The sequence below is a fragment of the Dicentrarchus labrax genome, unplaced genomic scaffold, assembly GCF_905237075.1.
Source record: "Dicentrarchus labrax unplaced genomic scaffold, dlabrax2021, whole genome shotgun sequence".
Taxonomy (NCBI): domain Eukaryota; kingdom Metazoa; phylum Chordata; class Actinopteri; family Moronidae; genus Dicentrarchus; species Dicentrarchus labrax.
This window is the reverse complement of record NW_026136710.1, coordinates 12947913-13012245: the sequence shown is the minus strand read 5'-3', so window position 1 is coordinate 13012245 and position 64333 is coordinate 12947913. Positions and strand designations below refer to the sequence as shown.

The window sequence follows — 64333 nt, the reverse complement described above, 5'->3', positions numbered from 1 at the left end:
CCAAGACAAGAGACTTGCGTGCATGTTTTACAGGAATAGGTCTCTCATGTGATGGTCAACTTTCAATTAGAGAAAAATTATCACATGATTTATAGCATTCTCATGGATTGTTTCACAGCTAAACATGCATTGTTTGGTTAATATCACTGAACAAGGACCAGAATAGCCATGTCTACACCACACATAGAAATCAGGACTTCAGTATTGAAAATGTCTTAACTGACATTCGCAAATGTGTTCAAAGATTTGTGAATCTGCCACTACATTTGAAGGTGAGTACTGAGACTTGTGCACCTTTAACCTGGTGTGCAAAAGTGTATGCAGGTTTGTGGTGTATGGTAATTAAAGTAAAGTCATATAACTTTAGATGCTCCCAAATGCAAATCAGCATTTGGGTATCTGAAGGCACATCAACAAATCACTCCATATTTATGTAAAGGTATTCCCAAGTTTCAGTACACGTGTTTAAATCTGAGTGCATTGTGCTCTCCCAAATGCGTTGAATCTTAAATCTCTATATATCCTTCCTTCACTTGGGCCATCTGTCGACGTGTCCATCTGAGCATCAGTTTGTGTATTCATTAAGGCAAGATATTTCAATAGCTACTATCCAGAATACCCAGAAATTAAATTCAAAGTGGAAGATTGCCGATGACCCATGACATTTTGCTCAATGCTGTTACATCAAAATTTCCCCCTGACCAACCATGACAATGTAGGCTATTTCAAAAACAAATTCATTCCATGAGAGTCCCTAGAGAATAAATTGTAATTGTTTGTCGATCACTTAATTGGTTCTTCATCACTAACATTTCCACTTTAATACAAGAACTCAGATTGCTGTGAAACATCCACGATCTGCATTATATACCATTTCTATTTTAGACAATCCTCTGTTAACCCCACCACCAGGTCAAATTGTAAATTTTATAAACATAATATAAAAACTAAGAGCTCAATTTGGATCACTTGACGACACCAAAGTCTAATGGGAAGATTGACATTGAAATCACTGAGCCTATGTATGCTACCAAGAGGATAAAAGTTTCCCTCAGCCTTCTTTTTGTGCCCCTCAAGCCAAAATGTTAACTTTACCCACAATATATCTCATAATCTGATCAGTGTACTGTCTGTCATGAACTGTTATGAACCTTGGGTTTTACCCAAAGGAGACAAACCCTGATTTAAATGACCCCTTGGTCTTTCAGTTGTGCTGCATACTGATGAGGCTCTTTGAACAGAACAAGACAGAGACTCCCTAACGGCTCTATGAGGCCGTAATGCCCAATGTTAATGACAACAACAAGAAAGACCAGTTAGAGTTAGAGAGAAACACCCAATTAGTGCTCAAATTAAAATTTCTACCTGATGATTGCACTAGATGAAAAGTTAGTTGAGCACCAAACTCACACAGACCATGAATGTCTGCACAAAATATATGGCTATAAACCCACAATGTCAACCTCAACCTCGCGCTCAAGGAAACATCAGAGTATCACCAAAGTCTGTACACAGTGTCATGGAAATCCATCCACTGGTTGTTGAAATATGAACCCAGGTTGAAACTGACTGACTGATATCGCCATCCCTAGAGCCACGCCTCTTGCATGGCTAATAAAAATTACATGTTGTTTGTTCCATCCAACACTCTTATAATGAGGGTTGTATATTACAGCCAGTCAACAATAAGGACCTTTCCTTTGGATGAAGCTTTTTAAGGTATATGTAGATGCAATAATATTTAAGCTAGCACAGCTAGCTGATTGCAGTGTTCAGGATGGAGAGTGAACGTAAAATCCCCAAGGGCAAATTCCCCTGTTGTAGGTATATTAGAGGAACCTCTCAGGATCTATGTCCAATAGAAAAATGTGTCTTATTGCTTATTATAAGCAATCACTACAAATTATGAACACTTGACTAACAATGAAGCATCTACTCTGACTAATGGTAACACTGCAATGCTTGTGTACATTTCTGTACAACACAGATTTGGGTGGTCAAAGGTTAAGGGCACTGTGACCTCACAAAACATGTTTTTGGCCAGAACTCAAGAAGTCAAACACTAATTATGAGAGAGTTTCACACAGATGGGGCCTCCTGAAAGCTCACCCGGTGGAGCTGGTGTCCCATGTACCAAGGCTGAGTCCTTGCTGCAGTGGCCATAGGTTTGACTCCCCTCTATCTCTTAGCTGTCACTATCGATTAAAGGCAACAAAAGCCCCCAAAAATATAAAACAAAAAAGTAATTTCACACAAATGTCAAATAGGATGAAGAGGTGAACACATTTTATATCCAAACGGCCAAAAGTCATCTTCATTGTGACATCATAATAGTCTGCAACAACACTTTTCAGGCCATTATTCAACGCCATAACTCAGGACTAGAAGGGCAGATTGTGACCATATGTGACTTCTCTAAGAAACCTTGTATGTCAGACCAGATGTTTGTCTCAGGGGTTAATAGAGCACTGGTGATCATGAAAAGAAGTTCCATAATCTTAAAATTGCCATGTTTTAACCCATAAGAACCCGGACCCATTTCTCCTTCAAGGAAAATTATGTGGGACATAAAACAGATTAAATAGACCAAACAGAACACATTTCTTTTGGCAATAAACATAATTCTGATTCTGATTCTGATTTTCAGAACATTTAAAGGACGTGTGACACCGTGGGTCCTAATGGGTTAAAGACAAAATCAAAAAAACACAATAAAGTAATCCTTGACAATTTAACTATAATCTAATAACACATTTTATCAAATGTGATCTGGGCTGATTATAATTACTTATTTTTGTAATCCCCAGTAATCAGCCTGTGGTTACTACAGGCTGATCTTCAGGAGCTTGTTGCACTCACTGAAAGAACCGCCTGCTCTGTCCCTTCCTGAAGAGGCCTTTAAGTTTTTGTGAGTCTAATTACTCTCCAGAAGTAGAACAGGAGCAACAGCCTTCATCTACCGTGCTCCTCTCCTGTGGAACCGGCTTCCAGTTTTGGTTCGGGGGGCAAACACCGTCTCCGCATTTAAGAGCAGGCTGAACTCGTTCCTCTTTGATAGAGCTTATGGTTAGGACTGGCTCAGCGGAGTCCTGAACCATCCTTAAGTTATGCTGATAATATTAGGCCTAGACTGCGAGGGGATTTCCCATGATGCACTGAGCTCCTCTCTCTTCCTCTCCCTCTGTATCTGCACGTTACTAACTTATCTTAGAGTTTGATCATCTCACAGGTTCCCATAGATGAAGGATTGTGGATCCTGCTTGATGCAAATGCTCGTACTATTTTTATTATTATCATTATTGTTATCAATCCTACATGTATTTCAATTCAACCATTAGTAATTCTAGTTTGTTTGTAATTACACTGATGAGCGGCACAATAAGGCCCATACTGCCAATGGTGAGGCCTAACATATGTTTAATTAGATTTTAATTGATTGGCTTATTGCGTCCACCATAATGTTTCATATATAGTTGTTTAATTTTGTATTGCAGCCTAATTTCTATCTTTTGACCGGAGGCCTTCGGACCCTGGAGCGTGAAAATAACCTGTTACATATTTTAATTTAAAAAATGTCTAGATAACTCTGTAAACCATTAATGTGACAAAGCCCCCTCGGCCTATTCACCACTAAAGGAGTCTTTATGAGCTAAATAATATTTAAAAAAAGATCTAAAGCCCATGTCATTTATAGCAGCTGAAAGTATTAATTTGTAATTCGTAAAAAAAAAAAAAAAAAAAGGTTTTAAACTGTTTCTGACCTCAATTAAACCAGTAATTAAAATCACGTTTCCGCTCTTATGTAAAATAATTCGACCATTAACCAAACACACAACCATAACTTACACATTACAATCGACGAGGTGTGTGTGTGTGTGTGTGTGTGAGTGAGAGAGAGAGAGAGAGAGAGAGAGAGAGAGAGAGAGTGTGTGATAGGCTGCTGCCAGCTGAAGGGAAACCATTGCGAGCAGTGCACAAAAGCGGTTCAGTGCACGTCCTACTTGTAAAGCTCTACAGCAGGGCGATTTTGCGCGTTCCCGTGACTCTAGTCATAGAAAACAAAGCTGAACGTCTTCCATAACAGCTAGGGGTGCAGACTGGAGGAATATCCGAATTTACCCTGGACACATCATGCTGAATATGGATTTACAGTGTGTGTAGCGTCGTTGGAGACCGAGCCTTCTCGGCTAAGGGGGGTGACGGCAGGACATTAGCGAAAATCGACGAAAATAACATCAGTGTGTGTGTTTTTTTTTTTTCTCGGGGTGCTTTGTCTTGTCCACCTAAACGATAGCAAAAAAAAAAAAAAAAAAAAAAAAAAAAAACCAACAACATCATTCCCGTTTCAATTGCAAGATATTCAGCTAGTGATCACTAGCTGCCGCCGGGATGTATCATCATGTTGTCACCTAAAAGTAACAGCTAGGACGTCGGATTGTGAAGGATAAGCAGAAAACCTCTCCGAGGTCCCAGCGGCTTGTCACCGGGACCTGAATCTGTGTGAGCCACAGTCGCGGAACCCACTGTTTTCGGCGATATGGCGGAGCAAGGCTACTCATCCTGGTGAGTGCGCACAGGCATCGCGCTACCGATTAGTAGTAGCTACCTAACGTTAGCTGCTGCTACTGCCAACCCTCACTGATATAGGTCACTAAACCAGTGGATTATATGTCTGACAGTGCCCGGGGAACACCTGGCTCTTCGCGGATACACACTCAGATGTATTTATCACCGTGTAGAGAGGGGGGAAAAAATGTCACTCATTAAAATATTTTATTTTTCTCTCCTCCTCCTCCCCCCCCCTGCAGCTCTTGATATTGCTAACAGCTAACTCGAGCTGGCTGGTTAGCTTGCAGCGGCTAATCAGCTTCCCCAGCTGAGCTAACCCTGCTAACGCTAACCCACTGGCTGCTGTTGTGAGCTAAACAGCTAGCTGCCGAGCTAACGGCTGACGCTAAGCTCATTTTGGGTTAGCCAGTCGACAGATGGCTCTTTTCGCTCACATTCGCCAGAACTTGCTTTGTGAAAACTGCAATTTAACACAACGAGCACGTCGTTGCACAGTCGTGTCAAGCAGATCTGTGGACGTTAGCTGTGTCAACACATTAGCGTTAGCTGACTGAGGAGGCTAGCGTCCGTCGTCGAGCCGCTGCACACAATAACAAAGGCTCTGCCGTAGAGCTAGGCTAGCTGACATCGCAGCCATGTCCCAAAAATATCAGATTTAGGGTGAGCTCGGCGCTGTGACACAAGACAGGCTGCCACACATCACATTTACAGAGTCGTTGGGTTGTACACAGTGAAGGCCAGGTTAACGTTGTAGTTTAATTTTAGTGTTTGGTGAACAATTGATTAAACGCAGCCAGACAGAGAAGATGTGATCACTGAAATGCGTTGTCTCCATGAATGAAAATAACCTGACTTCTGTTGAGGCCTAAGATAATTAATGTAGGCTAAATTATGCTCGTTTGATCCCAACAACATAGTGATAGTTTGTAATGAACATTTTCAGAGCAGCATCCTCGTGTGTGTGTGTGTGTGTGTGTGTGTAGTCCAAACCAGTAGCTTTAAGAGCAGACCAGGATTATTGAATGGTAACTAGGGATCCACAGTAATGCTGTGTGTTGGTCCTTTTGGGTTTGTCTAACTCTTAATTAATGGCATAATTTGCTGTGATCTTTGTGTGAGTTATATCATTATATAAGATAAAGTCTTTATAGTCTGGATTGTATGTATCAGTTTGAGATTGGGTAACCAAAGTCCTTCCTGTTATTTGTAAACACCATGGCTTTTTAATTTTGTTGTAGTATGAGTAGGGAAATTGCTTACAGGAGGAGAAGCTCAGCCGCTGCAGAATTTCCAGTTTGATATAGGATTAGGCCAAAGGATTTCTCATCAGCACAGACAAAACATTTATAAACTTCTTCATCTCATTCATCTGGGATATTGATACAGGAGTTTTGTTTTCTTTATTTTAAATTTGACCTGTATTCTGTAATATTAATGGGGGACTGTTACAACATCTGTTTTTACTATCAATATTCAGCATGTAGGAAACCCCCATTGTTGTTTAAGAAACCCCGTCTATTGAGCTCTCCCTTAACCTTTACTTAGTCATGTTTGAGTAATGTTTATTTTGGCGGTTGTACTGTATGAAAAGTGACCGCATGTTTTAAATGTAATGTGAAGACAGTGGATTCGTTTATTGCCAATAACAGGTGATGAGAATGTTGTTTGACATGAATTCGATTTTTTTAGGTTTTTCATTACAGAAAAAGTTTACATGATTGTGACCTACAGTGCAGTTTCTAATGATCAGAGGACAAAAACACAAACACTTGCAGTCTAAGCCCCATTTACACCTTTATTAAAATCTATATCTGGATATTGACATGCACTCCACGGGCCTTTGCATTTATACCTGGTATTAATAAGCATTGTTTCTGTCTGCCTGTATTGTGACCGGATCTCAATATGTAAATTAGTTTGGCAGACTTATCAACAATAATGGTTTGCCCCAGGTTAAAGGACCAGCGTGTAGGATTTACTGGCATCTGGCAGTGACGTTGTAGGTTGCAACCATTTGAATACAGGTAAGTCTTCCAAGCATGTAGGAGAAATTAGAAACACGGTGGCCTCCTTTTAGAAGAGGACCTGCTCACTGTGTAGATAAAAAATTCTCACTCTAAGGTAGCGAAAACAGACCAATGACTATTTCCAGGTGATTATACACTAATAGAAACATACCTATGAATGTTATATTCCATTTCTGCCAAAAGATCCTTCTAAATGTTACACAGTGGACTTTTAAGAGAAGAAATGCCATAGGTGGTCATCATTTATTTTTAAATTGCTGCTTGTGAGGGGAGACTTGCTATTTACTGCTTTTGTTGGACTTGGATACTTTGCACATGGCGTTAACATTAGTTTTTCCTTATCTGGATTTATATCCAAATACAGATCCCAGTTCAATGCCAGGTGGAAATGGTGGCTAAAACTACAAGGTGTTATGACTAAGCTAAGCACAAACACAAAGGAAAATAACTAGCCTTTATCAACAAAGAAAAAGAAAAGTTCACCTTTCAGAGGCTTGAAAGTTGTCTTATTCACATGTTGTAGCTTCCAGTCTTTGTGTTAAGCTAGGATAAACATGTCTTGGACCATTATATGTGTGGAGACATACATAAATGTTATATTATGATCAATCTTTTCATCTAATGCCTGTTAAGACTAAACGTTCATTTCTTTTAATTGTTGATGTTTTCCTTTAAAACCACCCAACCTCGGCTAGAAACATAAAGCCCGTCTGAATGGGGCTTGAGTGTGTAGTTTCTTGTGTTTAATGTGCAAGCTAAGCAGAAAAACATTATTAGGACAGTGACCATCTTTTGTGCCAGAAATGGCCTAAATGTCACTGAAGAACTTTAGAGATGAATAATTGGTGCAGGTGGCAAAACAGTTGAAGTTAAATTAAAGCTTGTGTGTTCATGCTGGCAATATTTTTTTTCTTTTAGAACCAAACGAAACACTTGCATGATTGTAACAGAGAAATGCTAATGCCATTGAACCTGTAAACTGTGTCATTACCATCCTAGCTTTATCACTCTCTATCATTCTGTATTTTCATGTACGTTCCCTGGTCAGTTTATGGTGTCTTTACTTTAAGATCCAACAATAGCAGATTTAATTCAGGCTTAGTCAGTAGCCAAAATCAAGCTTCTCGTAGCAAACAGTTGAAAGTGTTACTTCTACCAGTTAAGTCTATTTTTGTTGCTCTGCCTTGGTCTCTGTGAGACAGTAGCAGCTAGACTAACTCCAGACTACATCACATGTTGAGCCATTTAACACGACCCTGTGCTGCCATTACCTTGAAAACAGAAATACAAACAACTACCAGTTGTTACATACCTTTCATGTAATAGTAAAAAGCGATTCTGCTTTATGAGCATAAAAACCATTACATTAAGCCACCACCAGCAGAAGTAATACAATTTATTTTATTAGTGGTGTTTGACTAAATCAAGACACAGACCTCTAATGACAGTGTGTACAGACAATTGGTTAGGAGGCTGTGCTCAGCAGCATTCACACGTTCTGTTCTGCACAATTAGTTTTATAGCTACTATATTGCTGCCTGGATAAACTGCTAATAAGTAAACCATAGAAAGCCCTGTTAAGCCTTGTTGTAACAGACTTGCTAATGTACAGGTTTGAAGGTGTCTTGTTGGATGCCACTTTAAACAGCAGCACAGAGTTTTTCAGCTTGCTTAATTCCTAACCATCAGTGGGGTGGGGGTGTTTGTCACCATCATACTCGTACATCGTTTTATCAAGGGAATAGTTTTCTCTGACTTTCTCTTCCTCTTTTTCAGTTTTGCAACTTCTCAAATGTGTGCAGTGTAAATCAGAACTTTTCAATCATCAAATTTTAGGTCAAATTGTGTAGTAAGTGCATACAGTGATACCCAGTCACATAGACATATTAAGTAAATCTAAGCAGTTGTCATATAGTATTGAATTTCACTTATCCACTAGATCAAAATTTTGTGTCATGGTATTTTTTAAGATTCTAGCAGTTTCATGGTGTATCATAGTATTTATATTTTTTGCCAGACTGTTTATAGTGGCTTATTCTACTGTCAGGAGTACAAACTAAATATAAAAACATTTGAAAGCAGTTGTCTGTGCGCAGAAAGTAAACTATTATTGTTCAAACTGCAATGTAGTAAAAACAACTTAAAAATAAATAAGATATGCCAACAATTTCAACATTAAAAAAACCCTATAAACTGACATGATATAATAATAATAATAATAATAATAATAATAATAATAGATAAGAGGAAATTGAAACCTGTTTATCCGGTATATCGCAAAGCACTATTCTGCATAATTTTCATTCATGACTTCTGCTCTAGCCCTTGTTTTTTTCCAGTTGTCACCTGCCTTTCCTTTGGTATCGCATCTCAGTTGAACGCTTTGTTGCATAGCTAAAGGGTTCAGTCTGTATTATCTTCAGGGCTGGTTATAAGAGTGCACTATTAATGTCCCATTCATTTTTAGACTATGACTGAGAAAGACAGGACAGGACTTAACATTACAGCTATGTTAACAGTAAATTGTAAATATGATATATGTTGTGGGCAAGATTTTCAAAAATGTTAAATACACCATTGTTTTTTGAGTAGCACAGTAATAGAGTAAGACTTGAGGTCATCCATGCTGTAAATTTGCCCAATTTGTCCAGACTAAAGCCTTACTTTGGCTATGCAAACATACCAAGTTACTGGAGGTCACTTTTACGTTGTGTTTCACCTTCTTTTGTGACCAAGCTCAAACCAAAAGGGGGAAAGAGATTACACAGTTAAACCACTTTGCCCACATTGTCTGCCATGTTGAATCTCTAATCTGAACACTGCAGCAACCACATCTATTGAACCGAAAGTCTGCTTAGCAATAACGGCAGTCCTCACAACGTTATTCTTGGTTAGTCTATAACATGTTAAAAATAATGATGAATGCTCACAGGGGTGCACAAATAGCTCACCTGGTAGAGCTGACTGTACCAAGGCTGAGGCCTTGCTGCATGGGTTCAAGTCTAACCTGTTTTGCTATGTGTCACCATCCATTGAAGGCAAAAAGCCTCCCAAAATAAATTAATGTAAAAGAATACCCATAAGAAGCTGTTACTTGATAAATGACTTACATGGTCAATTGTTCATCAACTAACTGATAAATTGTTGTTATATCACTAATGTTTCACAGTTCATTCTGTAGGTTATAAAGAGGGTTGATTTGTAAGCCTTGCAGTCCATGTGTGGAGAAAATCTTTTGATGTTCAGTATTCCCTACTTTTCACTATCACAAGCAAAAAAAAAACGGAGCACATTACCATATTTGTGCCGTGTCGTAATTGCAACACTCTCTTTTACTACCTTGCAAACATGTTTTAGTAGCTTGTTAGGATTCTTACATGTGTGGATGAGGTTGTTGAACATTATGTATTCAACACTGATCTTCTGTACTGGTAAAAGTACCTTGGGTTAAGGACATAAGCAGGAGTCATTAGCTAACATGTCGATGTATTTCGATGTAAATCAGCCCTGTGGATGGAGGAGGTTTAGAGAGAATTTTAGTTTTTGACTTGGCAATTAGTTGATCCTTGGTGCTTCCTGCCATAAGTTGCCACTGTTATTACCTCAGACTTCATACTGATAACATGGTGTCTTCCCCATCTGTGTAGCCACCTGCTGTAGCGTATAACCAACAATTTCTGAGATTAGTGTAGGATATTATCCAGAAATCACGCAGATTTTGTAAAGGTTTATCATAAAATGGAATCTTTAATGTACCCTTTTATTATTTCTGTCAAATATAAATATGCCATCCTGCATTCATTTCAAATGAGACAATGGCTAGAGGTCCATATTGCCAACATCTAGTAGTAGTCCAAAAGTATCTTTTTGCTTTCCCTTTGGCCTTTTTTTTATTAATGAATTTAAGAAAGAAAAGCATCCTTCCTCAGGAAACATGGTTATTAAATTCTAATCCCAAAATCCTATTATTAAGACTATCCACAGTACCATCTGATTCAAACTCAGCTTCTCTAGACACAGACCAATCAACGAATTGTTCACACAACTCACAGAAAAGTTGATATTAAAAATGTTCTGCTCATTTAAAATAAGCCTGTTTACCTAACTAACAGCCTCGTAGTCTTTTGTAATGAGACTCTGAGGTACATCAAAAAAGAAAAATGCAAGAAAGCACAGTCCCATACTCACTTTTAGGTCTTAATATTATATACAGTATATTATAAGTATATAGACACAACTAATGCTGCTGTAATCTCAGCTAAAAGACCACAGTGGCCTGTTTGAATCTGACAGATTACTGAAGCACCTGTTGCGCGTGCCCTGAACAAAAGCACCACTTAAGATTAGCCTTCAGAATTTAAAGGCCTAAATAGTGTTTAATTCGTGTAGACAGTAGTCTAATGCATCTTGAATTTTGAGGCTGAGACTTTCACTCAATGTGCTCCTGTTCGGTGAGAAAATTATTAGATCTGGATCTCAGTCTTGATAGGTGTGACCAGCAGCTAGTTTAGATTTATTTTTCCCCCTAAAATGTTCTAAAAAACGTGGGTCTGCAGGGCACCCTTGTGACTCTGAGCTCAAACGTTGACCATGTAATTGTAATATCACGGACAAACCCAATCCAGGACCTCACATGCCCTCTATGGCAATCTTTTCTGTCCATTTCTACTTTGATCCCTTATCATTCAAAGTCTCATTCAAACAAAGAAGGGCGTAAGGACACACCCAAGCAGCAGTGCAGTCTGGTGTTCTTATTTTCATGGAGGCTCAAGAGTTACAGTTGATCACATATTACATCCTTGTTCTTGAAGGATGTAACCCATTACATCCATAATTGGGTGAGAAAATGGTGACAGATAAATGCTACTTTGATTTAAAGGTTCAGCAGCAACTCCTCCCAGTGGCTACTGTAAGCTGGTGGAAATGATGTAAAGTTAATATAAATGCTAGTCTAGGGGATCAAATTTTTTTCCCCAGTTTGAGTAAACTGGTGAGACTTGGCTAAGATATTTCTCCACAGTCAATCTTAAATATCAATGCATCACAGGGGCAGCATTTGCAAAAGTCTTCATTGTGGCCTGGTGACCTGGTCCCTTAGTGGTCAAGTCATGCATGCAACTGGCTTGATGGAGGACGGTATTGGAATTGTGTTATTGAAAACCTACTCTGTCAGTGAACAAGGACGTCTTATGGCACTTTGGGCTGCCATCCAGCCCTCAACAGTCCGGGATTGTATTTTGTTTTTAAATGTTCCATTCATCTATCTCACCCATGTTCTACAGGCTTCTGTGCGCAGAATTCAGACGAAGCACTTCGATGCTAGAATATGAATTAGGCCTGTGGTAGATTAAACTAGCCGTCTATGTGTTAGCTGTGTTGACAGCGAGGCAGTGACATCATTAGGGTTTGTGTGGAGAAGAACAAGGTCAGTTTCTTAATCACTTATCTTATCTTAATGCTTGAGGCCAAATTGTTGGCAAGACGTTTAACCTGCTTAGAGAAACACTTGCCTGACTAGGGTGTCATATTTGGATTGGCTATATTAGATGTTTTTTTATGACCTACATCCTGTGTCAAGTATACAGGGGTCACATTGTAATTTGACATATCTGTAAAGATGATGCCTGCTGAGTGTGTTTTTCAGCTATTAAGTAGAGCCCTGTGTCCATCAAACAAGACCTGGGCACAGCTACGTGATGCAGTATCGCCCCGATGTCCCGTTTCCACAGTTAACTACATGTTACCCCTCCTCTCACAGACACCCTGTAGTCATTCCTGTGCTACTGAATGAATGACAGGGATGAAATTCCTGCACCCCCACTACTCCCAAGCATTACAATGAAAACTATGAATTCCTGTGTCGCATACGCACCGGAGTGAAAAATGATTTTGAGCGCTGTGTCTTTTTTTTATGCAAGGGCTGTTCTCTGTGTCAGTACTTGGAAGAAAACTAGTAATGCAGCCCAGCGATACTCAGAACTGAAACAGTATTCACTGCATGCCAGCAGAAAAGGGCAGATTTTAGTTTCAGAGCCTACATGAGAAATAGTACCGTCTTTGGTACCTTGTAAGTAAATAATGTCCAAATTATTAACCTTTTTGGAGAAAACCATAATGCCTTCCCTCATGAGCCATTTATATTCACTGTATGCTGCTTCACTCAAGTAAGGTTTGAGTTGCTGGCTGCTGCTGTAGTAGAGCGGGAGACATTTTTGCCTTCAAAAAGATTACCCAGAGCTCACTCAATCAAACTGTAATAAAACACAAAAAAATAAATTCCAAAAGTGCAGTAGTGGGGTAAAAAAAAAACACCCAGAAACAGACACTGTTAGGCGACAGATATTGATTCAAGTTGATGGTTATTTTTTTAGAACTGTATCTTATAGTGAAACAAATATCCTGTCCAGTGTCATCCCGTCTGTGTTTGTAGGGGGACAACTTGTCACTATTGTTCCTTTCTGCTAATGTGGTTTTCCTGTTCCAGTCATGATAACTTGTACGACTTCCACTCTGACACTCTGCACCCTCTGTCTGCCGTCTCTCTTTCTCTCATTTCTATTCTTGATGTAAGAAACACTCAGTAAAAAACAAAAACAGAAGTAGCCCAACCGATACTGATAGTTCCAGGCCATCATACAGATATGAGAGTTTTACATAAACAAACACAAACAAATATTTGTGATAATGATTCCTTATATTAGCGAGGGTCATATTTTACATTTGAAAGATAAACTTGTGCTGTCTGTAGGACAAACTATCAGAAAACAACACTGTTTGTATTTTGCATAGTCACTGACTATACAGAGTTTGGTTTTGTGTGATGTATTGCATTGTTAGCAAAAATAGTGGGCCATACATAGGTTGTTTTTAGTTTTTTTTATTTCTTTGTGGGAAGTTTTTAGAGCACTGTAGTGAATTCAGACACTCAAATAAAATGATGCAGGGTAAAGTAGCAAAAAAGAGACAATTTGATACAGTCCATTATTGTGTTCATACGACTGTAATACGATATCATTGAATTCACTTGGTTGAATAGAGCTGATAAGCCAGGTAAATGGATGCTGATAGCTAATGGAGTTCAGTGTTGAATGCATTGATGCCTTTTTAAAGTTTGAATCAGTCATTCTAGAGAAAGATAGGTGATTGCTGAGTCTCATTCCCAGGTCCTCAAATACTGACACTGGACGCAGTGTGAACACCGCCAGCTGTGCTCGCTTCGAGCCACTTAGTCGATTGTTGAGTCTTCATCAAATAATGACACCTAGGGGGAGGTGGGCCGCTCTGCCGGTCACCCACCTGTCACAGCACAGGACGTGTGTCTTGGAGACATTATGCTTTTTTAGTGTTTCAGTTCGGAATTTCGTTTCTCCGACAGCGATAAACGCAAGGCATAATCTTGGACAAGCCATTCTTTGTGAAAGGTATATGTTATGGTCTATTTAGATGTGGTAGGCTCTGGCTTAGAGTCAGATGAGGCCATCTCCTCTGATGATGTCTGGAATGAGTCTTTCAACTGGGACAGGTGGAACGGGCACTGTAGTTTTTTTCCTTGATGGAAAAATGTTCAATAGTTATCTTAATTTTTAATGATGTTTTAAAGTTGTGTTGTTCAGATGCTTAAAAAATTGTCTACAGAAAAAATGCTTGTTGCTTTTGCACACCCAGGAGCCCTGGTTTTGAGAAACATTTAATTTAAGCTAAAATTCAGATTTAAAAACAGGTGTGATGCCTGTACACAGGTGGAGTAGTGATGATGATGACATTATTGTGAGTTACTGGTGGTGGGTATTTTCTTTTTCTTTTTTTTTTTACTCCAGCTGGCATTTGTGACCAAGTAGTTTGACAGATAGGTCAGGACTGGGGTCAAATCTGCACCTCTCAACTGAACTGCACTTTACAATGCCAGCCTTGTCTTTGCCCCAGAAAAAGGCCTGCATTATGAGGTTGCATGTCAAGTCTACGCTATGTCAAGGCCCCAGATCATTGATATGGGAACAATTTGGTGCTTAGACGCAACATCAGACTTCAAACTAGAAGCCTGGTTACGCGTTTGTCTGAAAAAAAATTAGCAAGATGACTTTATGCAAAATTTTTAGTACGAGTCAGTCGTGTAATCTTACAACCTTGTTTCAGAGAGCCAGTTTGTATGAAGGAGCTGGATGAGTCATATGTTTAAGCCATGTTTATTCTTCATCAAGAATGTACAGAACTAAGATGCCAAACATCTTCAATCTGAAGTGTATAGATGTTCTTTTTATTAGCAACCCTTAGCTGAGGAATTATAATGTCCTTCATCAGCTCCTTTTTATTTTGTCTAGTCTGTCTCACAAATCCCACAGGAAGGACGTAGGTCAAGAGCTATTTAGATGTTTACAGCCTTTTCTGCTGTTAGTGCAGTAATTTCACTACAGATTAGTTGCAATAAACCCAGACTGGTATAAAATTGTTTGCTGCACCAGATTGTAAAGACGTTGTAGTAGGAATAGCTTGCATGAACACCATGGTTATATATTTCGACCATATAGTGAATCATTTTAACACTCATGTTGAAATATTACTGCACATCTGTGTGATGTTTCAGGACAGGATCTTGTAGGGCTGCTCAAATATGAATCACAATTATTTCAATGTGTGTATGTGTGTATGTATGTATGTATGTGTGTGTGTGTGTATGTACATGTATAGTGTGTATGTATGTATATATGTATATATATATATACACACATACATATAATGTGTATATATGTTGTATGTATGTATGTATGTATTGTGTGTGTGTGTGTGTGTGTGTGTATATATATATATATATATATATATACACACACATACATATATGTATATATGTATGTATGTGTGTATATATATATATATATATATATATATATATATATATATATATATATATATATATATACACACACATACATATAATGTGTATATATGTATATGTGTGTATGTATGTGTGTATATATATATATATATATATATATATATATATATATATATGAAATTGAGATAACAAGATCACGATTATTTAACAAGACTGCATCATACATTTATTGAACTTTTCAAAAAGACTCCTTGATACCAAAGTTCCAAACAGCTGAATGGGTTTTACCTTTCATGTTGACCAAAGCCTCTTTCCTTCATCTTGGCTCAAGCTGAACTAAACACAACCACAACTTGGAGTGAGTCTGGGCTTTTAGGGAGGGTGAAGCGAAAAGTGCTGCTCTGTAATGGAAAGGTGTGCGCTGGGTTAATAACACAAAGCAAAACAAGAACATGTTTGTGAAAAGGAATGCGACACAATAATGGTTTTATCTCAGTTATATATATATTTTTTCCATAATTGTTTAAAGCCAAAATCGTAATTGAAAATAAAATGTAATTAATTGCCCTGCACTGGGATCCAGAGAGTTATGTAAATATGAACAAAACTTTTTTTAATATGGCTTTAAAAATTAGGGTGCTCTACAAAAGATAGGTGTAAAACAATAGAACAAAAAATTAAATTATATATAATAGAACAATGAGAAATACATTTCTAATTGTGTTGTGTAGCTGCTTACAATAATAACTTATTTTTTCAAACCATGGGTGAATCATACGCTCCAGAATTACATCAATATGCCTTATCAAAATTTAGCAGACCTTAACCACTGTTGTGAGCAGAGCCCCCTTCCTTTGTAGAGCCCCTATGGATCACATTTGCCTTATTGACTTTCATAATAATGAAAATCCCCACAGTTCTTTTTTTAAATGCAACAAAATTAGCATTTCCTATTTTACTATCGAATTGTTTCACTTTCCTTTCTTCGCTGCTTCCTTGTGTGTAATTATGAGGCCCACTGATCTCAGGGGAACAGAATATGTTCAGCACCATGCCAAAACAACAGCATTTTCTCAGAGCGTGCAGTGTAAGTGTGTTGTGTGTAGAGGTGGGCGATATATATATCGTTTGCGATAATATCGTCATTGTTGTTTTGACGATGTGCAAATTTCCATTATCGAGTATTTAAATGACTTTGCCAAAAATATTGAAACGCACGCGGAAACTCCTCACATCCACTTACTACACGGTGCAGCAACGCTCTCTACAGCATGGCAGGATTCGATCACACGACTAGCGGGCCGACGTGCTCACATGACCTCTCGCTAGCATCCTCCTTGCAACAGTTTAGCAGCGCGTTGTGATGGTAGAGAGAAAATGCAAGCACCTCCAGTCCCTGAAGCTACCGGTACTTCAGATGATTTAGTGCCGAGACGTGGGTCTACCTCTCTGGCATGGAAATGGTTTAGTTTCGAAAAAGACTTTTTTAGCACAGCGCTCAGAACGCTTCAAGTTGAAATCTGTTCAACTTTTAACACCGCTGGGTGCTCGGAAAATGGGTTTTTGAGCGCTCTCAGCGCTGAAAACGCGTTTGGTGGACACAAGCCCTAACTCAGACTATTCCAATCACATTTTAAAGGATATCGACTGATTGTCATTATCGCCAAAATCCCCAAAAATAACGAGATATTATTTTTTGCCCATATCGCCCACCCTTAGTTGTGTGGCGACTGAGGATGTTTTCACATAATATTAGATGTTCTCCACTTAGATGGTCTTCTCATCTCATAATTTTGACTGCAGTTCTCATTATAGACACAATGCACAGGTCAGTTTGCCAGTGTATAAAATGGATATACTGCCCAGTTAGTCAACACTTGCTGTTATTCACATGCTCTAGTTCTTGGTATTAATTCCTGATAAAAGTTTGCTCCACCCCACATTATTGTGGTTGCCTGCCTTCTTTGGAGGGGCCTGTGTGTCTGCAGGGATTCAGAGCGGTAGTGATAAACAAACTGATTATTTATGTCTGAATTGATTATAGAGTCGAATCTGGTAGGGAAACCACCTTTATTCCAAAAGAAAGGGATACATGCGCAATTTTAGCACAGTTAAACAAATCCAAAGGTAGTTTTCTAGCCTGCTTTTGAAGTTCAATTTAAAGCAGATGTGGCTTAGTATCTGGTCTATTCTCCCTCCCTGTCTCTAATCTTAAAGTAGCCCCAGTTAATAACTTATTTTATGGGTGCCCGGTAGCTCAGTGGGTAGAGCTGGCGACCCTTGTACCTAGGCTGAGTCCTTGCTTCAGCGGCCCAGGGTTTCGAATCCGACCTGTGGCCCTTTTGCTGCGTGTCATCCCCGCTCTCTCTGCCCCCCCTTCCTGTCTGTCTTCAGCTGTCCTTTCAAATAAAGACAATAAAGCCAAAAAAAAAATAACTTTATTTTATTTTGCTGTTGTGCCACAGTGGACATTTGGATGCATTGTTAAACATAATAAACATCTAGTCAGGTAACCATACAACAGCATTCTGTAATATTTAATTAAAATTAAAATGTCTGGGGGACAGATTGTGTCTCTTTCAAAAATAATCAGAGAGGCTTATCAAACATTAAATTACACACTGAAAAAAAAAATGTATCTGACGGATAACAGGAAGTCTCTGCACATCAGATGGGGATTGAACTCAAACAACAAACGCGTTTTCACTCACCTCAGCTTGTAATGACTGAGCAATGTGGTCTAAAATAAGTTGGTTGTGTTTTGGGCAAAAATGGCAACTTGCAATGTGTAAAAGATTCCAGTCGGGACCAACAAAAGGAGGAAGCAGCAGATTAACACAGGCTTGGAGTCTTTTTTTTTACAGTGTCATTTGTGTATTTTAAGGCTGATTTACTTTCCTGCTGTTCATGTTTAACTTGTTTAGTTGAAAAGTAAAACATACAAGTTGTTCAAGTTAATCGGTGTGATGTCCGTATGAAGACAGTTCTTAACAGTTTAGCAGCAAAAACACTATTTTTGTCTGCAAATTCAATTAAAAAAAATTTTTGCCCACGTTTCATTACAAAGAAGTTTGTTCTCACGTTTGTATTCCTCTCTCCCTCCTCTTTAGGGCGTACTCCCTAGTTGACTCCAGCCAGGTGTCCACCTTCCTCATCTCCATCCTTCTCATCGTCTATGGCAGCTTCAGGTGAGTGTCACTAAATAATCACTTCAGCTGTCAGGAGGATAGTGGATAGTGGACAGTGGCTCTCAGAGCATGTCTTGTTTGCCACATTAGCAACGACCTTTAGCCAAAATTATCATTTCTTTGTAAGATACTAAAGGCACTTTTATGTTTTCATAAGTTTGCCCTACGGGGTCAAGTCAAATGTTCTCAGAAGAAATTAAGAACCTAAAATGGTTTGTTATGGTAAATATGTTAAGATTGTAAATTGCATCCATTTCTCAGGGTCCAGTCTTATAAAAATGTACATCGTCTGGTGAATGTGAATGAAAAACACTTGTTGAAGCAGTTTTGGGGTCTCTCAAAGTCCAAGTGTACCCGGTGAACAGAGGGCATAATGTGATTTTGGTGCATCGAAAAAATCTACAGTCCTTTCAGTTAATGGTGTTTTCATTCATTTAGTTGCAATAGGATATTGACCAAAACAAATTTGCTTTAGAGGAGTCTTACGATCAAGTAAATGGCTTCTTAGAGTTTGATTGTCAGGCTGAATTTGAGAGGCAGGTGTGTTTTGCTCATCCATGCATTATTGGATTAAAAATGCACAATCAATGAGGCGTCCATCTCTCTGATAAACTGTATCTGCATAACTATGTTTGCTATTGATGCACACTGTCTTATCCGCCATCCACATATAAAGAGGTAGAGAGGACACTGCCAATATGATGCTCCATCCTCACTGCATGATACAGGCTAATTAGGATGGAATGAGAAAAACTCATCAGACAAAAAGTGGTCAGGGAACATTATGGTTGTTGGGTGGATTGTTGTGATCATTTGTAAGTCACGACTGATCAGATCAAGTTGCACTTAGCTCATTCTAGTCGGGGGGTTGTTGCTGTCAGGAGATGAAGTCATTTACAGTCAGTTCTTTTCCATCCATCTGTTTTAAAGCGCATTTTTAATTTGTGCATAAAAAGTGGGAACACTGACTTAAAAAAACAAATCCTTGACATTTCGCAAAAATGTTTTGCACATAGTTGAGGTTGAAAAGTTGGTGTATCAGTAAAAACAAAACCTGACACAGTGCAATGGAAACAGACTTTAACTTGTGCTACTCAAGCTTCTTGTCATCGTCAGCTGTATATCTCGATGTACCGAACATTCACATTGGTGTAGTGGATGAAAACCTGCATAAATTAGCACTTTCTTCTGTTAATTTTCTGGAAAAAAGATTTGCACCGGATTTCACTCTAAAGGCTCTTATACACTCGTTGCTGTAACTATTTATACTTGCGCGTGGTGGTCGCGACACTAGTTGCAGTCTTCTCCTGAACAGAGGTGTCGCAACTGAGGAAAGGCTACCGACTTTGCTATTTCTACGCACTAGAAGAAGAAGAAAAAGGTATACAATGGCATACCTCTTTTTTCCAAATCGGTCACGGAGGTTCTGCATATGGCCTCCTCTTTCCCAACATTCATGGCGATTTCTCGCCATGAATTCTGGCACCTCTGGGCCATCTCTGTGTTCCTTCATTGAAGGATCGTACAGATGCCTGTACAGGCGCACTTGCTCGGAAAGCTTGCCCTCGAACTTGTCCATCTACCTGTTTCCACTCAGCTGAAGAAAAAAAAAAGAGTGGTGCGCGACCGGGCCTAAATTCTGGCGTGCTAGCAAGATCTACGTCATTTTGACGTCACATTGTCGTGCGACAGGTCGGGAACAGCGAGTGTATACAGAGAGCCTTAAATTAGACATTTCCATTAATAGGTCTTTTTCACAGCGGGGGGGGGAGCACAAATAATCTGTACTCGTATAGCACCTTTCTAGTCTTCCGACCACTCAAAAAAAACCCACTATTATAAATCATATTCTCACAATGACATGAAACAGGATGAGCTTGGAGTTAGTGGAAGAGCCGCCTACCATCTGAGCCACAGCTGCTCCTGTGTGTTCTTGTTTTTACTATGACATGTCAAACTGTCTTCAGTAAAAAAAAAAAAAAAAAAAAAAAAAAGCCAACCCTTGTAAGATAGGAATACGTATGGGAACAAAAGGAGAAATAAGCATATTTGTAAGATTGTGTTCAGGACTGTCGATGTCAGATGTGAGTAAGGAAAAAAAGCAGCAAGGAAATGGGAGTATTTTGTGGGTAACACTATATCAAGTTTCTTTTTAGAGCCACAGGATCTCCCACTCTCTGCCAAGTTTAGCCATGAATTTAACATTTCACCCAAACTTTTCACACTTAGTCAACAATGTAAAATTAGAAAAAAGATGGTGGGTTTTATTTCAAACTTATCCAAAGAAAAAGTGTAGTCATTATATGGAGATATTTATATGCAAAAGAGCCATCACTTTTCAGGAGTCAAAGTCTTTTAATTCATTCACAATAGAATAAGTCTCCTCCACAGCCCCTTGCTTTATATCAACAGTGTCCACGCTTTGGGATTCGGATTATTCGTCACACTCTTTCTTTCCCTCCTGCAGGTCATTAAACATGGATTGTGAGAACCAGGAGAAGGATAAAGACGGTAACCCCACGACAACGGGGGCTTTCAATAACGGCAACACGAACAACAGTGAGTGTTACATGAGTGAGTGAAATATAAAGACACAAATCTTTTCTTGGACTTTTCAAAATTCACTTATCATTTTGTGTTTTCAAATCTTCTAATTTTGAAGTCGGTATTGTTTTGCAGGTATTCAGACTATAGACTCCACACAGGCCCTGTTCCTGCCCATAGGAGCCTCTGTGTCTCTGCTAGTCATGTTCTTCTTCTTTGACTCGGTACAGGTGGTCTTCACTATCTGCACTGCAGGTAAGTGCCACTTTTGAATAACACAAAACTCTACAATTACTGTAATAAGGCTTTTTCGCATTTCTGTTCAGTAGTTACACACTGGGGAAGGCCTCTTACCTGTGCTCATTATTGAAACTGTGAAGACCATTAACTGCCCCATTAGGCTGACGGAAAACGACTGGAACAAGCAGTCTAGGTGTATTAGGCCATTGGTCTCACTGCTGTGCTTTGTTCTTCTCCTCAGTTCTTGCAACAATTGCATTTGCATTCCTCTTGTTGCCAATGTGCCAGTATCTGACCAGACCCTGCTCCCCACAGAACAAGTAAGGAAACAGTGTGGATTCTTTAATTGTGTCTCTTGTTGCTCAAACTACTCCATGCTGTTTTTTTTATATCTCTTACATATATTTTTTTTAAAGCTCTGTGATTCAGCGTGTTAGTAAATCCGCTTCTTCCCAACTCAGACTGAAACTGTGTGCAACCTTTAATACCACTGGGAGTAAGTGGGAAATATATTTTGTTATTTGGGTGAATATGGTGTATATTTTCACAAAATCATCAGCTGGACTGACTGGAGTCTCGACATCTCAAGCAATAGTAAAGCACAAGGGATCACCCACAACCCACCTACTCAATAACCAATTTGAACACCTCCTCTCTAGTTACAGATTCAGGGCCTCCTATCTGGTTTCAGTGAACCTTTGTCTGCTTTACAGAGCCAGGAATAACCCAGCCTCCAACCCAAAACACATTTCTGCTCAGTGTTTAAGTTGTTAAGTTTTGTATCTTAGCATGTACACAGTGCATGTGGCACAGGCTATATTTAGCATATTTATGATCTATGCATCTGAGACCTCTTATTAGATGTGTCTGAAGACATTTTTTGTCTATCGACCTTGTGAGCACAGACATCTCGATGGCGATTATTTGGCATTTTGAGATAATCTGCATCGGCTGACCAATTAATCGGTCTATCACTAGTCAGCAGCACTCTAGTCCAGAAGGAGGTAGTGATGCCCCTAAAGCTGTTTGGTAAACAAACAACAACTCCACAAGAAGAATGTCTGCATTTGAGTTGTTTAGTTACAGCAGTAACAGTTATCCATAAACTACTCCCTCACCCATACAGAGTGAAGTGTTCTTTGCACTTGGTTAAGCATGTATCACTGTATGCATCACATCATATTTGTCTCATTGCAGGATTTCCTTCGGCTGCTGTGGGCGTTTCACTCTGGCTGAGCTCCTGTCCTTCTCCCTCTCCGTCATGTTGGTGCTCATCTGGGTGCTGACTGGACACTGGCTTCTCATGGATGGTGCGTCTCTCTGTTGTGACTCTACTGTCAGTGTGTTTACGGCACCAGAATTCACTACTCCACCATGCAGTTTTTTTTGTTTGTTTTTTTTGGTTTTTTTCAAGGTTCATTGGAAATAGTTCTGCAGCAGGTTGTGGACCACGAGGATCTCTTTAATTATTGAAGTAGCCAGTTGTTCAAGTGTGTGAGGAGAAGTTCTGTTGGCATAGTTGCTGACTTTGATGCTACGCAGTAGAAAAAATACCCATAGTCATCCCAATCTCCGTCAATCTGTGGACAAAATTCAGTTTTCATCATCTGCTGGAGAAGAAGGAACTTGACATGACTCCTACAATGTGACGTTTCAGCAACACTATTTTAGTTGCACTGTATTGCGTTGCATGCTAACACAGGAAGAATACACTCATATTGGCTATTTAAAACATACAAGCCAACTGGTCTTGATCAAAGTTATTATATTAGTGAAACACAGACAAAGCAGAGAATGGTGTGTGGGTGTGTGCACTTCTTTTATTTGACCCAGTTGACTTTGAAATTTGAAACACATTATTGGCAGTCTTCTTCAAAAATGTGAAGAACGCACCCCTGTGACAAATGGCAACACTTCATCATCAAAAGTAAACACACCAAGAGCACAGATGAAACTTTTTGGATAATAATCGTAGGTAAAATTCAATCTTAAAAAAGGATTTTAACACAAGCTCAATATTCCTACCGCCTGTGTCCCTGCATTGAAACTATTGGAACTGCATTGTATTATTATTTGTTATGCCCCCATGTTTGATCTCAACACCATCTTGCGTCTTGTCAGGTCAGACCTCATGAAGCCAAAAGTGAATTAGGACATGAGCAGATGAATTTCATCAGAAAAAGTCAGACTAATTAATTAGGCCTGTGTGCACAGTATTTAATGTTTCTTAAATAAACTTTCTAAAATCAGTTCCCATGTTGCTATTTCAGTTCATTTCCGCTAAAATGTGAAACTGTGTTTCTTAATTATCGTGTTTTCCCTCCTCGCAGCTTTAGCCATGGGCTTGTGTGTCGCCATGATAGCCTTTGTGCGGCTTCCCAGTCTGAAGGTGTCTTGCCTGCTGCTGTCAGGACTTCTCATTTATGACGTGTTCTGGGTAAGATCAGTCTCATCTAAAACTTCACCCCCACCACAGCTGACATATACAAGCCACTGCCATAAGGTAGAGCAAAAATACTGTATATAAGGACACACTCATTTAAAGAAAATGTCCACAAATATTATCCCTCTATCAGACTTCATACTGAATAGTAATGATTTGGTTTATGAAGGTCCATACATTTGTTTTCTAAACATACATGATACTTCTTACCAGATTATTACCTTAGGAAGTAATACATTTAACATTTTCCAGCAGCAGTGAGTTTTGAAGAAACTGTTTAGTTAGCACTGATGCTGAGAGCTACCTACAAAATTCAACCTTCATAAACAGAAATGAATCACATAAATTACTAGAAATGTGTCGCTCTGAGCCCAAACTAGGATAAACATCACTATTTCCTCTGAGAAATAAAAAAAAACATTTATGTCTACCTGTCTTTTTCTGGACCTGCTCGATTTGGGTGAAGTTTATCAGCCATATCTGGTGATTTATACCTACTTTGGATCAGTGCCTTTACTGAGCACAAAACACAAAAGCAACGGCCACTTAACAGCTTAAATGTCACCAGAGTTGAGGGGAAACAGTATTACATGAATAATGATTTTAATGAGGCTTTGTACCAGTGAGTAAGTGAGTGACAGAGGCAAGTTTGAGTTGTTTGATGAACTGTAGTGTGTATTTTCCATAATTTAATTAAACCACAGATCATAATAATCAGATTATATCTCAATCTGAGGATAGTAGAGCTCAGGGGATCTATGAGCACCTGCCCGCTTTTAGATGTATTATCTGTTTATTCAGATAATAAGAAATTTGTTCAATAGTTGCAACCATTAAAGATAAGTAACATTGTCATGAAAAACCGAGGTTCTGCACACACATTCAAAGCAAAATTCAAACAGAACCAAACAGAACCAATCATATCTGACACTGCACAACAAATTGCTTCTGGTGATGTTTTACGGGTGAGCACATTTTCTACAATTGCTCTCACCTTTAGCATTATGGGACGCCTCGCAACCTGCCAGCTCACCACTGCCTTCAGTGTTATTTCCCAACTGACCCTGACCATTAATGTTCACAATAATGTAATGTTGGATAAATAAATCCCCTACCTGTACCTATTTCAGGTTGAGATTGAGTCTACTTGGATATAAATCAGGTATACAGGCCATATAACAATAAACTGCAGCAGCAGAACATTTGGACATTTGTAATTTAGAGCTGAAACAATCAGTAGTCTTCATTTTTTTTGATAGTTGGTCAGACAAAATTAGCAATAAAAGGCATCATTTGGGCTCTGGTAAAGTGTAAATGTTTCCTTTTTTCCCCCCTCCCAGGTGTTCTTTTCAGCCTACATCTTCAATAGTAATGTGATGGTCAAAGTTGCCACCCAGCCTGCTGAAAATCCGATAGATGTTCTGTCCAGGAAGCTCCACTTGGGGCCAGGGATGGGCCGTGACGTCCCCCGTCTCTCCTTACCTGGCAAACTGGTCTTTCCCAGGTAAGACTGATGTAACCACAGGGAGGAGAGTAGTGTAGCGTGTGAGCTTCACACATTCATTCAGGATATTTCACTCATCTGCTGTTGATCTGCTTCCACTATGTATGTGCTCTTTCTTGCACCCTGTGCAACAAATAGTTGTGTAAGAAAGAAATGAAACAATAGTCAGAAAGAGAAGTTCAGACTTACTTTCTCACTTCCACCCCAGCTGAGGGACAAGTGGGTGTGAATGTCAGATTCGCCATTTTGGCAAGTTACAGAAAAACATTGTACGGGTGGGGGAGGAAGGGGTTTCCTAAGCTATTCCACTGTCCGAAAGGCTTTTTCTGACGGAGTATACTGGCGCCTTAATGCTGGGCTGAGTTGACCTTCTCTCTCCTGCTTTCTCTGGATTAGGGTGTCTCTATAGCTTGTATGTAAATAGTTTGTTTGATCTTCTGCCATTTGTAGAATTTAAAAAAACTTTTTGCTTCAAATATGCAATGTCCCTGTAGTTAGTTTGTGACTATTTGGCTAAATAATAATGATGTTCAAAGTGTGTGTATGTAAATTTCTATTGCTGTAAACCAGTCAGAAACAGCTTTGCATTTGCGATGCAGTTTTCTGTGATGCATTTATTGATCAAACAGTTAGACATAAACAAGAAGAGGTTTTCATTATTCTTTTAGTTCAATGGTTCACTCACTGATTGTAGTTTTTTATTCACATACAAGTGAGGGAACAACTAGCAGAATGTCCATGGTGGACCAGAGTGAGTCAGTGAAGTTATCAGTTACTGAAACAAAGTTATTAAATATATATATATATATAATTTAGGACAGTGGTTAAGAACACTTGAAAGCATAATTTGGGACAGGCAGCTGCGTGACACTGAGGAAAACAGTTAACATAGCTGTAAACATTTTGTTTGGATCTTGTCAGGACCTAAATGTGTAAACAAGTAATAAAATACAAATGGTACTCTTTTGTTGTACACAACGCGTACTAGCTTTGGACCATGTTTTTAGCGTTCCTGTATTCGGCCGTCCCAAATGTGTTTCTGCTTCTTTCCTGTCCATGCAGCTCCACAGGAAGTCACTTCTCAATGCTGGGAATAGGAGACATCGTGATGCCAGGGCTGCTGTTATGCTTCGTCCTGCGCTACGACAACTACAAGAAGCAAGCCAATGGGGAAGTCCCGGGGCCTGGTAACATGTCCGGACGCATGCAACGCGTCTCCTATTTCCACTGCACTCTCATCGGATACTTTGTGGGTAAGCAAGCAATCGATGGACGGATGGATGTAAAAGGTCAAGGGTTTTATTGTTGTTAGGAGGTGATGGATTTAGTAGTTCTGCGCCATTGTTTTGGTATTTTTCAATCTTTTTGAGCATCCTTTTTTTTTGCGACTGTGTCTTCAGGTCTGCTGACTGCCACTGTGGCCTCCAGGATCCATCGTGCTGCTCAGCCTGCTCTGCTCTACCTGGTGCCCTTCACCCTGCTGCCTCTGCTCACTATGGCCTACCTAAAGGTACACTGACAGCCCGCAACAGTCATTTAATTGAGATGAAAGTTCAGGTGCGGCGGTTGTTGCAGAATTCGGCAGTTTGATTGAATTCTATAAATCTACTTATAAAAAGAAATGAACTTTTGAAGGACATGAATGACATATGAACTCTAATCGTGGTTGTAAGTTCCAAACAAGGTTAACAGTTACACCTAGAAATATTCTAACTTCAGCAAAAACAATGGCTAGTATGTGTTTTATTACGTACCTGATCTCACAACCTTTTTTCTAATTTGTTTTTAGATGAGGCCGTAGACTCACTAGTCATCACTGACTTATTGTCTGATGAATAATCATTTTAAAAAGCTAAAAACAAAGTTTGGGGGCAGTGTTATGACAGAATATGTGCACAGGAGTATAAATAGTTTATTGTTTTTTATCATTATTATTATTATAGAGTTTATTATTTTTATCAGTTAAAGTGGAAGTAAAGTTTTCTAGGTGAAGATCAGAAAAACATTCGATCCAAGACCCATGACTCGTGTCCAACCTGGTGTCTGTGGTCCACAGGGGGATTTGCGGCGCATGTGGTCCGAGCCCTTCCACGCCAAGACCAGCAGCTCCCGCTTCCTGGAGGTATGATGCACCCTGGGATAAACGACCAGCGCGGGGAGGACTGCGGATCCTTTACCCTAATTAGAGGGAAGGAGAGAGGGCGCACTCACAGTGAGGCCATGTTGTCATCACTTGTTCATGCTTTCCGCCAATCTTCTGTGAAAAACCCTCAGAAGGACACCAGTGTGTGGATCACAACGCCCCAACACGACTCATCTTTGGTCCCTACATCCTCCTCCCGTTTCATCTCCGCTTCCTCTTTTCTGTTTATTTCCGTTTCATTATAGCACATCCTGCCTATGCTGTTTTTGTTCTGCCTCTCCGCCTCCTCTCTTTTTTTCCTTTTTCACCTCTCCTGTAGTCGGTCTCATTTGCCACTTCCCTCCCGTGGCCCGTTCCATTCGTCAGGCCTCTTCTCTCTTCTGCGTTTTTTCCTCTTTTCTCTTGCGTCTTTAATTTTTCTCTGCATCTCTGTTTGTCACCGACTCAGATGAACTCGAGGGCCAGGCCTCCCCCTTTTTGTGGACTTAGGGTTGTGAGACATGGCTGGGGTTTATATCTATTTTTTTAGCATTGTCGTGGTCATTATTATTATTATTATTATTAATATTATTATTATGGAACGATTTAAACAAACTGAGAAGAGGCAGAGTGTTGCAGTGGCACAGGACCGTGCTCGGGACCAGCGACACAGTAAAGAAGAAGAGTCTTCCCCCTCCATCTGTCCCCCCCCCCGCTGTCTTCATCTGTCCCATCATCCCACCACAACGGCTTCTTCCCGGCGCTCCTCTGACACTCCCTGCGAGCCCCACCCTCCTCCTCTCTGTTCATCTGCTGTCCCCATTCCCCACCCTCACAGATAACTATGTATTTTATTTAGAAAAGTTTTATTCTTGGCATATACAGAAAAGATGCATTATAAATTGTTAAGCTGCCCCTAGTATTTTAGGGGCCGCTTCTATTTGTATATATGTGTATTTGCGGTATCTTGAGTTTGTATTTGTGTTCGGGAGCATGTTGAATAGGGTGGGAAACTGACGCCAACCAACAGTCAGAATTTCGGTCAATTTCGGCTGCCAGTCGAGTTGACTGGCGAGCGTCCTTCATTTAGAGGTTGTTTTCTAAAGTTTGTTGGCTGGTGTAATGTAAACGTAGCTGAGAGGGGATAAAAAAAAACATCTGCACCAGTGGCTGATTGATGAAAAAGTTTCCTGCTCTAGTGTGTGTGTGTGTGTGTGTGTGTGTGTGTGTGTGTGTGTGTGTGTGTGTGTGTGTGTGTGTGTGTGTGTGTGTGTGTGTGTGTGTGTGTGTGTGTGTGTGTGTGTGTGTGTGTGTGTGTGTGTGTGTGTGTGTGTGTGTGTGTGTGTGTGTGTGTGTGTGTGTGTGTGTGTGTGTGTGTGTGTGTGTGTGTGTGTGTGTGTGTGTGTGAGAGCGAAACAGACGAGTGAACGGTTGTTTTACTTGGTTTTAATTTGAAATCATGAACATGTTAAAAAAACAGTGACAATAGTCAGGTTTCCATTGAGCTGGGTGTGTTGGATCAAACTGTCATAAATGCATGACATGTCTAATGGAAACAGTTTGTGTCTAACTTGTAAAAAGAATTTACAGAAAACCCAGTAGGGGGTAAATTTTCTTTTTATCAGCCTCTCTGCGGACAGGTGGAAATGTAAACAGTGTTTTCTTTTTCAAATAAATGAATGTTGAATTAATTTTAAGGTATGCTATGTTACTTTTCATCATGAGACCGCATCATACATCATGCTGGGTTTTGTATTGAGTTTCTCTGGCGCACATCCTAAATTTTACACGTATTTATGGCCATGGAAAAACACTAAGAGCATCTTGTTTCAGCTTTCACCAGTCTATAAACGTCTGAGCATGATGACATTGGATCAGTTTTTATACATTTTGACAAAGGAGAAGTCAGCAGAGCAGCACAACAGCACATCTCATCTGAACTTTGTAAATGTCAGTGTTTCACCTCAGTCGATGAAGACCTGACTATTGTGAAAGTTTGGACTCCTGGAGGTGGGGGTCGGTGGGATGTGGAGACCTACTCGTGGTTAGATTCATATGTAGTTACTGACAAAAGCTTTTTTCTGGGTGGATGATTAAGTGCGTATGTGTGTGTCTGATCAAATAAGATGATAAAGTCTGTTTGGAAGGAGGGGAGAAAAATCAGCTATGCCCTTCAGAAATCGAAAAATGGAAATTAGAAAATAAAGCTAACCCATAGGATGTTTTTGCTGTCACCATTTGGTCCCTGACAGTCTTACAGTCTTTTTTCTTTTCTTTCTTTTTGTCCTTCCACTTTTTTTGTGGTGCTTGTCAGTTAATATCTAATGTATACTGGGAAAAAAAGTGTGAGTGAGTCGGAGGAACGTACGGACGACGCAGTTTGCTGGCTTTTTGTTTTGTTTTTTTTTACTTTTTTAATGCTATCTGGCCGTGCATGTTAAGTGTACAGTGTATCATTTCTCAGACTGCATCAACAGGGCTACTGCAGTTTTGAGTCTCTGCTGGCCGACACCGAGGCACTGGACCTAATGAGCTCGCCTACACAGAGCAGTGTCAGTGAGTGGGACAAAGACTGCAGGTCAGAAAGACTGCGATTGGTCAGCTCTGACCTCCTCTGACTGATATTATGACCTGAATGCTGTCAGGTTGGGACATCCGACCTGCCGCTCAATGCGGTCGTTTAAAGTCGGACATCATGGAACCACAAACCCCCTTTCACCTCTTCATGGACATGGCAAGAAAATATATAGATTTATATACATATATATACATATATGTGTGTATATATACATACATAAATAATTGATGACGATCATGGTGATAACAGTTTTTTTTTTTTTATATATATATAGAAAATGGATTTCTTTTTGCCCCATTTAGTGCTTTAGTTTTTTTTTATTTTTCTTTCCACCTCTTCTCCCCTCCAGCAGAGGTCTCCAGCTCTGTTGGTGCATTGATATTACGACTGAATGGATTCTGTATAGAAAAATGGTGAATAAATAAATTAAGAACTGTGTAGTGAAACATGAATCCTGAAGCGCTTGATCTAAAACACTTTGTCTCCTTTTAACCCCTCCCTCTGTCCCTCTGCCCTCTCCCCTTCTTTCCCTCCTCGTTCAGGATTCTGCTGTAAATAAACATGACTCTAACTGTAACACCAGTGTGTCTTCTTTGGGTCACCTGTTTATTAAAGACTTATTTGTGTTCACAAGATTCTTTTGAATTGCTGTTACTGTTAGTTTCTCCAAAAAAGGACCGTTTAATGCTTCTGTTTTACTTAAAAAACTGAAAACGACAAGTAATAAATGCTTTATTGTTATGAACTAAACCTCTTGGGGCAGCAAGAAGACTTCATATTTGATATCATACGTTAAGTATTTTATATTCCACATTTATTAGACTAATTGTAACTGGTTACTTTATACATATATATATGATAAGCATTGTTTCAGTTCAAAGAAGTAGAAATAAAAATAATATTTCAAAAAAAAAAAAAAAAAAAAAAAAAAAAAAAAAAAAAAACATTATAACAATAAATATACATGACATCCTTTATCTTATTGGGGCCCGACCCCCAGGTTGGGAACCACTAAACTATTAAACAGCATATAAAGACTTATGAATGTTGTATTCAATTTGAGCCAATAGATCTTCCTAAATGTTAAACACTGGACCATGAGTCATTTGCCCGATGAAGGTCTAGGACCAAAACGTTGCTAATAAATGTTTGTATTGAAGGATAGACATTGTGCAGGAATTTAACTTCTCTACATTTCGATAGTCATCCCACTCCTACTCACTTGCCCTGTGAAGTAGATTTTTTTTTTGTCTATTTTAAATACTGGACCTTGAAATTGTATTTTAGAGGTGTTTTTATATTGTTGATTGGTACTTTTACTCAAATAAAGGATCTGAATTCTTCTTTCACAACTCATGAAAACAGACAACATAAAACAGTGAAAAATGAAACTACTACTTAAATTTTAATATTTTCAGTTTATTTCACTTCATCACTGAAAATAATAATCAACAAAATGAATAAAACATGAACTTCCTTCACTTTCTTGTCACAGTAGTGCTGCCTGTTCCTCAATCCATTTTGCCCAATCAAAGTAATTATGTTATACACAGAGAAAAAGTATGACACAGTTATACTATTTCAAATTAAACATAAATTGCTTTATGGATTTGTGAAATTACACTTCAGGTTAATCCAGCAAATCTTGCTATGATGTTGAGAAACTTGCCTGGTGAAAATATTATTTCCAACACCACCTGTAAAGCCTAAGTTAGCGAGAGAAAGCGAGAGAGAGAGACAAAAATCTCATCTTGAGATATCAAACATGTAAAAACAAGATAAAACTTAAATGAAGCTTTATAAAAGTATAAAGAGTAAAACTACAGGCACAAATTAAAGCCAGACTGTGTGCTTGAAGTACTTAAACCAATAAACAACTTCCTATGTGAGGATGTTTTGTCAGACACACAGTATAACAATGTTAAATCCACAGAACAACAAACTCCAATAATAGACCACAATAGACCTTTATCACAGCGGCCATTTTTACTTGAAATAGTAGGGTCATTACGGTTCTGTTCCACTGTGGTCAGACAGAGTCGAGGTGCTGCTGTTAGCTCACTGTAAATACTCTGCTACACTTAATGGGACAGGACCTTAATTAGTATCATTGGTAACACCAGAGTTTACCCTACTATGTGTTAAACTATACTTTACGTCAAAATGGCTGTCATGAAAAAGGTCGTATTGTGAAATAACGTCTTCACTGCACAAAATGAAAAAGAATGTCGTTTTAAATTTGGGTTGCCTTGAATTGTATTTGTCATTTGATTCTAAATACATTTTAATCCGTGCAAGAATATAGGTGAGAGAGAGAGTTTTGAATCTACTTTTACAATGAAGAGTGAAACTTATCATTTTTAATGTCTCGTGCACTTTTTGGGGGGAGAAGCCAAACAACATCAGCATCTTTCCTGCCTAAAGTCCAGTGGTTCTCAAACTGTAGGGCAGGTTCCACTGGTGGGGCAAAGAGCCACTGCGGGTGGGGTATAACGGGAAAAACACAGAGTGGAACCAGTTTATGTAGGGAAAATTAACAAACAAGTGTTTACTGATGCTATTTGGCCTTTATTTCATAAAAAATCAGCTTGGACCTTTTTATCGTTAGTTCCCCTGTCTGAAGGGGGACAAAAAAAAAGGTTTGCGAACCACTGCCTTAGCTGAAGGTGTCGGTATCCACTGGCAACTGTGTGCAAATTCAACTTTCTCCAGCAGATGGCGACACAGTACAAATATCTGAAAACACTGTCAGAGAAGTCAGAATTATGAAAGGCCTGATGTAGTCTCTGTACTCAAACACACCAATATGCTTTTAACCATGTGTAGGGAGATCTCAACCTATATCTCTACCTCAATTTTTCCAAATGACCATCTTTGAGTAGCGCTGCAGTGCCTTCACAGCTAAATGTGACCAGCGTGCAGACAGACCACAAGAGTGTTTTCCCCGGGCGCCTTCCATGAGACCTGAATGAGAACAATAAAAGAAAGAAATCGTTCTTTGATCGGGCAGTTAACTGAAATTAAAGGCATGCTCTCATCAAAGTCATGTGATTGGTTCCTGCAGGGCACCGGGGGAGAGAGATTTCGTGAGCCTTCATGGGAAAATGGCTGCCTCAATGACAGACCAAAGACGCTGAGTCAAGAGTTTATAGAGAGGCTGCTGCGGAAATGCTGAGTTCTTCTCTCTGAGCTTGTACTGTACTTGTTTCTGTAGTGGATAAGAAGCCTTTTGTCTGTCTGATTCACTTTAGCTGCTCAGTGATAACAGGTAGGTGGACAGTCAGTGGAATAAAAAGACAAATGTAGGATAAATGCTTGTATATGAAGAGCAGCATAAGGAATTACACTCACTGAGCATTAGCCTGTTTAATGAAAAGATGTCATGAATACTGATCTTATTTTTAATAACTGCTGAGGTACAATCTACTGTTTCATTCAGAAATGAACTTTTGACTCTAAATTTAAGACTTTGTGTGCTCTTTACTGCTGATAGCTGCTCCAAAACTCATTCAAACTGCCAGACAGATGGACAGCCTGCATGACCTACTGACTGACTGGCTCCTTTACTAGATGGATGGGTGAAGTGGACGGTGGGGGGATGAGGAGCAGGACACTGGGTGGGTGGGTGGCGAAGGTCGCTGAGGTCAAGGCAGGCAGGGTCCACCCCTCTTCACCTATTGGCCAGAACCGGCCAACGAGTCCTGCGCAGCTTTGAAGCCCTGAAGTGGACAGAATTCCACCACGGCCATGGGGATTGTAGCATGTCATTTGTAGGAAATTTTGGCGAGATGGTCCTAAAAAATGGAGAGGTTGGCCCACGCTTGGAATGCAGAGTTTTGTATTTAGAGGCGCTCGTAGGGTCTTCTCCTATTGATCCTGAAATTACAGACGGGCAGGTGAGAGGGCAGCCTCAATCATCCAGAAAATGCTGCAGAAATGAGCATTGGTTTTAATTTAGAGGGACCGGAACTCCCTCTTCTTTTTCTTTTGATTTGCAAGTCAAAGGCATGAGTTCAGGTCATATTTTCCTAATATTAAGTCATTGAAACTGCAGATGAAATAAACCATAGGAGCATTAATCCTTTGTGCAGCTGCTTTTTTCCTTTAACCTTTTAAACTTTAAACTCATGCTGTGCAGCAAAACATTGTTCAAACACAAAACAACTGTATATTCTATATATTCTGTAAATTCTAGTGGAGAGCCCACAGTTGCTAAATGTACCACAAATGTCTGTAGAATGGCTGAAATAAGGCTGAAATGTCTCTAAAATTATGCAAATATTTCAATTTGATGAAACGTGGCAGTCATACAAAACACTCTCAACAAAGAGTTGTGAAAAAGAGGATTTTTCCAACCTTAAAGCTACTTAAAAGGGGAGAAAGTGTACGTTTATGGAGTTGACTGCACTTCCAGGATCATGTACCTGCACAACACGTTAAACATGTACAGTGATTTTACCTCTTTTTCATAGCTGCAGATGTCTACTCCGAGTCTGACTGGTGAATATATAACCAGGAAAAGTTCATAATAAATTTTAGAGTCAGTAGCACATGAAGTCAGCCAGTGCAGGTAATTTAAAAAAGTGCTGGTATTTATTGGCGGTGGCCCCTGCTCATGTTAATGGCAGAGAGGTTCCTTCCCCTTCTTCTTCTTCTCTTCTCTTCCAACCAGGCATTCCAGGCTTGTTTAAATAAGGCCTGCCTGCCTGCCTGCCTGGGCGCGGGTGGATTCCCCTCTGGCCCTTTGCCCTTTGACCTAAAGTGCATTCCGTATGTAAAGTGAGGAATTCCTCTGAAGTTCAGTTAATGGGGGTGAGTTTTTTCATCCTTTGGACTCTTTGGACAGTGGAAGTGGAAAAACAAGCTCCATGTACACTTATCGGGCGGCTGTGAGTTATGGATGAGGGTTGTTGTTTATCGGTGGCGGTTCAGAATCGATGTCTCCCACCAGCAGCTTTGAAGCTTCAATAAATTTCTGAAATAACCCTCTGGGATCATGACTAATTGATTTAATGGAGGATATTGTGGAGTGGAAGTGAGGGAGTGGAGTTTGTTTGGTTCTTCCATTGGCTGCTGCCCCTACAGCTCTGTTGGTGGAGGAATATGGTGGCTATAATATTAATAATAACAATAATAAAAGGATCAAAGGGTTTTTTAGGAGAGTTTTCCTTATTCAAAATGAAGATCTACAGATAGAAGCTGTCGCATACTGTACAGATTATAAAGCACCTTGGGGCAAATGTGTGATTTGTGACATTGGGCTTATATAAATAAAATGTACTTGACCTGACATGTGAATAGGACCCGTTGTCTAGTTATTCTGTGCAGGCGTTGTCCTCTTTGGCAGAAGTAATTTCTATTTCGTCATTATCTATCTGGTCTTTTTTTCTATGTAGTTTGAGGGTTAAAGGGTTACATTTTCAACAATTTTCCTAACCTGTTTTTAATTCTAACCTTTGTGTTTTGTTGACTTTGGCTTCACTTCTTCATTGTTTGGGGTCATACACAAGCTCCCACTGCTGTTGTATATGTGTAATAATAATAATGATGATAATAACTGTAACTATAACTACCTTTATTCCTTAATATATATTTCTTTAATCTTTTGTTCGGACCTCATTAATTCCAATATGTAGAAGACTGCTGAAGAACTAACACTAACACAAACTGGGCCTGCACATTTCATGAAGGAGAAAAAATACAGAAATAACCAGAAAGTATTTTAATCACGCCAAATAAGAAAATATTTTGTTACATGTTAATTGGGAATGCATAAACAAATATTCCTTTGCAAAAAAGTCAGAAAGACATCTACTGTAGTATGTTATCATGGTGATGATACTAACTGTTTAACTTCCTGTTAGACCTCTTATGAACAAACTGTTCTTACTCCAATAACAGATATCCAAATATATATATTTAAGACTTTGAAGGCAGCGTATACAGTTCAATGGCTCTGGAGAAATATTCATAGGGTGGCAGAAATATATGCTGATTTAATTACAAACAAAATATCAATATTTGCTTGGAAAAGTGAACAAATGAAGATATTTTAACTCAGAAACATTAAATTATTGTGGCACAGTAAAGTATTTAAAAGAAACATCTATAGGTGGCTTCAGAAATCAATAAATTGTTTTATTTCCAAATCTTTTTTCATTGATGTTATGACAGTCTCATGAGTCTACACAGTCTAAAATTTGGTTTCAACACTAATAGAAAATCTGTTGTATTATCTAATCTCTTTACATAATAAAGTGGCTTTTTCTAAAACGTGTCAAACGTTGAAAAATCCTTTTCTCATATAGTTTGTAGAAGTTATGAAGTATGAAGCTAATTTAACAATCCTGCAAAGCTTTTTTTTTTTTTGCTGTTAAAGATGGCCTGGGGTCCTCAGGGGTTAAAGGTAAAGAAGGAGAGACACGTGTTGTTTAGGGACTTATTGTTTTACACATCCAGCTCTGTGGACGTCTGGGCCTTTCCCTTTAAATATCCCAGGTTAAAATCACGGATAATGAGGAGCACAGCCGAGCTCCAGGGTGAAGAAGTATATCTGAGGATGGATCCATGGGGTCGAGGTTCCTCTGCTGTTGTGCTTTAGGAGCCCTGTGTACTGTTGGAGACGCTGTAAAAGGCTGTGCCACCCACACAGCTGGAATGTCATGCATGCAGTCCATAGAGTCTGTTTCAAGAGGGAGGCAGAGGGGGAGGAGGGGAGCCCTCTTTGGAAGAGACAGGGTGCACAGGGGCTCGGTGCTCGGGGTGGGGTCTCCTACCACTACTTCATGAAAAAGATGAAGCAGAAAACTCACTCCCCTCCCACCCACCAACCCCCAAAAAACTTCTCCATTAACCTTTTTTTTGGGGGGGGGGGCTTTTTTTGGTGGGAAATTATCAATGACGATCCATCACGGTTGTTTGGTCTTTGGTCGATGAGAGCAGAGGGGAAATGTGGGGAGAGAGACGTGAGATGGAGGGATGGGGGTTGGGAGAGGTTAAAGGGCAGAGGAAGAAAGGAGGTACATTTTCGGAGGATGGGAGGTTGGAAAAAAACAGAGGGAACAATAACTCCCATGTTTAAAAGGCTTTTCTCAGCCCCCATGACACCCCACACAGGCAGCAGTTTAAAACCAGGGAGTGGTGTTTGTGGCACTTTCCCCTCAGGTTCATTTTAAGAAGAAATATTTTCCCAAAAAAATTTTTGTCTCTGTTTTTGTCTTCTCTTTTCTCTGGTTATTTGTCTGCTTTCAACAAGGGACACTTCAAAAAAGGTTTTCCCCCACTACTATATACCTTCTGTATTTTCCTGTAGATTAAACCTGCTTAAACACATCTGAGCTGCTGGTGTCGATGTTCTGTAAATACAAAATACACGTCCAACAGCTTTTTAAAAATGGAGCCAAACAAGAAAATGTGTGAGAAATCGATTAAAACATAATTGTTTAATTTATGATTCTTTAAAATACAAATGAAATTAGCTAATTTTGTGGGATTATATGAGTTATCTATGTTACAGGAGTGTGTATAAAGTATGCTATTAAAGCTCTTATATCACTATCAGATACCTCAGGAATTAATATAAATCAATATTCAGATTGTAGGCCTGGTTTCAGTACAAGTTGCATTTTCAACTACAGTAAAATTCATTTGTGGCTGTTACTATGAAACAACTGCTTTAATGAATTGTTTGATTTTAAAATGTTACAGTTCTGTAGAATAATTTTTGGAAAACTGAATAAAATTGAGCCAATTGTGGCGTTTAAATCAGGAGACACGTGTTTGAAATAATCATAAGAAATTGTTGTAGTTTCTTTTCAGTGTGGATTTCTGTGAATACAGCCACATTTTACAATTAATCATGATCATTTTCAGTGTTTTGCCATCAATTAAATTCTAGTTATTTAGTAACGGTGTGATTTTCCTTATTTTAAGAATGAAAAATCTTAAATTTGAAATAAACACAAGGTTAAACACATCTTTGAATACATCGAAACCACTGGATAATAACAGAAATTTAAAATGATTTTAAGATATCTGTAAATCTGACAAAGGAAAAATTGGTTAATGACATTTTTTAAAATCTCCTTTTATTGGATGAGGTTTTATTTTTAAATGTAAATACATAATTGATTTGATATTTTAAATACACCAATCTGGTGGAAAAAAAGAAAAAGTATCTCTCAGTAGGTTCATTTCACTTCACCGGAGCAGATAAACTAACATCTTCAGATGAACTTTGATTGAATTAATTCTGATTTAAAGCCATAAAAAGACACAAAACATTTCAACAAATCAATTATTTATATTATACATTAGTTATGTTGCATGTGTGTCCTTTTCCAAAGTGGAATGATTTTAACAAACAAGTGTCTGTGAAGGGAAAAGCAACTAAAGTCATTAAAGTTCTTTTTAAATACTTTTGAATCACTTAAACAGTTTGACGGTTTTATAAGGAAACTGTGAATGATGTTCTGGTAGATTATGATTATTTATATTCTCCATGAAATCAGATTTAAAAGCTATAAATCAATCCTAAATCAACACTGAATCATTTGATTTATTTAAATACTTTCTGAAATTGTTGTGTCCCAGAATTAATCTCACATAATGAGCAAAAGTAGCTGCAGCTTTTTTATTCTCATATAATCTGGATTCACTCACTTCCACAGTGTGAACACCTGATCCTGTGTAGATTATCTGAGTCTTTAAATGTCCATCATGTGAATTTCAGACAGATTAAATAACCTCATCATTAAGGCACTCGAGCCTGACTTTCCATTCTGTCTGTTTTTATTACTTCATGAATTGTGAAAGGTTAAACCATACAGTTTTAGCAGCAGTTATGAAATCAGAGGATATAATTAGAATTGTTATAATTAAACAAAATGCCTCCACAAGTCCTCCTGTTTCAGTTTTCAGAGCACTTTGACAGGACACTCGCCTGTGTGAGAGGCAGAAGGGGCATCACTGCTCCAAACCTGCACCGGATCCATCATGCCCCGCCTTACATCAAACATTTTTTTGCCGACTGGCTGCACAATCAGATCCCTTCTGAGTGGGCTGGAGTCGGGTGGGTGTGAGGGGAGTAAAAAGTGGGCCCTCTCCCACTGGATAATGCCATTATTTCAGCTCCTCTGGCCAGGAATGCCAAATTTCACAGCCCGCTACTCCTCTCTGTGCGTCAATCAAAGCTTCGCAAGGGGCCGAGGCGCCCACTGGGTCCGCCTCCAGCCCCCGTGTGATCCGATCCAACCATTGATCCCTCGGAAACCAGATCACACATGCTCGTTCCGCACATTCTCACTCAAACTGCGACATTTGCGCAACTTTAAGAACAATTTCGTATTTAGTTATTATTTCCTAATTATTATTTAATTTTATTAAACTATTTTTTGTTTGTTAATTAAGGGATAAATCTATGCGCACATGTCTTTATATTAAAAAGCGATTTTTATTTTTGTTTTAAATCGATCAATATTATAGGCCTGATCCCCGCTGCCTGTGTGAGAACATAAGCCGGTTTTTAGGAACATATCTGAGCTTAATGAACAGCATTACTGTCCCTCCTGAGGCCAATTAGAGGCTAATTATAATCCCCTTTGTAACTGCACAAAAGGGGTTTTTGCGCCAAAATGTAAATAAAATAATTAGTGATCAAGTATCCAGATACAGTGAGTGGAGAGAGGAAGGAAGGGAGGGAGAGAGGGGGGGGGGATGAGAAATTTGTGAATGGGACACAGATGACGGCAGCCATTCGTTGCGCGGTGTGACGCGGCCCCGCTCGGAGCCAATCCCGTGCGCGCTGGAAATGTTGAACACGCCGAAACCAAACCAATGGCTCACCATATAGCAAAGACTAGCGCAGGAAGAGGCCAATCAGTGGGAGGCATGCAAACGAGGAATTTGCTCCGGCAGGCTCTGAATGTCAAGTAGTCAAAGATGGAGTCCGGATCTGCGAGGCCGTGTGCTTGTGCATGGGAAGACTTGCGATTTTTTTTTTCTCTCTCTCTCTCCCTCTCGCTCTCTCTCTCTCTCTCGCTCTTCAACCTCCGCACATTTGGTGTGTAGTCGGTTCCAGCCCGCCGGGAACGACGGCGTGAATCCACAAAGCAGCGGACCGCGAGGTGTGGTTTGTGGAGAGGGTTTGCTTTTCTTTGTTTTATGGACAACTTTTTTTTTCTCTCTCTCTCTCTCTCTCTCTCTCTCTCTCTCTCTTTGCCTATAACGGATTGTCCCTCCCTTGGCTAGATACTATTCATGATTTTGGAGGAGGAGGTGGTTGTGCAGTGAGAAGAGGAGGAGGAGGGGGAGGAGGAGGGGGAGAGAGAGAGGTTGTCCGCTGTGAGTTGTGGCCGATTTTTCTTTGCGTAAATGGTCAGGAGCTCCGCGCAAAGTTGGAACTTGCAGAGGTCGAGACGCGGAGATCGGCTGGTTATTTATGCGACTTGTGGGAGGAAAAAACAGCGATAAGAGTTGAGTCAATCTCTCGTGCGCTGCGCATCTGGAAGCTCGCTCCAAAACTTGATCAGGACACGATTTAACGCCTTGTGGGTAGATAAACCTTATTGGGCTGTTATCATAGTGTAATGGGTCTCTGAGGGGGACGTTTTCACGGTGTTGGCGTATATATATATATGTGTGTGTGCGTGTGTGTGTGCAACCTATAGGCTGTTGTGCAATCTAACAAGTCGTCAGTATTGTACTGTGGGGCTTGTGAGCTGGCAGGAATGGCTTGCAGAGCAGACCCAGTGCTTCTAACGTGAAGGAGGCGTATAGGCCGCTCACACAAGATGTATGGCGGAAGAAAACGTAAAGCTTTCAGGAACAGGTAAAGGAAGAAAAAAATAAAGAAACCAAGAGCACCTTGATGTGTTTTTTTCTCCAGGAATAATCAGATGGATCAGGTATGAGAGAGCGTCGTGCTGTTGTGGAGATTTTTCCTTTGATGGTATAGATTCTGTGTGTTGTGTAACGACGCGTTGATTGTGCAAACTTGCAGGACGTATTTTTGCTTTTATTTTAAGGTGTTGTTGCAGTTTATTGTGAAGTAATTTCTCTGTAAACGGAGCAAAGCAACTTTTTGTGAAGTTTTTTTTTCCTCCCTCCCCTCTCTCTCTCTCCTTCTTTAGAAGAAATCAATTTACTTTATTTCGTCTCCGCCTGTTTGTGTTTATTTCCAGCGACCATTTGGGCGCAGAGGGATTTATTGTAACTCTCTAATGATAGAAAATGTATTTGATAATTTAGGTATGGAGGGGTGGCAGCCTGTAGTTCTCTGAAAGCTTTGGGAGTGTGTCTCCCCCCCCCTCCCCTGTCTCCAACCTCCCATTTCTCCCCCCAAAATTAGAATGCATGTCATTCACTGGAGAGAATAGTATGGGCCCACATGCTGGGAAATTCCCATTCTCCCAGGGTGAGAGTAACCAATGCTGTTTAATTTAGGAAGTTCATTTAGCTCCACCATTGAAAAGTTATATTGTTAAACTGTAATATCCTAACTTTGGTCTCACACAGAGGAATCATAAGTGCTATTTAAAAAAGGAAAAAAAAGGGGGGGGGATTATCAACAGTTTGCAAACTTTAAAATCCAGATTGACTTTTGTTCCATTTGAGTAATTCTGTGATCTTAACTATAGTTTTTATTCATTTTAGAAATAAAAAGCACAGGAGTTTATAATCCGCTTATAATGTACTTTATGTGATTTATTTTTCTTTTCTTTCTTTTTGAGAAAAAGGTGGATAGTTGAGTCAGTATGTGCAGTGGAGTCTGATGGTGTCCATGTTGTTGTCCACTGCCCTTTTTCTGTTGCACTACTGGACATTGAGATGAGCAGTGCAATATTAAAAGGGCATTGGCTGATAAAACAGAGACCCACACCTCCCTTTACTGCCTTAACTCTTAACCTGCACACGGTGGTTTCCTTAAATGTGATTATGAGTGTGTGTACATATAAAATCCAACCTGTTATTGTGCTTTATTTTGTAGAAGTTAGGACACTGTTGAATTAGTCAAATATCTGGACTCTAGATTTAATTTGATCACTTAAACACCAAATAAATCAGCTAATTCCAGATTTCAACACAATTTGAGGATTTCCATACCTGCCTTTTCCTCTTTGAACACCCAACAGTCGATCCAGACAAACAGCATTGTTGCTTATTTAAATGTAATTGGAGTTTGGCAGTGAAGAATGGCTGTCCTCATGTCCACGTGCTGACACATGCTGAGGTCAGCTGCTTTGACAATGTTGCACTACTGTACCATCCATTCTAGCAGTGCAATAGTATTGTCATAGCATTTGGCCCCAGCTCACACTAAACTGGTGCTAAAGGGCTCGTTTCAAAAACGAGTTTGTGTAGAAGTGGAGCTGATGACTGATGGCAGGTGGTGGCGTGGAGCAAAGCCTCCTAAACTGTTTACCCAGTTCTGTATTTACAGAAGCGAGTTTACACACATTTGTTGGCCGACATAAGCCCTCATGACCTAAATTTAAATATATGTGTACATTTGAACTGACGTTCGTTTAGGAATGAGGAGTTCTAAAATAGGAAGAAAACAAATTACATTGTGCTTTTTCCAAACTATGATAAAGATTTTTGTCCATCTTGGTGCATTGTTTGGAATTTACCCACCTTTTTAATTTACAACACAGCTCATGACAAATGTGGCTGATTATGTAAAGTGAATTGTAAAAATGCTCAAAGAAGAGCAAATTAGCTTTAATAAAACCTGAAATACTTAATTAAAAAAATATATTTCTGGTGCATTTTAATACCTGAAATCTTTCCATTATCTGAACTTGATTTTCAAGTTTTGTACATTTTATGGCAAATGAATTTCTCTGTTAAATCCACAGTTTTTCAGTGTAGTTCAGTCTCCTGTGTTTTTCCTTTTTACCTGTGTGTTGTTTTGTCATCACACAAACACGGTGTCAGTGTGCTGATGGTAAAATAAGCAGATGAAGAAGGGGGAAAAAAAGAGGGGGGGAGAGGTTGATGTGTGTTTTTGAGCATCCTCAGTGGTAGCAGCAGGTCGATGGGGGGAGGGGAGGTTTGGGAGGAATGTAGGGAGCAAGGCCCTCTCTCCCCCCCCCCCCCCCACCCCACCCTCTCGTTTTGCCCTCTCTTCTCTGTCTTTCTTTCTCTCTGTGTTGAGATTAGGTGTCACTGCTCCTGTATGTGCCTCATGTTCGAACCCTTAAGTAAGAGAGTAAAGAGGTTTGTTTGTTTTGATGACTGTCAGCAGACCTCTCTGGGTGGAAATGTTTAACCACAGTCCAGTTGCTGTTACAAGCTTGCAGCAGAAAGGACACAAGTAATTATTAAAACCAGAAAGGAAGCATAGTTTTGGGCACAGATTACCCTGCTGCAGTGCAACGTTTCAGGTGGAAGAATGATTGTGTGAATTAAAGCCCAATTTGTTTGAGTCTTTGTGGCTTCAGAAAAATACTTTTGAGTTTAAGAAAACTCAGTTGTAAAAGTGCATTTATGTGATTGCACACTAAAGGGAAGGCAAAAGGAGACCTCAGTCACTCGACTGTGTGAAATTCTCCCTGAGTAAAGAACGTGACTTGTTTAGGCTTGCTTGCAATGCTTGCTGGGAAATCCTGGAATGTGTGGAATGGGGGACGGTGGTGCTTCTGCAGTTATCTGACTGCATAGAGCAGCAATGAAACATGTCAGCGGTGCTTTTTTTGAGCAGCTTTTCATGTGCAGAATAAAGTACAGAGAATACAAGCTAATGAGATAATGACATCTGCATTTCATTAAATACATAAAACACAACATATTCAAAGTGCTACGCATAAAACGAATGTTTGGGTTTGGTTTTTTTTTTCCTATTGCAATGTGTCTGTGGGCCTGTTGTCAGTTTTCATTACACTGTAGTTAATGAAGGTTTTTTTAAACATAAATGAAATCACTGTTGTTGTAAAGAAAACTGTTGTTCAAACACGTGACAATAATATGGAATAAACAGAATTAAATTGTTTTAAATAATTTGTTCTTTGTGCTATATCAACCATTTTTGATCAACAGAAACTGATGTTTTTTTCTTTTTCACCTCCTCTCTGAATAAAGATGATTAAATAATTTTTTTCAGTTGCTCATCATTATTGTTTTGGGAAAGACAAAAGCAGAATTTGATGTTTAAAAGAAATCAGTTTTCGTTATCAGGTGTAAAAATCTGATATAGGCTTGAAATAGTCAATTTGACACCGTTATGCCTGACTGAGTCTGATGGTAAAGAACTAGAACACTGACAAAAACAAGAACCTTATTCCTCTGTAAAAATGTAAATATTATTATTACACTGAAGCACTGAAATATCAGGCCTGATAATGGCCTGCTTGCTTCTGCGGTTGTTCAGAGGGGAAAATATATCACAGTGTGAGTTAGTTTTGTTGGAGTGATTCTTAAATGTTCACAGAACAGCTTTAATTCAGTAAGAAACTTTAGTCTTTTTTTTTAACCTCATAAGCAATACTTTATTAACTCATAGTGTGCAGCCAATCTTTGTTCAAACCCTTTATTTTCCTTTTTAGAGGAAATTAAATTACAATGTTTCACTCAGATTAAATGTTGGTAAATGTGTAAAAAAAAATCTGTTGCATACGTCTACAATATGTCAGTTTGATGTAGTGGCACAGCTAAGAAAACACGACGTCTTAAGCTTGAACATTAAGTGTAGATAATGACGTTAATGGAAAGAGCAGTTACAGAACATACTGTCATATAGTGTTTGAAAGAGTATTTGTTCTGAAATTAAAAGACTTAAATTGAAGAGGAAAATCACAATTTCAAAATGTTACTGGTTTGGTGTGTTCTGTGAAAATCAACAGCTTTGAGATTAAGATAGGATACATATTTTGTGATGTAAATAAAAAGCCACAGCATAAAATGCTAATTGTTATATTTTAATAAAATATGAAGCTGTACAGTGTTGCTTTCAAGTGTATACGTATCAGATGTAATACTCTTGGGGTTACTACAATGCACTTTGAAAAGACATTTTGTATCGTGATATAATGAAATAGAAACATGCTGCGCAAACAGCTTCCTCTTCCTCCTCTGTGTTAATACAATAACAAAAGGTTTGATCAAGTGTTGCATCATTTTAAGGTAAACAGATCATTTATGTAGAGTGACATGTGGGTGAAACTCGAAACAAAACAGCACAGAGAAACTGATGCTTCTCACACCTCTGCAGTACAGGTACGCTGTGTGTGTGGAGACGGATCTTATATCACAGTGAAGTGTATTGTGTCAAGGAGAGGAAGAAAAGTGTGTGTGTGTGTGTGTGTGTGTGTGTGTGTGTGTGTGTGTGTGTGTGTCTGTGTCTGTGTGTGTGTCTGTGTCTGTGTGTGTCTGTGTCTGTTGTGTGTGTGTGTGTGTGTGTGTGTATGTGTGTGTGTGTGACCAAAAGTAAATTTACAGCTGTGTTTGTTAGATGCCATTTGAGGGAAATACTTAAAGAGGTAAAAACATGTTATTGTGTGTTTGTGGAGGAGCTTCTTTTCAGTAAGGGTTAAATATTTTTGAAGCACAATTTGCTACACCCTGAACCAGAAGACTTGTTTGCAGACTAAATATGACCAGCAGGGATGTAGTTTATCTTATGTCATTTCCTTCAGTTTCTTCCAACAATTTAGTTTCTTAAGATATAAACAAAGACACAAAGCTTCAGTACAAATTTCAACAACAACATCCACACAGATAGGTAGCAGAGTGGCAGCTTAATGCCACCCATAAGTGTGTAGAATCAAAGATCTGGCTACATTTTGTAATTGTTCACTGTTCATCATTCAATAATACAAATAAAAATTATGACAAATGATCAAATGAAAGTTTAAATACAGAACGTTGCATGAAATTAAGGCTGGGGGGCTCTAAGGTTAGTTTATGTGTACAATGACAAAAAACAATCAAGAAATGATTACAAAAACTGATTACTGACGGTTGCTAGGAGACATGAAAGCTGAGCATTTGTGCAGGTGAGAAAATAAAACACATGACCAATAGAATAAAATGAAAAGAAAGAAAACAACAACAATAAATCCAGGTGACAAGCAGACAATGACAAAGGAAATCCAAATAAACTGAAATAGCCCTGATACAGGAAATGAAATCATCTAGGAAATGTGTGTATTTGTGTATGTGTTTGCAAGGGGGAGGTCCCAGTAAATGCAGTGGGTGTATCCTAATTTGGATTTGCCTGTAAAGTTTAATTTGAAAGACCAAAACAATGCAGCAGCACATAGCAAGTGTCTGGAAAGCCAAAGATCTGCACTGACAGAAAATAATAAGGATTCTCACACACAGATTTTCAAATATTGAAAATCATTCTTGAAAACTTATTTTTTAATAAAGGTGTATGGACTTCTGTGCAAAGGCAAAAGCCCTTAATTTATTATTATTGTCATTATTTGAACATTCAAGATCTGCTTTATCATGTGGACAAATATTTTGAGTCAAGTTGGAGAAAATAGTGTGATGTCTTTGCCTAAACCTCTAAAAAAAAAAAAAAAAAACAGATGAACCAAAGCAGAATGACCAAACATCAGCTGAGATTCTTTTTCTTTGTTTCACTGCACTCAAACACTCAAATTGAGTTAGGGTACTCTGCCTTTAGGCATAACAGCACTTTACTGCAGTAATCATTAATATCTGTCATTGAAGCATTTCTGACACACACACAAAGTCGCTCGAATAAAGTTTTAAAAAGAGCAGTGTTGCAGCTAGTTTTTAAGAACTAGAGGTCCATTGCTGTCAAGGTAAAATGTTTTGAAACAGCACAACTCAGAAACCAAAATCAAGGTAAGAAAGATTACGTTAGGCTCCAAGAAAAGATATAGATAAATAGGAAATCAACTAAAATTACTTGTTGGCTACCAAACCAAACTGCTAGCCTAAGTGTGCTATGATCTCTCTATTTTATGTAGATGTTGTCTTTATTATCATATATTTACATAGCGATGGTTAAACAAGTGAGTCATCAAATGGAAATGAATGCCTTTTGCCTCGGCAGGACCGTATTATCATGCAGACAATGCAAAGGCAGACTACCTGAACTTCAAAAAAAGGGTCAACGCTCAAGTGTGACCTTAAGATTGTTTTGTAGATCAATAACTTCATTAAAAGCACAAATCACAGCCACATTTCCAATATTATGTAAACACTTAATTTAGCAACAAAACCCTTTAAAGTCATTTTCCTCAGTTCTACACTCTTGGACCTAAAGTGCTTTGCCTTTTTAAGGCAGAGTAGAGTTTGAAACATTTTAGTAAACAGAACACACGTCAAACTCAGCTCTGGATCTTACTCCTGATATAATGTGTTCTTTCTTATTTCCATCCAATGAGTTTAAGCCAAGGTTCATGTTGTTTCCTGACATCAGTGGAGGCTTCATGATGATGACTACGTCAACATTAAAGATGAGACAGATACCATCAGTCAGGGATCACTATTAACTAAAATGGCCGATGCTCCATAAACAAGCTGCTCCTCTAAACAGGAGCACAGCAGGAAAACTGATCCTGATACTCGGAGACACTTCAACCCTGCTGCAATCATTTCCTGTGAGAGTAAAAAAAACACTCATACATAATCATATGTGTGCACTGATATCACACAGTAAGGAAGTGTGTGTGCGTGTGTGAGAGAGAGAGAGAGAGAGAGAGAGAGAGAGAGGAAACAAATTCCTCTCATCTCTTTTGATGAAGGTTCGACTCTGGTGGAAGGACTGTCAGGACCAAAGAGACAACCAGAGGGAGATACAGACTATGTGCACCAGTGGTGGAATGTAACTAACTACATTTACTCAAGTACCATACTTAGGTACAGTTTTCATGGTATTTGTACTTTGCTTGGGTATTTCCATGCTATGCTACTTCCTACTTCTGCTCCACATTCTGGAGGCAAGTATTGTACTTTTCACTCCACTGTATTTATCTGATAACTTTGGTTACTGGTTAGTTTTGCAGATTCAAACTGTCAAACATACAAAATATGATCAATTAATAAATTCTGATATGTTGACATAGATTGAGCTACCTTAAAATATTAGCTCCACCTTTAGCAGCTCCAACATTAGTGATGCTTACTGATACACATGAATGCATTACTAATTATAGTCCAGTAATATAATGTATATATATGTATATATATATATACAAATGTCACATTTTGATTATGTGAATGCTTTTGTTGATGAGTGAAGGCACAGCTGAAGGCTCCTGATATTAACATTCACTGACACAATGAAAAGAGCAGAATAAGATTCATTCGGGGAACATGGAGGAGTTTATCCTGCCGGTAGATCAGCTGCTGTGTTTACTGGGGAAGTGTTCTTCTGTGTTTTATTGTTATCACATGATCCATGTTATTGGGAAAATAGATAATTATTTAGTGTGATAAAACTGTGTGATAAAACCATACAGACACACACACACACACACACACACACACACACACACACACACACAAGAGAGAGAGAGAGAGAGAGAGAGAGAGAGAGAGAGAGAGAGAGAGAGATCCATCTTCAGGTCTGTTGAAGAGGTGATTCACTGCCATCCAGTGGACAATATATGTAGTACAGAAGGAAAACCTTAAAGAGTCAAGTTATTATCTAACTTGCTTCTACCAACTTCTAGTTCTGGTTTTATTTGCCCAGATTTCACATTATCTGTCTCTGAGATTTCTGCCTCCATTTTATTCAAAGAGCAGATATATTACATCTGAGAAACTCAACAGCAATGTGTCTTTCCAGAAACAGTGTCGTGGTTACTCTGAATAATCCAAAGACTTCACTGTGAAAATGTTTCATTGAAACTACTTTCTACAAAACAAGTAGTCCCCCTTTCAGTCTCAAAATCCGTTTACACTGTAAAATAATGATTGGAGCATGTCCTTTAATATTAGCTGAACTCCTCTAATATTATATAAACTGGTACGTTTAGTTAAAGTTGTTGTAGTCTGATGAAAACAACAAAAACAGATCACAAGAATTATTTATTGAAATGATTTCTGTCGCACAAAAAAAACAAATAAAGTTACTTCTTAAAAACCATTACACAAACCTGAGATTGAAAGTGCACATGCACCACTACATGTAACAATAGATTAAGACGAATATGCACTCGTATATACAGTAACCCTGAGTCTGTTTGCTTTGAATCCCAAAATCTCAACATACTTTATTTATAGGTTAATTTATCAAACGTTGCATGGCAAAGCATTTCCACTAGGTGGAGCAATACGTTTAGTTTTTTGTAAAGGAGGCACATCGTGCCTGCAACACACCCTTTATACAAGCACAGGTGCAAACAGTCACCTTCATCAGTGAGAACTGTCCATATGACACTTAGAAGCACATTAGAAGATTCCTCTGAAGCATCTTCTCATGTTCTTCTTCTTCTGAAACATTTCAGCTGTGTTCAGCACTGCAAGAGAGAGAAATGTTAATAAACTATTAACAGAATTCAGGGAAGATCTGGTAATATGCAAATACTGCATCATAATGATAATAACCTTAGCTTCTGTTCATCGTGACAATGTTGTTGGTGACGGTGAGCTCCGATGAACAGAAGTCAGCCGAGTTTTGAGCCGCTACCTCATGAGGCATCTGAAAGAGAATTGCCGTTGTGATAAACTATGACAGAATACAGATTTATTTTCTGTGTAGCATGGGTGAGGACTGACCAGGACCGGGGGAGCCATAAAGAGGTAATTGAAGGGGTAGTGCAGCAGGTTGATGCAGGTGGACGAGTATAAATCTGCATAACGCATCAGCTGGCTGGCAAACAGCGTCTGTCTGGAGCCGCTGCGCAGGAGGCTGCCCATCTGGCCGTAGGACATGTCCATTCTGTAGGTCAGCACCTGTAAACACAAAACAACAACCACATCAGCAAAAACAAAACACCCAGACAGAGAGTAATAAAACATGAAAAACACCTGAAACATAACTGCTGAGCTTAGCAAAACACCCTGGTGTTGGTTTCTGTAGCAGTTATGCATTCTCAAAGGTTTTTTAAATTATTTTTCTGGCCTCGAAAAAAAAAAACCAAACAATCCCACACACTGTGCATCGATTGAACTCACTTTATAATAATAATAATAATAATAATACACAGTACTACTACTACTACTACTACTACTACTACTACTAATAATAATAATAATAATAATACAAATAATAGACAGGTAAATAAACAAGGCAGAGTATAAAACAAATACCTTTCCTCATAGTATCATCCATACCTTTATGATTAAGTCAGTAAATGATACAGCGTCACTGTGAACCATGAACTAACCCCTTTACCCTGTGTATTTCTCTAAATTCTACTATACATGCATAATATGGTGCAGTGCTAAATAAATAAGTAAATAAAAGTTAACATTTATATTCTGGTTCTAGTTGCACCTTCCTGTTAATCTTCAACAGAGTTCAATAAATAAAATCTCTATTAAAGAGTGATTCCACTGATGAAAACACAGAGTGTGCACACAATATAACTTTTAGTATATTAATCCTACGCACTTATCACTAAGACTAAGAACTTTTTTTTAAATTATTGCTGCAATGTACATATTTCGAGCCTCCCAGTAGGCAACAAATGTCCCGTTAGTTCACATTGTTAATGATCTAATGTATTGCTATGAACAAAGTTCTCATTGCACTGACTTGAGCTGTCAATATAAAGGGAAGGAGGTCTCAAGAGCCCCCTATGTCATTAAAACAGTGATTTCTTTAGCAGTGTTAAAAAATGTGTTTTGATATGTGGAGCTCACCTTCATTCTCGTCTGAATGGCCCTGATGTCGGGACACTCTTGACTGCCGCTGTCCAGATGCCTTCAGACGACAAACACAGAAAACAATAACAGCTGTTTCAGCCCTTCACCTAACGACATTAAAGCTCTTGTACAGTAAGATGTTGGCATGGCAACAATGTTACTAAAACTTGGTAAATGTCTGATAAATGACACAGTTGTTGCAGCTTAAATCAGTGGGTGTAAAACATCAACAAGGTTAAACTTAATTATTAACATCATACACATGACAGTTTGTTCGATTTCCTTAACAATTTGCATTTTTACGTTCACTACGGCAGATCATGAACAAATCATGAATTACTAAAACTATACTTGATACAGATTGAACTAATGCCTTTACTACTGATGGAATAATGTTATAGATTCATTCATTCTTAGGGTATAAATTAAAAATCATATAATGTATTCATCTATTCCATGTGAACTCATCATTCACCATAAACTGTTTATAGTTAACATTCAATAAGATATGATTATGTAACAACTACAGACCGACACAAACTCACTTGTAAATCTCAGCTAAGAAGATGTCGAGACGTTTCAGCTCCTCAAACAGATCTGCAAAACCAAGAAAGTCATCAAGACTTTGAAGATCAACAAAATGATCACAATAACACCGGATGTTGTCTGCTTGTTCTTACTTTTCTTCTCCTCCCACACTTGCAGCTCCTTGATGAGCTCCGGTACCACCAGGAAAGTCTTCCAGCCCTGACGTTTCTTAGATTTGAGGATGTCGCCAAAGATGTGGTCGCCAACGTAGAGGATGTCTTTACCTTTCACATCCAGCAGATCGCAGACGATGTCTGATGATCCTGCAACCGGACGTTCATTTGAAATATTACATAAGCACGAATGAACAAATTCATCCTCATCACAAACACACATAAAAACACTTGTATGGATGGAGGGAAAGATAAGACGGTAATAATTATAATCTTATAGACATAAGCAATTGTGAAATCTAACCACTGCTAAATAATTAATATTGAATCAATTATTTTACTTTTAAAAATCATCCAAGGTCATTTAAAATTCTGTAGTACTTCTTTTTTTCAGACAGAAAAGTGTCTGAAAGGAAAAAAAGCTCAGATGAGCAAGTTTAAATTTAAAAGTATAACAAATAACTAATAATAAACATTATTTATATAGCACCTTTCAAAACTATGTTTTAAACAAATCCACACCACAATTAAATAAAATACAAAGTAAAGTACAATAAAAAACACAAAATACAATAAAATTATAAATTATAGATAATATATAATAATATAATAATATAATATCATTATATAAACAAATAAATCACATAAAACATAGTGGAACTAAAAACAACCTAATAATCTAATATTAAGACCTAGAAACCACATAAATTTAAATGATTTTCAGAGTAAAACATTTAAATTCAATTAATTAATTAGATGAATATCAAAATCAATAATATTGAAATGAAACTTTTTTGCTTCCATATTTGAACATTTATTTATCCTTGTAAAGGGTGAGCATTTGGGGTCTAATTATATTTCCTTATCCATAATCTTAAATTACAGCCCCAAATGTTCACCAGAATTATAACCCCTAATAAACCTTAATAATAAATCAATCACTATTGTCTGTACAGAATCCCATCGACTTTCTGTCTGGAAAACTACATACCGCTACCTAATAGTCAAAATAGGCCCAAACTGGACATATCAATAACCACCTAGTGTGTAAAAACTGTACTAAATATTCTTCTTTCACCCACTATCTATTTGTGCAGTTAAATACAAATGTGACAATTAACTGAAAATCCACAAATAAATAAAATCACATGAATGAATCTCACCTCCGGAGTAAACAGTGCCATGCTGGAGGTCGCCTGTGTAAGTCCCAATCCGAAGTTTTCCTGTGTGCTGTGTCCAGAACACAACATATCACTGAAACCTGCTGCAGTTCAACATTAACATGTAAAAATCTTCAGTTTAGGAGAGACTATTTCATACCGTGTCCACTTGTCTCAGCACAGTCCCCTCCGCGAAGAACAGTGGCTTTTTGGTATCCACGACGACCAGGTCGAAGAAAGAGTGCCAGGACTTTTTCGGACTTCCAGACTAGAATGAAAACTAATGTTAAATTCACAGGACTCCATTAAATGGACACTTTCCTAATAATAAAACCACTTAATACACTTACTTTAGCATTGCTTTCAAGTAGGTATTTCATAATGGACTTGATGGAGAAGGAGAAAAAAATAAGACGTTAGAATAAATTATGTTTTTGAAGGTTCATATAATTTGTATTGGCACTATTAGAAGCTCACCTCAGTGTAGTTGTAGTCACTGTTGGTGGCCAGGAAGACCTTGGCCACCTCTTTAATCCGGGTCAGGAGTACAGGGAGATTTGTCTGTAAAGAACATATTCATTTATTTATTGTATGTCAGAAAGCTCAAACACATTTTGATGCATATTCTTGTCAGTTTACTCACATCTTTGACAACATATTTCTCCAAATTCTTGATGGTTCGTTCCTTTAGGATTCCCTATACAGCACAAACAGATACAGTATACCAGTTACTGTTCAGTAGAGACAAAGTAGGATTTCCCAGGCCAACAATGGGGCACAATTCTGTATAATTTAATCTGTTAATTCACCGTATCGTGAATGAAGTCCATTGCATCTCGAACATCCTGGAACATGCTTCTGTAGGACATAAACAAGTCGCCATGCTGGTAACCCTTCAGGAGTCTGAAAGAAAAACGTAACAGCAGAGAAAAAGTGGTGAGGTGTGTGTGACAAATAATTCATGGATTGATTTATAACAGTTCAGATCTGAGAGGTAAAACAGGAGCGGCGAAAAAGAGTCAAACCTATGGGGGAAATGAAACTCACTTTGTGTATCTCGTGCATCTGGTGAAGAAGTCCACAAGGCAGGTGTAGAGATACGTTTCTGCGGGATGCATAAAAACACAGGTCAGCTAACATTTACAGGATATCATATATATCTTTTTATACTTACAGGATTACACAGAAAATATGAATTTAACTGTCAAATTCAAGATCTTTATTGCCTCTACAGCTGAATTTTATACCTGAAAGATTGAAGAGTGTGTTGAGAATGTAGAAACGCTCAGTGTCGTCTCTTTGAATGAACTTGTTGGGGTAGTATTTGTGGATGTCTTCCCTGTGGAGCACAAACATAACACAGTTTAATATTACAAATGTACAAACATGCAAAACTAACTGACTGAAAAGCTGTAAACAAATGTGCATGAATGTAAATTTTATGGCTCTGAAATCTCTCTCTGTGAAACCTTGTCATAATATATCGAAACAAAACAGATTAGACACCCTCATGTTTATCTGCTGCTGCGGTTTGTAACCAGAGACCAACAAAGACCATGTCTAGCCAGCTCATCTCAGCTGACCATCATGGTGCTGTCACAATTAGCTGTTTGTGCTTCCCTTCTCATTAAATAACTATGCGTGGCATCCATCTATCTTTAAAAACAGAGTATGTGGCGACATTTTTGTACTGTATTCTGTAAAGATTTCAACTTTACCCTTTGATGAAGCAGAAGCCGTGACTGCAGACTAAAATATTCCCATTTGAATCCACCTTCAGGAGGTTTCCGTATGTGGTGTCAATCACTAAACCGCTGTAGGTGGGGGGAAAAGAGAGACGAAGGTGTGAAGGTTATTAAGACATGACAACAATAATTGAAACTTAGCAGTTATTTTAATTATTGATGGATTGATCAATTAAATGCCAGAAATATTCAAAGCTGCCCATCATGGAAATGTTTGGCAATTATTTAAAGAGTAATTGATCATCAAAATAGTTGCAGATTCCTTTTTCCAATTAATTGACTACTCTGTATTATTATTAATCAATTTTATTGTAACATGAATCCTCAGGTTGATTTAAAACTAACCGTGTGGGGAAGCTGGGGTCGTATGTGTAGCGTAGAAGCTCATGAGGGTATCCAATAGACACCATCCTGTCTCTTATCAGCTCAAACCCCAGGCTCTCGTAATCAGGAGACTTATACACTACAAACAAACACACACAGCAAAAACAACACCAGCCAATAAACCTTGTGTAGCCAGGTCAGAATAAAGAATTCAATACAATAGAGTTGAGATTTACAACTTCATACACACAGGTCTTTCTGTTGCAGTGATGCCTTTACATACTTGCCATCGTGTAGTCCATGTCAAAGCCATAGCATTTGATGTTTTCCAGCGTCAGACTTCTGTTGACGAACACCCTGTGATCAACAACAACACAGTTGAAGTATACAGACACATGACCCGGACAAAGACGTCTGAGGACAAGATCTCAGAGATGTTATATAGGGTAAGTTGCACAATCTGTGTGTGTGGTGAGGTTTTCTGAAGGTTCAGTATGTTGCAGAATACACAGTCAGGTATTTGCTTATCGGCGTGTTTGCATCAGTTCTATCCAGATGTTGTGTTTATGTAGGCCTGAAGCAAAGTCTGTGACATTATTAGGTATCCTTGTGGTTGCTTTAATGGCTTAATGGCTTTTTTTTAATCAAAGGATTCTTTTAGAAATTCAGGAACTTCATCTACATCAGACCTCAGTTACCTTGTTGTAGTTTTACTACCCTGCTACCGTCAAGCTGTAAGTCCCTACAGCAGAGGTGGAGCTGGGTAGAGATGTTATCATTACCTTCAGCTATCTCCTCCACTGTTTCAAATGACTGCCAATAAACCAGCACTGGATATTTTTTTTTAAAAACATGGTGTGTTTTTAACAGACGCTGTAACTGTACATTGTTTCCTGTGTCACTTGCTACCAGATGCTCCTCTTTATCAGTGACACCCTGACAGAGAAAGAGAGGCCTATCTGCAGCACCTCAGGTCTGTATGGCCCAAGGCTCAACCCTTGCCTGACAGTTTATACTTGTAAGGTTTCTCTAAATAATTTACCTGCAAGCTCCTGTTTTGTAAGTGTGTTACTGCTGAGCACTGAGGATCTTTCTCCTGGGATCAATCCAGCAAATAAAAGCTGGCCAGAGTTTCTGATGTACTGTAGAAGGAGTGGCTTCTGGTTTCAGTGTCCGCTGATTAAAATATTTAGTGATAGGATCCTTCAGAGGATAGAGGCAGGTGAGCAGTGTCAGGAAGCATTTGTAATTTGTAAAAAGAATAATTTATAAATAGCATAATTATTAAATCACTGAAGAGAATGACTTGTTAATAATGTAGAAATAAATACAGAAAGTGGATTCCTCCTGTCTGGTGTGACCAATCAAACACAGAAAGATTAACTGAGGGGGGGAAAAGTTACAAAACTTCACAATATTGTATCATAGTGTTGTAAAATACCAGTTTAAAGCATGGTAGGAAGGATATTTCAAACATTAATGGTGTTGTTCACCTCGGAGTATATTTGTGTATGACATTGATATTAACCTAAATCAAATGGACTCACTTTTGGTCAAAGCCTCTCTTCACCCTGGGCGCATCAGAGGAGACGATGGGATCTGTTTCCATTGCGTCCTTTGAGTCCATTGTCTGCAAACTTTAAAACGAAGCCTGCAACTGCTCGGATGCTCTGCTACTCTGCTACTTTTTTTCGCCGTCACTCACTACAGAGGCATTTAAATGACCAAAACGTACCCAAGTTTTGTGGGCGTGGAGTTGTTGGTGATGTAAACAGCTGCAGGACACACGCATCCCGGCTCTCTTCTTTAGCTTTGGTCACACATTCGTCCCGCATGACATTTGGCTTTGAACGCGTAGATTGTGTTATCAGAGGCGCACACATGTGCCGGGGCTGTACGCCTGCGTAATTGGGTAGGAGTTTCCCGATGACTGTCAGCCCGCTGTGACCCGAACTGGTACACTGTATTCATTCAAAGCAAAATAGTTCATATGTTAATGTGGTCCATTCGCATTTGGCTTCACCTAAAGCTGCACTGCACAAGTAGGCCTATAGAAGTCAGCAATATGTTCTTAAAGCATTACATGCAAAAGTTCAAATCTATATAACAAACATCTTGTCTCGTGAAAAAAAACATCTGCAGTGTAGAAATATGTGTGAAATAGAAACCAAAATTCAGGAATATCTGTGTTCACATTACATTCAGGTACATTTAGGGACAGAGAAAGTCAGGTTTCATTGTCTCCCTTAAGAGAAAATACTTTGTTATGTGATTTAGATTTAGATTGAAGACCATAAAGCTTCCCATTTTTCACAATGATCTTCATGTCTGATTTTTTGTGGATGATGATAAAAATCTGAGTTGTGTTTTAGGAAGGGAACCTTTTCTGTGACAGATGTTATTTGTAAAGCGTTAGAGAGAAGACACAGCTCTTTGTTTCTGTCTTTTCTGACAGCTGTTATTTCACCATTGCAACATAATGTTTGGTGTCCTATGCTGCAAATTTATTATGATCTAGGATTTGTATGTGCATGATACAAAAAATGTAATTGCTTACCAAGTATACTATATACAGTAAATTGCTATATATTATAATAACTAATGTATTAATATGTGAGCTGCATTTCAGTGTTACAGCTTGTTGAAGTGAAACTAATCTATTATTTTTTACTATTTTACTGTCCTGTATAAACTCACACTGTCGGGTAGTTTAGTTAATAAAGTGTCGAATTTATATAATATGTGTAAAATATAAATCTGTAAAGTAACTTAAGCTGTCAGATAACACAGTGAAGTCAAAAGTGAAATGTTTTTCTCTGAAATGTGGTGAAGTAGAACAACTTTTCGAACAGTAGCTAGCTGAGCACACATTTCTTGTAGATAAACACATGCACACACACACACACACACACACACACACACACACACACACACACACACACACACACACACTTGAGGCCATTTGTCCTGCATGCTGCATGAAGTTTATGCAACTGGACACTGGATGTTCTGATGCGTATCTGTTTGGTCTGAGCTTAAACATGCAGACCACACTGATAACCTAAAGGACCAAACCTTGTTTTAAGTTACAAGGGCAAAGATAAATACAGTCTTGTCTGACAACTGGAGCCAATATCCCCTTGGGACATTTTAAAGATCAATAATGACAGTTCACCACTAAAATAACAACACACAAACACAAAATAGGAACACATTAAAATATACTTTGATACACAATCCCCAAAAAACAACATAAGCCATAGAAGACAGTAAAACCACTTTTATTAACGTTGTCTTACAGTACTGTATTGTTCACATGACTGACTCAGTAAAAATGATTCAGATGGTCTGTAATAATAGAATTAAACTGTTATATGAGTTGTATCTTTCTGCCTGAGTTACATTTAAACCATTTCAGTAACCTCAGTGTGATATAAAGTGACTTCTTCAAGCTAAATGTCTGCTGTTGGACACTTTATGACCTCTGTGAATATGATCATAACTTGGTCATGTATGTTTTGATCCCGTTGAGTTTCTGCTCAGTGTTGTTTTTCCTCTGCAATTTTTCCGATTTGCTGTGTATCTTCTCAAACTCTGCAGCAATCTCCAGCGCTGTCCGATTCTTAGTCTCAGGGAAGTACAGCCTCACATACAGACCACAGCCGGTGCAAAAAAACAGGAATATGAGAAAGCAAAAGTACTTGAGGTTCGCCTGGAAAGGAAGCATTTTGGAGGACATTTGTACATTAGTGTGAGTGATGCATTGAATAATCTCTCCTAACTAACTGGCCTGTAGTCAAAAATATGCCAAATTAGGCGAAGAAAGCAATGTGCTTTACCACTAAGATAGGAAAGACCATCCCCAGCACAAACAGCCCTGTCCAGTTGAGAGTGCAGGCGATTGTGTATCCAGCTGATTTGAATGACTGAGTAAATAATTCCCCTGGAAGAGGAGCTGTTACTCCAGCTGAGGGTCAAGAACAAAGGAAGTAAACACTGCAGTAAGATGTAATCCTTGTTGATTCAGAAAGGACATACTGAAATTGAAATCATTCATAAAATGGCTCGGATCTGGAGTGATAAACGTACCTGGTCCACTGGCAAAAAAGAAAATGAAAATAAAAATGAGGACCATGCTGCAGTACGGCATCCAGGAGACCTGAGTCTGAGGAAAAAGGAGTTTATAAGTGATTTGAGTTGCTGTCAGTCATCTGTTGTCACTTTTGTAGCATCCAAATATGCTGCAAACAGTGTCTGGTTTCGTGGTAACTCACTTGCAGGTACAGAGTGACGGTGAGGAGGATCAGGGTTGCAGACATTCCTACATATCCTCTGAGCAGCAGGACTTTCTTGCCTGTATTCTCAACAATCATAAACTGCAACAACAGAAACACATTTTCAGCAGTAAACCACAAGGGGGAGCTCTAACTATACATTAGGTCTGTGAGAGCAGAAGGAAGGGGTGTTCCTCAATGACAAAAAGTACAAATAGAGAACATCTATGTAAGGATATGTAAGGGATATCACACTCAACATTCACTGGTAATAGACGTAAAACATGACAGGATATTAGTGAAAAGGGACTTACACAGGCTACAGAGGTTGCCAGCTCACACAGGCCTGTTCCCAAGGCCGTGTAACGTAACTGGTGTTCTTGGATTCCTGCCGCACGAAACACATCAAAAGAATAAAAGTACACCTGGGGAGAAGCATTTGAATAAGAACCACGAATTAAAGACATTGTTCACTTTTTTCAGTTTAACATGAACTACAAGCTTCAGTGCAGCAGTGCAGTGAGGAGTGGGTCATTTTGTTATTTCACAGTAAATATTGTCGTTTTTGTTTAAAGTATGATCTAAACATCTGGTGGGCTTTGATTGGAAGAAGCAAGAAATGGAGCCAACTCTTTGTCACTGATCCAAAAAAAATTTAAAGTTAACTTTTAGTCTCCATTATTGTTCAAAGTTTCCTGATGAAGACTGAAAGGTTGTTTTTGTTACTGTTGTTTTCACTTTTAGAGGCTTTATATTATAGCTCTCATATTGCTGATTTGAAGATTTTAACTGTTTTTCCTTGAAGGACAAGCATTTTGTTTCTTGCATCAAAGACATTGGTTAGACATTTTGGTAAATGGGCTTATTTGTCTTCCGTGCGGCAAATATGTGGCTGGTTAGTTTAACTTAGCACAAAGACTGGAAACCCAAGAAACAGCTAGCAGGGCCTCTGTCTAAAGGATTTAAAATCAAATTACCACCACTTCATTAATTAACACAATTGTAACACAAAGGAAAATTGGCATTTTTACATGTTGTTTTTTGTTAATTAGTGAGCTTCAGAGGAGGTGGTAGGCAGATTTTATTAAGCTGAGATGGAGCCAGGCAAGCTGTTTTCCCCTGTTTCCAGTCTTTGTGCTAAACTGCTCCTGGGTTCCTGAGAGTTGTAACTTTCTTTATCATCTAACTCTCCACTAGAAAGTGATTTGGTGTATTTTCCCAAAATCCATTAGACTTTAATATTTACAAATGTAAATACTGTAAAATAAGCATTTTTTTATTTTCTCACTCTGTCTAGATAACACTGCTATTAACACATCAGAATGATAGCTTCAACACATAAATGATCAATAGTCCTCATGGTTGGCACAAACAAGCCGAATGCTGATCATTAACTCTGCCCACTGCATAGCCTTAAAAAAAAGGTGAGACGTCAGATTATGCAAAGGAATGTACTGTATCCCAAAGTGCAGTTAACATTTTACTACTCTTGTGCAAGCGAGTGTTTAGTGTATCACACTCACAGCGTTGATGCCACAGAGCTGCAGCGTGGTGAAGGTAACAATGATGGTGAGGAGTTGCCAGAGGACTGTTTTGCTCTGAAACAGCTCCATCACCGAGTGGTTGCAAACGCTCTGCAGTTCAGCTTTCTCTTCCAGCATCTCCTCAATCTCAGTGCTGAAGTCCTTGTTGCCCCATAGCCTCCTTAAAGCTGGGGGAGTGTGACAAAGTGGCAGATTAAGGTGGTGATAACACCAGAGACCAATAAAACAAAATTGAGCAAAGGATTTATTTGTAGAAGGAAAATTCCCAGAAGACGAAAAAGAAAAATTTCTCACACCTTTCTCGCAGGCCTGGCGGTTTCCTCTGTCCAGCAGAAGGAACTTGGGAGACTCTGGCAGGAAGGGCAGGGTGGAGAGTTGGACTAATGCAGTGAAACCATTGAAACCAAGCAGCCAGGGCCACCTCTCCTGTGTACCAAGTAACTCACTGCAAAGGCAACATCATGCAGTAATAAAGCGATCACAGTGCAGTGTAATGACGAGCACACAAACACTAACTGCTAAAGTGTCATCTTGTTGAAAGGGACCCAGGTTCTAAAGGTTTATTACAAATATGTTCTTATTTTGGAAGTTTGGGCCATCATTCCTATCAATTATATTAATATTATTTTATTATTCTATTAGTGTTATGAGGGTTTTAGAACTAAATTCTAGCATCGGTTTGCTAACATGCTAACAATGGCAATGGTAACATGTTAATGTTTATTTTCACGTTCACCTTCTTAGGTTAGCATGTTTGTTCTGCCCTCACAGTCTTTGGGTTGCATAAGAGACACTTAGTTGTGTAAAAGTGTATTGCATTTTGTTCTTATGTTTAACCCTCTTTCTGTGCCGTAGTTAGTTCCCTTTGTTTCTGACTCTGCTGTAGTTTTCACTGCACTGTTTGTAGAAAAGTATTTTTCGTGTACTGATGTGTACTCTGTGTATTTTGAATTATGAAATCTAACATTTATCTAAGAGATAGATGCTTAGATGCTAATTAGACCTGCAAACCTCATGCAAATGGAAACTAATTTTTCTTATGTGATGGCTATATACTAAATTTGAGTTGTATATTGATGCATATGTATGGGAAGAGTAATGTAATAATATTTAGGGTTTTACAAAGAAAAAAGAGAAAAGAACCCATCTAAAAGCCCTAAACTCAAGGATTTAATGTTATCTATTTGCTAAGCTAACCTGTACAAAGCAAGAGCAGAATAATGTTATCATGCTATGTTTTGCTAATTAGCACTAAACACAGAATACAGGTGAGGCTGATGGGAAGGTCATGAATGTCTTGGACACATTAAACTTTGGCCTGATGATGACACTGGACGACTAGTTAAGATTTCATCCAAACCGGCCCCCCTCCCCCCACAGAGAGGAGCACCATGGGTCTTGAGGACAGTTCTGTCCACATGTGAGCTGTCATCTGAACCTACCACCACCTGACCTCTCAGTATCTATGACGCTGGCCACATCACCTGATCCCCAGCAGCTGACCACAGAACTTCCCCAAGGAGATGAAGGTAGCGATGGTCACGCCCAACATCCCTCGCAGCCTCTTGGGGGCGCATTCAACAACGTACATGGTGTGAGCTGAGAGACTGACTCCTAGAGGCGTACACAAGGGAATCATACATTTTGAGAAAAGTCAATAATGATCAATAACTGGGTGACAAATGGCCTAGGGAACTTAGCAATATAATAGTGACAAGTATAAATAGAAATTGATTGTCTGTAGGGTTAAATAGAGAGCCCAGAGTGATGGAGCAGCCATCTATGAAGAAATTAAAGGAGAGAGATGTAATGGGCTTCCTCATACAGTAGGTTCACCTGAATTGATGCCATAGAGAAATCGTCCCACCATGATCATCTCAAAGGACATTGCTGTTTGGCTCAAGAGCATCAACACAGCTGCAATTATTGCCACAAAATTGTTTAACAAAAGGCATTGCTTTCTGTGGGGAAAGGGAGACAGAAACTGCTGTGTTAAAGGCTGAAGCCATCATTAAAAAAACAGGAAACAAAAGATTAATTTTGTTTGTCTTTGGTGGTGCTACATTAATTGAAGTTGTCTCTCTTCTGTTTACACTAACCTCCCAAATTTTGTGATTAGTGGACCAGCCACCAGTGACCCCAGTAACCCCCCGATGCAGAAAATGGACACAGTGAAGGACCAGATGAGAGAAACCTGCCACTGCTCCAAGGAGGCATTATATCTCTGCAGACATGTTTTGTTCACCAGCTCCTTTATAAACTGCAATAATCACATGTATTGTTTTTTTTTTAGTTTGGATATACCAGCATAATGCAAGTTTTATCATCTGTATCGGGTCTTTGTAGCTGATGTGGAAAGGGTTTTTGTAGTTCTACTTACAGCAGACGGTGAAGTCATCACAGATACACTGAATCCATATTGAAATGTCCCACCAATGCCAGCGACAAAAACGGCAGCGATTACAACAGGACATTCTAGCTGCAGAAATTAAGCACATGAGCAGTTATAATGACAGATTTAAGTACATTTTACTTGATGTCAAACATCGTCAAATTTTACATACATTTCCCAGAGCTTAAATTTGTCATTATCCATGTTGAATTATTTATGTTGCTTATGTTGTTTCTGCAAGTTACAGCAAATCTCTCAGAGCATTTAATTGAATGCTGAGTTTGGGTAATTTTTTCTTATTGTTTTGCTTATTAGAAGAAAAACAATGTGAGCTAGACAGACAAAATTATTTAAAATTTTACCTACCAGGAGTGTCAGGTACTGTGCCATAGTGCCTGAGTCAGGCCGTTGTCATGTCTGTAGTCTTTTGAAATCATTCAGTGAATGATTAACTTTCTATTCAGGCCAAAGAGGAAATGTAATGGGAGGCAACGCATCGGCCACCCTAATTGGTAACTGTGTGTCTTTCAGTTGTGTTGGTTAGTTAGGCATGCTTTTTTAAGCAGACAGTTTGAACAGATAGTACTAAAAAAATATATATATTTATTGTCTTTCAATCTTGTTAAAAGCTTGGGGATTTGTACAGAGTAGTAAAACACAAGTAAAACAAAGACATGATTGTGAATTTGGCCTCAAACTTTAAGGTAATATTCTGGTCAGACTGGAAGAACAAATGAAGTATTCACACTGAAATATTTTACGTTTCAGGAACCTCTGTAACCTCAAGAAATGGACATTTTAACTTGAAATGGCATTTTTAAGAACCTATACAAGCCTTAGACCTGATCATTGTAAAACCATAAGGCTATTATATGCATATAACCTTTAGCCCTGTTTCTAACTACACTCTTTGTCCAAATAAACAGCAGGATGTTGAGACTTCACTAAGAAGACAAGGAGATGATCATCTCACCCCACTATCTGTCTGTTTACTGTCCCAGAACTCAGGAATGTGTAACTGTGTTAGAGTGACGCTCCACCAATCTGGGCTCTTTCAGGCTTTCACATACAAGAGTGTGTGATGGTTGCGTTGAGTTGCGTTGACTGTGAATCTGTAATGAAGTCATTCTGCACTGTAGTCATGGACAAGATGTTGCTTTGGTTTACAGCATATCAGTAATTCAGTCACTTTTTGAAATTATTGTCATTTCAAGGAGTCTTTTGGGGACATATAAGACAACCAAATAACAATAGGCAGGAGCTGACATAACCATAATCCTTAAAAGTCCTTAAAATAGTTCAAACTTTTGGTAAATACGCTCTTTTGCTTTCCAGCTGAGAGTTAGATGAGAAGGTCA

At 38.8% G+C, this 64333-nt stretch overlaps 3 protein-coding genes across 5 annotated transcripts; 1 reads left to right on the top strand and 2 right to left on the bottom strand.

Annotated features, from left to right (window-relative positions):
* Positions 1–3946: 3946 nt before the first annotated feature.
* sppl3 (signal peptide peptidase 3) lies at positions 3947–30622 on the top strand. 2 transcript variants are annotated; one of them, XM_051412521.1, is made up of 11 exons: positions 3947–4563; positions 18537–18614; positions 21082–21173; positions 21294–21413; positions 21640–21718; positions 22596–22708; positions 23729–23835; positions 25182–25345; positions 26408–26598; positions 26746–26855; positions 27402–30622. In XM_051412521.1, exons 1-11 carry the CDS (start codon positions 4538–4540, stop codon positions 27471–27473), a joined length of 1152 nt encoding a protein of 383 aa, XP_051268481.1. In that variant the 5' UTR covers positions 3947–4537; the 3' UTR covers positions 27474–30622. The 2 variants fall into 2 exon arrangements, with proteins under 2 accessions (XP_051268481.1, XP_051268480.1); XM_051412520.1 differs by having other exon boundaries at positions 3948–4563; positions 21082–21188.
* Positions 30623–49035: 18413 nt separating this feature from the next.
* On the bottom strand, positions 49036–56485 carry nt5c2l1 (5'-nucleotidase, cytosolic II, like 1). Of its 2 annotated transcripts, XM_051413066.1 has the most exons (19): positions 56313–56479; positions 55808–55968; positions 55049–55122; positions 54787–54904; positions 54415–54510; positions 53944–54035; positions 53744–53801; positions 53506–53599; positions 53340–53393; positions 53174–53257; positions 53047–53082; positions 52857–52964; positions 52700–52766; positions 51516–51686; positions 51381–51432; positions 50833–50893; positions 49744–49920; positions 49573–49666; positions 49036–49484 (listed from the first exon to the last, which is right to left on the bottom strand). In XM_051413066.1, exons 3-18 carry the CDS (start codon positions 55065–55067, stop codon positions 49574–49576), a joined length of 1380 nt encoding a protein of 459 aa, XP_051269026.1. In that variant the 5' UTR covers positions 55068–55122; positions 55808–55968; positions 56313–56479; the 3' UTR covers positions 49036–49484; position 49573. The 2 variants fall into 2 exon arrangements, with proteins under 2 accessions (XP_051269026.1, XP_051269025.1); XM_051413065.1 differs by lacking the exon at positions 55808–55968 and having other exon boundaries at positions 56313–56485.
* A 1545-nt stretch (positions 56486–58030) lies between these two features.
* On the bottom strand, positions 58031–63410 carry slc2a11l (solute carrier family 2 member 11, like). The gene is made up of 12 exons (XM_051413240.1): positions 63342–63410; positions 62964–63062; positions 62683–62843; positions 62420–62544; positions 62068–62197; positions 60880–61028; positions 60563–60750; positions 59354–59464; positions 59040–59141; positions 58855–58930; positions 58605–58732; positions 58031–58477 (listed from the first exon to the last, which is right to left on the bottom strand). The coding sequence occupies exons 1-12, from the start codon at positions 63363–63365 to the stop codon at positions 58262–58264; spliced, it is 1509 nt and encodes a 502-aa protein (XP_051269200.1). The 5' UTR covers positions 63366–63410; the 3' UTR covers positions 58031–58261.
* Between the last annotated feature and the right edge of the window lie 923 nt (positions 63411–64333).

Excerpts from the sequence above, each read along its gene's own strand:
- sppl3 (XM_051412520.1), top strand. The coding sequence starts at position 4,538 with ATGGCGGAGCAAGGCTACTCATCCTG. Across the intron at positions 4,564-18,536 it reads GAGCAAGGCTACTCATCCTG|GGCGTACTCCCTAGTTGACT; the intron begins GTGAGTGCGCAC and ends CCTCCTCTTTAG. Across the intron at positions 22,709-23,728 it reads ACACTGGCTTCTCATGGATG|CTTTAGCCATGGGCTTGTGT; the intron begins GTGCGTCTCTCT and ends CCCTCCTCGCAG.
- nt5c2l1 (XM_051413065.1), bottom strand. The coding sequence starts at position 56,392 with ATGGACTCAAAGGACGCAATGGAAACAGATCCCATCGTCTCCTCTGAT. Across the intron at positions 53,258-53,339 it reads AGAAATATGTTGTCAAAGAT|ACAAATCTCCCTGTACTCCT; the intron begins GTGAGTAAACTG and ends TGTTCTTTACAG. Across the intron at positions 53,083-53,173 it reads GTGACTACAACTACACTGAG|TCCATTATGAAATACCTACT; the intron begins GTGAGCTTCTAA and ends TTCTCCATCAAG.
- slc2a11l (XM_051413240.1), bottom strand. The coding sequence starts at position 63,365 with ATGGCACAGTACCTGACACTCCTG. Across the intron at positions 63,063-63,341 it reads CACAGTACCTGACACTCCTG|CTAGAATGTCCTGTTGTAAT; the intron begins GTAGGTAAAATT and ends TAATTTCTGCAG. Across the intron at positions 61,029-62,067 it reads GGTCAGCTGCTGGGGATCAG|TGAGTTACTTGGTACACAGG; the intron begins GTGATGTGGCCA and ends TTGCCTTTGCAG.